The sequence below is a fragment of the Dromiciops gliroides genome, chromosome 1 (assembly GCF_019393635.1).
Source record: "Dromiciops gliroides isolate mDroGli1 chromosome 1, mDroGli1.pri, whole genome shotgun sequence".
NCBI lineage: Eukaryota > Metazoa > Chordata > Mammalia > Microbiotheria > Microbiotheriidae > Dromiciops > Dromiciops gliroides.
Window position 1 is genome coordinate 301,343,483 of NC_057861.1, and position 72,089 is coordinate 301,415,571.

At 38.5% G+C, this 72,089-nt stretch overlaps 1 protein-coding gene across 1 annotated transcript; it reads left to right on the plus strand.

Annotated features, from left to right (window-relative positions):
* Nucleotides 1–11,032: 11,032 nt before the first annotated feature.
* LOC122734390 (carbonic anhydrase 13) lies at nucleotides 11,033–55,808 on the plus strand. The gene is made up of 7 exons (XM_043975185.1): nucleotides 11,033–11,234; nucleotides 14,671–14,868; nucleotides 25,313–25,431; nucleotides 38,631–38,726; nucleotides 40,280–40,342; nucleotides 41,275–41,430; nucleotides 55,135–55,808. Exons 1-7 carry the CDS (start codon nucleotides 11,198–11,200, stop codon nucleotides 55,252–55,254), a joined length of 789 nt encoding a protein of 262 aa, XP_043831120.1. The 5' UTR covers nucleotides 11,033–11,197; the 3' UTR covers nucleotides 55,255–55,808.
* The last annotated feature ends 16,281 nt before the right edge of the window (nucleotides 55,809–72,089 follow it).

The following is a 72,089-nucleotide window of genomic DNA, read 5'->3' on the forward strand; positions in this document are numbered from 1 at the left end:
GCCCTATTAATAAAATGATCATGTAATGATTGGAATGATGCCACCTGCTGGAGACTTACTGTAGGAAAGCTGCGCCATGAGGAGAAGACATCTGAGGGCAAGCCATGCAGCTTTTCTTTGGTGTCAGGAAGTGATGTTTGCTTGTGGGAGGAAGGGGCGAGGCTGGTTCTCTTGCTTTCTTTCATCAGGACTCTGGTGGAGAGTGGAGCAAAAAAAAAATGTGCTCTCCCTTTGATAGATAGATGAATCTAAGCCTTTCTCTCTCTCTTCACCAAATTCTTATTCACCTTAATAAATTCTTTTTTTTTTCTTTTTTGCGGGGCAATGGGGGTTAAGTGACTTGCCCAGGGTCACACAGCTAGTAAGTGTCAAGTGTCTGACGCCAGATTTGAACTCAGGTCCTCCTGAATCCAGGGCTGGTGCTTTATCCACTGCACCACCCAGAATCCTCTCCTTAAATATGATCTTGATGCCTAAACCAGAAAGAGTTAAAACAGATAACTATAGACCAATATTCTTAGTAAATATTGATTTAAAAATATTAAGTAGGAGACAATAGCAACACATTACAAAGATCATATACTATGATTAGGCTGTATTTATCCCAGGAATTCAGGGCTGGTTCAATATTAAGAATACTATCAACATAATCAATCATGTTAATATTTTTTTAAAAATCAAATCATATGATTGTATTGATAGGTTCACAAAAAGCTTTGGACAAAATACAACACCTATTCCTGTTGAAAATGCTTTCCTTAATATAATTAAGTAGTATCTAAATAAAACAAGAGCAGGGATGAGTAGGCCAAATCAATATAATAATAATAACAATATTACATAAAATAATTTACTTATTCAGTGCTGTAGCAAACAAACTACTTTATAGAGCTGAAAAATAATAAAAGAATTTGGAGGAACAAAAGTCAAGAATATCAAGAGAATGAATGAAAAAAAAGTGGAAAGGGAGTTGGCCTAGCAATGCCAGATCTCAAACTGGCTCAAACTATACTAAAAAGCTGTAGTAGTCAAAACAATTTGGTAATGGGAAAGAAGTAGAAAGGTTGATTAGTGGAACAGGGTAAGTATATGATATATAAAATAAAATGAGCATAGTAGTATAGGGTTTGATAAATTCAAAGACCCTAAATGCAAAGACGCCATCTATGGGGATAATAATTGAATATTTAGCAAAAACTGTTGGGAAAAGTAGAAAGTAGTCTGGCAAAAAGATATAGCATAATATATTATATTTTAAACCAAAACAAGCTCCAAATGATCTAGACATAAAGGGTTACATCATAAACAAATTTGAAAAGTATGGAAGAAATTGTCCTTCAGATTTAGGAATGGGGAAGAGTTCATGACCAAACCAAATGAAATAAATATTTGTAAAGAAGTGTTTAGTACAGTATCTAGCATTTTATAGTAGGTGCTATATACATACTTATTTCCACACAAGAGATAGAAAGGTTCAAAGGAGGGACAATGGACAATTTTGATTATGTAAAATTAAAAAGTCTTTGCACCAACAAAATAAATGTACCTCAAATTAGGGGAGACGCAGGAAATTGGGAGGAAATCTTTGTAGCAAATTTCTCTGATGAAGGTTTTATTTCTAAGTTATGTAGGTAACTGACTCCAATTTATTAGAATGAGCCACGCCGATTGATAAATGGTTAAAGAATATGAATGGGTAGTTTTCAGGAAAATAAATCTGAGCTATCAATACCATATAAAAATGCTTTATCTCACTAATAATTAGAGAAATGCAAATAAAAATACCTCTGAAGTATGACTTCATACTGATCAGACTGACAAAGTTGTCAAAGAAGGAAAATGACAAAATGTTGAAGTAGCTATGGGAAAACAGGAACATTAATGTTCTATTGGTGGTGCTATGAACTGATCCAGCCATTCTGAAAAGTAGTTTGGAATTGTGCTCAAACAGCTCTTTAACTGTGCAAATACTTCAATCTAGAAATATCACTTGTTGTTCTATGACTTGTGAGAAAATAATGGGTTTTGGAACACCCAGAAGGCCCCCCCACACACACACACACTTTATGGGGATTATATTCAGATTGATTGGATTGACTTTGCTGATAGCCTCACTTGAAGTTGACTTGATTGAAACCACACCTGTCTGAGAGCCTGGCCCTCAGGAGGTTTGTTCTCTGAACTCTGACCTTGGGTAAGTTCTACTCATAGACTGCCCTCAAGTCCAGTGAACCAATGGATTTGGGTGATGCTAGCCAATTAGCTTGAAGCGTCTCTCTTCTGGACCCAGAGGAAGTTTCCACACTCAGTTATGCTCTCTCAGGTGCTCTTGGTGGCAGAGGACTTGAAGGAAGAAGCAGGCCAGGCTGAGCTCTATTTTCCTCTAGGCTAGAAGGCCAGGCTAAGCTCCATTCTCTCCTCTAGGCTAGATAGGCCTTCTGAACTTTCAGAGACATATGTGCTCTCTTTACTAATATTTAATATACCTTAATAAATGCTTAATGTCCCCAAACAGGTGTTAAAGCTTCTAATTTATAAGTAACAACTATATTAGGAACCCCAGCTACTTTTCACCAAACTTGGGACAGAAATAAGGTGACCACACATGTAGTTTTACTTGCCACAGTTCTGAAGAAATCAAAGGAAGCAAAAGGACTCATGGTCACAAAGAATTAGAAACTGAGGATATATCCATCAATTGGGGAAAGTCTAGTTTAGGTTGTTATAATTTATGTTTCAAAGAGGAACAAAATGTCATCATTATGTCAAGGTTGGTATGGCTGATCAAAACAATATGAGCTCAGAAATCTCTACCATGGGTTGGGCACAAATAGTCCATATGAACATTTGGAGTGGAGATGTCTTTAAATTTGCACATCTCATATTTCTTTTGAGCTACTGCAATTCTACTTTGCTCCTAGGGGATAGAGCCTTCTTTGCTGTGAGAATGCTGTGCTGGATGGTCCTGTGCCAGTGTCTCCCAAGTCTCAAAGTTGATTCCAAAGTTCTTCAGACAGACCTTGAGAGTGTCCTTGTATCACTTCTTCTGATCTCCATCTGAGCACTTGCCTTGTTCATGAGTTCTCCATAAAATAGTACTTTAAACGAATGTATCTTGGCATTTGAACACCGTGGTCAGCCCATTGGAGTTACATTCTCAGCAATAGAGTTTGAATGCTTGGGAGTTTAGCTCAAGAGAGGACCTCAGTGTCCAGTACCTTATCTTGGCAAGTGATCTTCAGAATCTTCTTAAGACAAGTCAAATGGAAGCAGTTCAGTTTCCTGGAATGGCACTAGTATACAATCCAGGTTTTACAGACCTACAACAATGAAGTCAACACAACAGCTCTGTAAACCTTCAGTCTGGTAAGCAGCCCAATACCTCTTCTTTTTTACAATTTCCACACTTTCAATTATGGTATATGAATGTGACGGTACTGGTATTGTGCTGTAAGAAATGATGAAGGGAATAGTTTCAGAGAAACCTGGGAAAACTTGTGTGAGCTGATGCAAAGTGAAATAAGCAGAACTAGGAGAATAATTTACATAATAACAATAAAATTGTAAAGAAAAACAATTTTGAAAGACTTAGAGACTCTGATCAAGTGTCCAACCACAATCCCAGAGGATTCATGATGAAACATGCTGTCTTTTGTTGTTGTTCAGTTGTGTCTGACTCTTTGTGACCCCATTTGGGAGTTTCTTGGCAAAGATACTAGAGTGATTTCCCATTTCCTTTTCCAGCTTATTTTACAAATGAGGAACTGAGGCAAACAGGGTTAAGTGACTTGCCCAGAGTCACAAAGCAGGTAAGTGTCTGAGGTGAGACATATACATATATTGGATGTGATTAATGGGGGAATTTATTTTACTTAACTATAGTTGTTTACAATGGTTGTTTTTTCTTGCCTTTTCAATGGAGTGTGAAGGAAAGATGGAGGAAGAAAATTTGGAACTAAAAATAAAATAATTTGAATTTAAAAGAAGTTCATGCCTAAGAGAGCATTTAATCATCCTAGATTAGTACCACTCAAGAATCCCAGATGAGGTACACTCCAGGGAACTGAAAAAAATTGAGACATGATGGTAAGTGATCTTTAAAAAAAAGAGGAACAAATTGTAAAAGCACAAGTGTTGTTATTTATTTATCTATCTATCTATCTATTTATTTGTTTGTTCGTTTGTTTGTTTGGGGTTTTTTTGTGTGAGAAAATCGGGGTTAAGTGACTTGCCCAGGGTCACACAGCTAGTAAGTGTCAAGTGTCTGAGGCCAAATTTGAACTCAGGTCCTCCTTGAATCCAGGGCCAGTGCTCAAGTGTTGTTATTTAAAAAAAAAAAAAAGAGGAGAGTATGGAATCTAAAAGCTATAAATCAGTGAGATTAACTCCAATTTCTGGAAAAATTCTAGACTATTTTATTAAAAGAATCAATAGTAAACAAATGAAAAAGGAAGTGTTAATCATATAAAGAGGCAACCTGGTATCATTGAGAACTGGTTACGCCAGACTAACCACATTTTCGATTTTGAAAACATGTTACTAAATTAGGGGAATTCTCAATATAGTTTACCTAGATTATGGCAAAATATTTGATAAAGTTTCTTAGGCTATTCTTTTGAAAAATATAGAGCTATGACTAATGCAGAAATATGTTTAATGTTATTATGTGTATATATATATATATATATATAACCTATATCAGATTACCTGCTGTCTAGGGGAGGGGGGAGGGAGGGGAGGAAGGGAGAAAAATCTGAAATTGTAAAGCTTGTATAAACAAAAGTTGAGAAAAATAAAGAGCTATGTGGGCTGATGATAGTACAATTATGTGCATTTAAACTGGCTTGATGGTCAGGCTGAAAGAATAAGTCAAATGATTTGATGTCAACTTGGAAGTAGGTCTTCTGTGAAGAGCTATATGGATTTGTGTTCAGTCCTCTTCTGTTTAACTTTTTAAAATAAATTATTCTTTATAAAGTCATAGATAGCATGCTTATCAAACTCTTGGATGACACAAGACTGAGAAGGATAATTATCACATTGGTTGACAGGATTCAAAGAGATCTTGGCAAGCTAGACCACTAGCCCAAATCCAGTTAATATGACATTAAGTGGGAATACATTTAAACTCTTACACTAGGCTTCCAAAAATCAACTTCACAAATGCAAGATGTGGGAGGCAGCTAGACAACAATTCATTTGAAAAGGCTTTAAAGGTGTAATTACTGCAAATTTAATAGAAATCGGGAGTGTGATATAGCCACCATAGTTAATGCAGCCATAAACTGTATTGAGATGAGTATCGAATCTAGGAATAACAAGAGTCAGTCCTGCCATACTCTAAACCTGGTTAGACCACATTTTTGAGTTTTGGAGTATTTGAATCTGGGTGGCACATTTTTTTTTTTTTTTGGTGGGGCTGCAGAGGAGGGAGGGTGGGGAAAGATATTAATCATTTCAAAAGCATCTTATAGAGGACTACCAGGAGCTCATGCCATAGGAATTAGGTATGTTTAGCCTGAATTAGTAAAGAGTTAGGGAAGGACATGATAGTTCACTTTAAGTATCTGAAAAACTGTCATGCTGAAGAGGAAACAGATATATTCTCCTGAGCCACAGAGGACAGAATGGGGTTGGGGTTCCCTGGGTAGAAGTTAAAGAAAAATTTAGACTTGATGTTAGGAAGACACTTTCTAGCAATTAAGAATTATCCATAAATGGAATGGACTGGATGGGGAAGGTAATAGGTTTCCCCCTCTTTGGAAATCGTAAGCAAAGGCTGCTTGGCTGTTTGTTGGGTATGACAAGGCTCCCCTAAACAAGAGGGTTTTCTAGTTTGGCTATGAGTTGGCCTCAGTAGCTTCTGAGGCTGAGATTCTGTGATTCTGTTAAGTGTTTCAGGGAAGGCAGTGGTACCTGAATTGAACCCTGAAGAAAACTGTTCTAAGAGATAAGAAGTACCATCCCAGTTCTTGAAAGGTAGCCAAGATGGGTTATTCATATTACAGGTTTATGAGCTTGACTTTGATTCTTGGCAAAATTCTAGAACATGTTATTAAAGGGATGGTTTATGAGCACTTTAAAAAGGGAGATGGCAATCACTAAGAGTCAGCATGAGCTCATCAATAACAGATCATAGGATGTAAAACTAGATGGAACCTTCTTCGCATTTTAATTTTATTTCCTGTTTTGGTAGGATGACTAGTCTGATAGATCATGGCAATGCCATAGTTATACCTGGATTTCAGCAAGGCATCTGACAGAGTTTAGCAGAATATTTTTGTGGACAAGATGAAGAGTTATAGGTTGGTGATATAGCCACCATAGTTAATACAACCATAAACTGTATTGAGATGGGTATCAAATCTAGGAATAATGAGAGGCTGGTTCAGAATACAGCTAGCTAGGTATAGAGTAAGTTGAATGACCAGACTCCAAAAGGAATGACTTATAGATCAATGGTAATAATATGGAAGGGTAGCTTCAGTGGAATACCACAGAGCCCTATGTGTTAATCTTTAATCTCATTGTGATAAACCTTTTTTTTTTTTTTTGGGTGAGGCAGTTGGGGTTAAGTGACTTGCCCAGAGTCACACTGCTAGTAAGTGTTAAGTATCTGAGGCCAGATTTGAACTCATGTTCTCCTGAATCCGGGGCTGGTGCTCTATCCACTGCACCACCTAGCTGCCCCGATAAACCTTTTTTAAAAAAATGATTTGGATAGAAGCGGGTAGTATCCTTATTAAATTTAAGCAATATACACATATAGCTTTACACTTAAGTTTTTAAAAATCACCTATGTAAATACAGAAGGGAAACTTGGCTAAACATTGATTCACTTGGAAAAGATTCAGGGGTATAACTTCAATGAGTCAATGCATTTAGCTCTAGGTGCCACATTTTAGGGAAGATAGTGAAAAACTGGAGAACATTCAAAGGAAAATGAGTAGACTGCAGAAGACTGACTTATAAGAAACAATTTCTGTCTTTATTTTATTCTTTTTGGGATAAAACACATTTCTATAACATAGCATAGTAAAAAAAGATGATTACACATGAAACTGCAAATTTATTATATACAAATTGCTATTCCCTTTAAATATACAATAAATTTATCATATCAATTTCATTGTTTTTCTTTTTTTCCCCTTTTCTTTCTTCTTCCCCCCCTCCAAACCCTAGAGATTGCTACCATTAGACACAAATAGATTTTATTTTATTCATTAGTCAACTTTTTTTTATAATGAGGAAGAGGGATGAGCTTTGTTTTGCTTGGCACCGGGGACAGAACTAAGGAGAGTGAAAGGAAGTTGCAAATAGGTAGTTTCCAGCCCAATACAAGGAAACATTTCTAAATTGAGTTATTCACAAGAAGAATGGGCTATCTAGGAAGATGCTGAACTACCCCCTCAGTACTAAGTAGACCAGTTAGAGGCTCCTATTCCTTGTAGGGGATAATCCAGTTAGAATTTTCACTCAGTTAAGAGTTGGCTTAGAATGAATGAGTGAATGAAAAAAAAATTGTTAGGCACCTAATACGTCTAAGGCATTTGCTAAGGGCTGGAAAAGGCATCATTTATTGGTTTAAGGTGTGAGATACATGGAAAAGCCCCATCGTCCTTAGGGGACATGAGTCATATGGAAAAGTCCCATGATCCTTAGAGTGCAGCAGCCAAACAGATTGTAATTCATTTCCATGGGTAAAATCAGATCCCTTTTGGATGTTGAACCATTTGACTATGCCAAGGACTTTGGCTATGAGAACTTTCTTTCCTGGGTCTTCAGTAGCTATGGCTGCTGAGGAGTTGGGGGAAACAGCTACCAAGCTCTTCAAGAGTTGCTTCTAGAGGAGTGTTTCCAGAGCCAGCTCTCAACAGTGAGAGTCAATTGTTAAACTTTCAATGTGAGCATTTATACCCCAGAAATATGAGTTTGATTTAATACTTTGTTGATTGTCTAGAATTAAGAAAGTTTTAATAATGCAGATTAGATTTAAAAGTGTGTGTGCATACATGTTCCTATTCCCCCCTCCCTCCAAGTATAGTTGCTAAACATTTACCAGCACAGCCCCATCATTGCCTAATAGCATTGCAGAAGAATGGAGTCATTCCCAGACTGGAAGAGAATAATAATATCATAATACAAGGATAATAATAATGACAATTATAATCTAATGACAGATAATATCATCATAATAAGATAATGGCGATAACAGTGATGATGATGATGAAAACTGGCATTTATATAATGCTTTAAGGTTTTTGAAGTATTTTACATTTATTATCTCATTTATACCTCACTATACCCTGGGGTTTCTTACAGGCCATTTCCAAGCCATGCTGCACTCCAGTCACTGTGCTTAATTAACCCCTTCAACATCCCACAAAATTTTGGACTCTCGGACCACCTTAGGCTCTGAGAGGTAAGTTTTCACTTTATCTTGCCCAGAATCAAGGGTCCACCTCATTACCTAGCCATTTCCAAACTATCTGTACCCTTCCAGCTCCCCTTTGTGTGAGCTAGAGTGTAAGTTCCCTGAGGCCAAACATGGTACTGTTTTCTTGTATTTGTATATCTAGCACTTGGCATAGTTTCTGACATAACAAGCATCTGATAAATGCTCTACCATTCATTCATTCATTCATTCATTCATTCATTCATTCATTCATTCATTCATTCCTTGGATGATGGTTGATGGGACTAGGGTAGAAATGGGGACAGTGACTCAGGGATTTGGGCTACTCCCTGTACTTTTGGGCTTATCTGCCTAACAATGACAGGAGGTCAGTGATTCGTGGTAGAGAAGATGGTGGACTCTTGGATGCTCACCATTAGTTGTATGGTGGAAAGAACAAAAACCCAAAACATTGGAGTATATTTAAGTTAGGAGACCTTGATTCTAGCCTTGCCTTTGCCAAAAATAACAGTATGACCTTGGACAAATCTCTTCCCTTTAATTCTTAGTTCCCTCATCGGTAAAATGAGAGGATTGAATTATATGATATTTAAATCCCTTTCAATTCTAAAATTCTATGACCATGACCTCAAATTTCTAACTGGAATATGTAGGCTATGTAGTCAATTGGAATATGCAGTCAGGAATTTTTCTCAATTAAATTGCACTTAATAACTATTTACTTGGACAGTTAGGTGGCAGAGTGCTCCACCTAAAGTTAGGAAGACTCATCTTCCTGAGTTCAAATCTGGCCTCAGACACTTATTAGCTGTGTGACTCCTCCAGGCAAGTCACTTAACCCTGTTTTCCTCAGTTCTTTATCTGTAAAATGAGCTGGAGAAGGAATTGCAAACCACTCCAATATCTTTGCCAAGAAAACCCCAAAAGGGATCACAAAGAGTCAGACATGACGGAAAACACTCAACAACAACAACAACAAGAAGTATGTACAAACAAGCTTTATAGAGCATTAGAGAAAATAGAAAGAAGGTACTAACCTGAAGGGGGATATGAAGATTTCTGATAGAAGAGGGAGTTCTATCTGGGACAAGAAGGAGACCCGGAAGCCAGGAGGCAAAGAGGAGGAGAGAGAATTCCAGGCATGGGGGACAGCCATTGAAAATGTTGGGAGACAGAAAATGGAATATCTTGTGGGAGACCCGGTAAGGAGGTCAGTATCACTGGATACCAGGGAATGCCCGAGGGAGTGAAAGGTGTAAGAAGAATGGAAAGGTATGTTTGTGTGTGTGTGTGTGTGTGTGTGTGTGTGTGGTTCAAGTTATGAAGAGCTTTGAATGTTAAAGAGAGGATTTTACATTTGATACTGGAGGTGATAGGGAGCTACTGGATTTTATTGAGTAAGGGTCAGACATGGTCAGACCTGTGTTTTAGGAAGATCACTCTGACAGTTTAAGTGTAGGACGGATGGGAGTGGAGAGAGATGGCAAGGACACCAACCAGCAGGCAAAGCATGAGCTAGTGAGAGCCTACAACAGGGGTGCGGCAGTGCCAGAAGAAAGAAGCGGGGGTGGGTTGGAAGAGATCTTAGAGAAGATAAACTCCAACATCCCTATTTTGCAAGGTGGTGGCATGGCCTGGGCCTGGCATCAGGAAGACCCGACTTAAAATGTGACCTGAAAATAAAATTTAAAAATGTGACCGTAGAGACCTATAGGCTGTGTGACTCTGGGCAAGTCACTTAACCTCTGCTGGCCTCAGCTTCCTCATTTGTAAAATGTGGGGAAATAATAGCACCTACCTCTCACAAAGAGAAACAAGTCAGATGGTAAATGTGAAGCTACTTTTATATAGTAGCTACTCTATAAACGTTAGCTATTATTGTCATTATTAATAATTACCTTAGAAACAATTTCCTCTAACCCCCTTACTTTTACGTGGGCTGCTAGGTGGTACAGTGGATAGAGTCCCGGGGCCTTCAATCAGGAACATCCGCGTTCAAATGTGACTTCAAATGATTACTGGCTGTGTGACCCTGGGCACATTCTTAACCTGTTTTCCTCATCTGTGAAATGGGAACATTAAAAGTATCAACTTCTTACAGGGTTGACGTAAGGACTCAGTGATGCGTTCGTTATCTGTAAAGTTTCTTTGCTACTGTTATTATTATTATTGGGAGCTTAGAAGCCATCCACCTCATTTTACTGATGGGGAAACTGAGTCCAAGAGGGGTTAAAGTGCCTTGCCAGATGTGGTCACCCGTGGCAGAGGTGGAATTCGAATCCAAGTCCTATGACTCCCAATTCACAGTCCAGGGGGATCCGCTCTACCCTAGCCAGGGGGTGGGGGGGTGGAGGGGGCGTTGGGAAGGATTGATGCCTGCCGAAGTCATCGCTTCTTCCGCGTCTTTCCCGGTCCTGCCCCATGTCCTCTCTGCCGGCCCCAGTCCCCACGGGGGGCTGTGGTCCCCGAAGCGTGCCCTCCTTCCCCTCTCGTGCGCCGGGCCTGAGTTCTGAGCGGCCCCGGGGCACCCCGCCAGCACCCCACCCGGGCCCGGGAGCGCCGCCCCCTAGCGGAGCCGGCTGGGAGGGGCGCCCCGCCCCGCCGCCCGCCCGCCGGCCGGTAGCTCAGCTTCAAGTTAATTGCCGAGCGGGCTGTGGCGCGCGGGGCTGCGGAGCTGCTGCTGCTTCCGTCCGCTCGTCGGTCCGCTCCTCCGTCCACTCCAGCTTCTTTCTGTCTTGGAAGTCACACGCGGCTCTTCCTCCTCCTCATCCTGAGAGAACCATGTCCAGGCTCAGCTGGGGCTACTGCGAACACAACGGTGAGAGAAACGAGTGGCGCTAACTTGGAGGAAACCGAGCCCGGGCCGGGGTTTCCAACTCTGCGGAGCGCGCGGCTGGCTCTGCTCTGAGTGCCTGGGGGCACGCGCTGCGGGAGGCTGGGAGGGGGTGCGGGCTGCGGCGATGGGCTGCGGATGGCGGGTAGAGAAGGCGCAGCCCTGGTCCTTCTGTATAGTTGGAGAAAACTTTCTGGTTCCTCATTAGTTGGTTTGCAAAACCCACACCCGGGGAAGGGCTGGCAGGGTCTGTGACGTGTTGCCGTGAAAAGCATTTTTTTTCTTTTGGTGAGAGTTGGTATGTGTCATCATTGTCATGGTTACAAAACCCCATCACTAAATAATTTCCTGAAATGCTTACTAACCTTTACTTTGTAGTAACTGCTTTCTAAAGTCAGAAGTTCTAATCGGATCAAATCAAACTGCAATCCTTTTTTTTTTTTTTAATGAATTGAGGCATGCCATCTGCCAGGCATTTCTCAGCGCAGGGTCAGATATGATGTGTCCAGGCCATTGCAACATGCAGAGATTTAAGGGACTCTTTTTGCTTGGAAAGAGGTGCGGGGGCCCTTGCTGGCAGCTGGGACTGCAGAAGAGTTGGGCACACAGCAGTCTGGTTAACGGTTATGCCCATTTCCTAAGTATGCCATTCTTCCTGTGAACCGATGCTGCTGCTTTGGTCCTCTTTCTTAACACTTACTACCCCCTATCGAAATTAAGGATGACTATTTGTAAATCTCCAGTGAAAGCATAGATTTCACGGATTGAAACAACTCCCTACATGTTTTTTCCTGTAGATCCTAAACTTGCTGGAGTAAAACAATAATTCTAGTTTTTCTACTTTAAATGCCAGTACTAATCATCACCCGGTGAATTCATGTTGTGTGTGTGTGTGTGTCAGGCCATTATATAAATGAACCAAATATTGGTTGTGTTTTAATATCTATGTTTTAATATAAAATGTATATTATATATATATATATATATATTTTTTTTTTGCCAAAAGTAAAGCTGTAAAACAAAATTCAGTTTCCTTTGTTGTGCTGTGTGTGGTATGGTAAATAGTAAACTGCAGAATGAACACTAGGGAAGATGGAAAGATGGATTTATTTTCTAATTAGTGTTATACTCTGGAGTTTGTAATGAATGTGCTAGTTAAGTTAATGGCAGCAGGTGAAATTTAGAAGTATAATTTAATGAATGCTATTATTTTAGAGAATTTCTTCCTAGCTGAGATCTCAATTACACTTTTATATTTGGCTAATTTCACCTCCTACTTTGAAAGAGAAAAATTCCTTTCTCTTCATTTCCCTCTCAGCTGGAATTTTTATTATTGTTATATATTTGTTACTAGATGCCAGCAGTATGCTTATTGCTTAGAAGGGAGTAAAAAAAAAAATCCCCCTGCTCAGTAGGGTATTGATTAGCTAGTGATGAATGAAAATGTATGGCCTCCAGAGAAGCTCATGTTCTTTTCTAAACTCATTTGTCAGGCCTAGAAAAGTTTTGAACAAAGGAAGAACTTGAATCTCTGCTTTAGACTGTAATATATATGACCTCTCTCTTTTAAATCCATTATGGTCTTGGACAGAGTATCTGAAACTGGATCACTAAAAGGGCATTTAATAGGTTTTATCTGTTGGTTTTGGTCTTGGATATAGAGCATTCATATAACAAGAATTTAGAATTGAATTCAGCTAGTGAGAGATAGTTCTTGAGTTGTTCTGGGGAAACCACTACATAACTCTTCTCTGAAATGCTGCATGTCACTTTTAAATGTGTTTTAAATCATATGCTCTAAAAAAAAAAGAAAGCATAACTTCTTTAAGCAAGTTTGCTAGTACAGCAAACTCTATGCAATAGTTAATAGATAACCTTTGGCATTAGATGCAAAGTAGCTTATATACTAGTTTTGACCTTCAAAGGGCTTCAGATTAGAAAGGAAGTCAGTGGGCATGGAAATCTCTGGAAAAAAGATACAGGACAGTATTTCTATGCTATGTATGCATCCATCTACAAACCTAATTTTCTTCCACTTAAGCCAAAGCTTGTCAACCATTGGAACTGCAGTTCTGGAAGTTTCCAACTCATAAAAACAAGTACAAAAAGACTGGACTGTTATATAGAGGCATTTGATTAGAGATCTAAATGAGCAACTAATAAGGTAACTTAATCTGTCCTCTCTGATAAGTCAAAAGCAGGTAATTGAAGGCTTTTGACCAGCAAAGTTTCTACTTAAGCTCACTGGGTAGGATCTAAGTTCAATGGGTAGGATCCACACCTAAAGTAAGCTGAAAAGCCTTTTAGCTTGAAATGATATGGATAGCTGGATTGACCTTGAGGAAGCATAAAAGATCCCTTCTTAGTGTAGGATAAAAGAAATCATGGTGAGAATATAGTTGAAAGTTGAGTCTATCTAGGGTGTTTGATTTTCTTTAAATCTTGCTCTAACTTATCTTTTATACAAATATTAGTACTTATGAATTATGCTTTATTATTTTAATAAAGGGCTAGCTTATTTTAATAGAAAAAGCATCATTTGCTTACTAGTATGTTAAATACCCTTCTGTCATTTATCCTTGGCAGGGAATAATTTAGTCACTTAGCTAAAAAAAAGAATTAAAATTAGCTACCACCATTCACAATTGATGGTTGCCATGCAAATTGAAAGCATAGAGTCTAGGAGAAAATGTATAGCTTCTCAAAGTATTTCCTTGCAAGCCCAACCCTATAAAGTGAGTTTCAGCTATTTAAATGACTGTACCTTCCCTACTGATTTTGTTGAAGATAAGAGATAGGCTTTCAAAACAGTACTGTCCTGGTAATATACCTGCTCTGTTTGGAAAAGGCTAACATTCAGTTTCTTAGAACAGAAAAGAAGGCACATCTCCCAATAATGGCTTTTGGCTTTTGGGTTTTCTTTGAAAGTTTGGCTTCTTTTTTTTTTTTTTGTCAGGGCAATGGGGGCTAAGTGACTTGCCCAGGGTCACACAGCCAGTAAGTGTCAAGTGTCTGAGGCTGGATTTGAACTCAGGAACTCCTGAATCCAGGGCCAGTGCTTTATCCACTGTGCCACATAGCCGCCCTCTAGTTGGGCTTCTTTTAAAGAACATTTAATAAACTTGTATTACCTCCTCATATACAAAGGGAAGATATTTTAAAAGTTGTATTTGAAATTTAATTAGGGAAAACTAAAGGGTTTTATATAGATAATGAAAAAATGTGGTAAGCTACAACTAGACAGAAATCTCCTTGAGGTCAAGGACCATTTTATTCCTTTTGTGTGCCCCTTACCTCCTAGGACATGGTAGTTCTCATAGGAGGCCTGAATAACTGATCTATCTCTATATATAATATGTATGTATAATTAACGAATGAATGAACAAACCAAGTTACTTCCTGTTGTTTTTTTTAATCATAGGCCCAGTTCATTGGAGTGAACTTTTCCCAATTGCTGATGGGGATTATCAGTCTCCGATTGAGATCAAAACCAAAGAAGCGAAATATGACTCTTCTCTCCGGCCTCTCAATATCAAGTATGATCCAACCTCAGCTAAAATCATCAGCAATAGTGGCCATTCCTTCAGTGTGGACTTTGATGATTCAGAAGACAAATCAGGTTGGTTTGAGGGAGGAAGGAAAAATATATTACATTGAGTTTATTTTGTTGTTGTTGTTCAGTCATATCTGACTCTTTGTGACCCTGTCTGGGATTTTCTTAGCAAAGGCACTAGAGTTCTTTGCCATGTCTTTCCCCAGCTCATTTTACAGATGAAGAAACTGAGGCAAACAAGGTTAATTGACTTACCCAGGGTCACAAAACTAGTACGTATTTGAAGCTGGATTTGAATTCAAATCTTCCTGACTCCAGGCCCAGTGCTCTATCCATAGTGTATGCGTGTGTGTAAAACAGTTGTATTTATGTTAAGCTTTAATACTGGTCTTAATTTGTAACTATGACCACTTAGTATTCAATACCATGGAAATGTTGACAATTCAATGTTACTTCATAAAATGATACCTTTTTTTCCCTTTAAAATTCAAGTTATCACATAGAATTTTTAGCTGGGAAGAACTTTGGAGACATCTCTCAGTCTACAGGTAAGGAAGCATAAGCGACTTATCCGAAGTCACATAGTAAGTGGCAGGGGCACTAAAGGCTGGGAGAGGTTAAGTGACTTGATCAGAGTCAATCCCATCTTCTCACTTGCAGACCAGTCAGTTCACTTTTCACTGTGCTACTGTAGCACTGTAATATTAATTGGAACACATGCCTTCCATCTGAATAGAAAGTATTAGGATTTTAATTTTTTTTTTTAGTGAGGCAATTGGGGTTAAGTGACTTGCCCAGGGTCACACAGCTAATAAGTGTTAGTGTCTGAGGCTGGATTTGAACTCAGGTACCCCTGACTCCAGGGCCAGTACTCTTTGCTCCTTAGTGGATAGTTTTAACTTTCCATGGAGAAAAAGAAAAGGTATCATTTGGTGGCAATTCTTTTAGTGATGATGATGTTCTCCTGAGCTGGGTGGTTCTCAGGTAACAGACACAGAGTTCATCTTTGTAGATTTTCCAGTTTGTTAATATCATATAGGAATTTAAGCTTTGCTTCCTTAGCTTAAAGGTCACCTCTACATCCTTTTGCAAAGCCAAATAAATATAGAATACATTGCATAGTGCTGTCTTCCTTTAAATGAACAGTTCTTGTTTCCTCGAAAGCTCTGTGTATATGCGTGTGTATGTGTGTTTATAATTATAAGGATTGTCAAGGAAACAGGTCATTAAAATTAGGCTATAGATAACAGAGAAAACTATATAAAAATTGTACCCAGAGATATTTCTTGGGATTTCTGAAACCCTTTTAAAAATTAGCATTAAAAATCAAATAAAATGCCATCCTAATTAGAAAAAGAAGTTTTAAAAAGATACTATTCATTGGAAAAAAATTTCCTCTTATTTAGAGAAAAGTTGCTATAGTTTAGCAATAATGTCCTAGATTTATGTATACGTTTGCAATTGGCAAAAGTTACCAGCCCTCACAAATTTCCTTCACATATTTTCCAAATTCACAGTGGCAATATATCTTTTGCCAGCACATAAATAAATTGGAGTACTGGACTCTATCTATAGCCTTCATTTCCATTTTTTATTTCACACCCATTTCCTATAGAATCAATCCAATTCCTTTCCAACTTTCATCTTCAACCTTTTAAGCTAATTGGTGTGCAATGAATAACAGCTATGTCATAGATACACTCTAAGGTCTTTGAGTAAAGGCTCTAAATACAGAGTATATATTGTTATGATTATTATTGCTATCAATAATGTTTTTTTCTTTTTTCATTTTTGGTGTTTTCCTTTATTACTGTGAATGATAATAGTATTTAATGCCTTTTTTAAAAAAAGTATTTCAAGTCACTTGAAGCCTGGCCATCCTCTTTTTGTTTTAGGATAATAATTGCTTAGATTGTATGTTACCTAAAAGTTAACACTTTGTTCTGTCCAAAGATACATTATATTTCATTGGAAAGGGCCTGTATTATCTTCCAGAACTGATGTTGGGATGTGAGCTTTATAACACCTGTGTCAAACTCAGATAGAAAAGAATCCCTGCTTGCTACATGTTGATTGTGAAAACCACAGATTATCTTTGTTGTATTATATTTTTATTTATTTTGTCAAATCTATCCCAGTTATATTTAATCTGGTTCCTGGGACTGAGCTGTATAAGGAGAGAAAGCAAAGAGAATCTAGTGGCAGAATTATGCAGCTCTGGGGAATCTAGTTACCTGGGTATCTTTCCCTCTGTGCTTAGGTTTATGTTCCCCTTTGGAGAGTCTCATGCATTTGTCTGGGCTGTAAGCTACATGAGGTCCTAGGGTCAGAATGCATCAAAGTGCTAAACAGTGATTATTTTATGTCCCAAAGTCTACATTCATGACAAGTTCCTGCAGGGCAGAGAATATTTCCATGCCGACTTTGTATCTGTCTCCCTTCCTAGCATAATGCCTGTTATCTAGGAGGCACTTATTAAATGCTTGTTCAGTTGAACATCTTTTTAGCCCTTTACTATTCTTTTAGGTGTCACTGTGTCAGAGGTCAGGATATCCTGATGGTCAGTGTTCAAGGAACCCTGACAAGAAACCAACAACATACTAAGAAAGTTCCCCTTATTCTTGTAACTCTAGAATTTGTGGAACTGGGACCCTGACAAGCGAGGGTGCTCTTTGATAGTGGGGGATAGTGTTGGACACTTATTAGCTATATGACTCTGATCAAGTCACTTAACCTCTCCCAGGCTTTAGTGTCCTCATCTGCAAAATAGAGATAAAAATACCTAATTCGGCGGGTTCCAAATTGATGAGATCACAGACAGACCCATTTGAGCACATGTACTTGTCATTATTATAACTTTCCTTGGAAAATTTACAGGGCCAAGGCTTTAGTGACTCCTGAGGCTATATAGCCTCTACTGGAAAGAGCCTTAAGTCAAGGGGGAATAAAATAATTATGAAGATAATAGCTCACTTTTATAAAAGCATTTTAAGGTTACAAACTTTTCCCTTTATTTATTGTTTTGCCAATTGTCTAGATGTTAAAAAGTGATGAAGAAAATGTTAATAATGCAGGTTATACTTAAAAAGGTGTCCTGTATACATTTTTTGAGGAGACAATTGGATTGTGGAACATTTACTAGCACTCCCCCTTAATGTTTCAAATAGCAGAAACCTGTGAAGGTTACATGCAGGACAAGGAAAGGAGATATGGAATTCCTTTTTTTTTCCATTTTTCTACTTTAAAAAAATCATCAATTTTTTTTTTTTTTGGTGAGGCACTTGGGGTTAAGTGACTTGCCCAGGGTCACACAGCTTGTAAGTGTTAAGTGTCTGAGTCTACATTTGAACTTAGATCCTCCTGACTTCAGGGCTGGTACTCTATCTACTGTGCCACCTAGCTGCCCCTCATCAATTTTTTTGTTTTGTTTTGTTTTTTTGCAGGGCAATTAGGGTTAAGTGACTTGCCCAGGGTCACACAACTTGTAAGTGTTAAGTGCCAGGCCAGATTTGAACTCAGGTCCTCCTGACTTCAGGGCTGGTGCTCTATCCACTGTGCCACCTAGCTGCCTCTCATCAATTTATTTTTGACATCTTTTTTTAAAAAATGTTGAATTCCAAATTCCCTTCCTTCTTCCAGCCCTCCCCCCCAATTGAAAAGGCAAGCAACATCATATCAGTATAAATCTTTTTACAAAAAAACTGTGTAAGGTTGGTAGATGGTGCAAATATTACGATTACTATTTGGTATCTGAGATTTGTTTATTTATTTAAAGCATTTTTTAATTTAAAGTTTTGAGTTCCAAATTCTATCCCTCCTTCCCTCCTCTCTCCCACCCCCTTCCTGAGGTAAGCAATCAAATATCGGTAATACATGTACAAATCTGTAAAACATTACCATATTAGTCATTTTATATAGGAAAAATCACATAAAAGAAAGAAAGTGAAAAATTAACATGCTTCAAAGTCTGTATTCAGTCAATATTAGTTCTTTCTCTGGAGGTGGACAGTATTCTTTAGTCCTTTAGGATTATCTAGCTAAGTCATTCACAGTTCTTCAATGAACAATATTGCTGTTACTGTGTACAACATTCTCCTGGTTCTTCACTATACATTAGTTCATGTAAGTCTTTACAGGTTTCTCTGAAATCATCCTACTTGTTATTTCTTTTAGCAGAATGATATTCCATTACAATCATATACCATAGCTTGTTTAGCCATTCCCTAGTTGATGGGCATCCCTTTGATTTCTAATTCTTAGCCACCATGAAAAGAACTGCTATAAATATTTTTGTATAAATGGTCCTTTTCCCTTTTTTGAGATATCTTTGATATAGACCTAGCAGTGGTATTGCTGGATCAAAGGATATGCACAGTTTTATAGCCTTTGGGCATAGTTCCAAATTGTTACAAATATTATTACCCTAGTATAAAAGTGGGATATGAAAACTGAAGCTTAGAGAAATTAAGTGACTTGTTCAGATCATATAGCTAGTAAGTGTTAGAACTGGGACCTAAATTTAGATCATCTGACTCCATCCTCACCCGTAAGGATGGAAGTACAGGAAACTTAGGAGGGTGAGCAAAAGGTCCTGATGAATGAAATGTTTAAATTCAAGCCTCTGCCTGGGGTTAACAAGCCTTGAGAAGGGGAAGATACAAGAACTGTCATTTTGTTCATCCTGGCATTGCCCAGAAGGTACAACTCTGAAAAGAATAATTGGGAGTGGAAAGTAACGCAAATAATTCCTCTGGGAGAGGGGAAAGGAAACAAGACCAGCCTAAACAGATAGTTAATGCAGCAATAGGCATGCCTTGAGGCAGGCTTGTAACATAGGCAGGGTCACTGACACAGGAGGAAGTGGTAGACCACCACTGACTTGGTTTGATAAGGAACCTTTGCCGGGCCCAGCTGGTTCCCCACCAGCAGTACATTGTAAAGCTGGTCACTCACCCCACAGAAAGGGAAGTGGCAAGGAAGAAGCCTAAAGGGAAAATGCTGTAATTACAACCAGGAAGACAGAGAAGTTAATCTGTGGGATGACAAGGTAGTGGCTACTAGTTGGCAGTAGCACTAATGAAGGAAGCTAGGTGGTGCACTGGGCCTGGAGTCAGGAAGAACTGTCTTCCAATCCAGCCTCAGACACTTACTACTTGTATGACCCTGAGCAAGTCACTTCACCTCTGTTTGCCTTAATTCACTGGAGAAGGAAATGGCTAACCACTCCACTATCTTTGCCAAGAAAACCCCACAGACAGTATTGGTATGATATGGTTCACAGGGTCAAAAAGAGTTGAACATTAGTGAATGATGACTGAACAACTACAGATTTACAGTTGGGGTGTGAGACGGAATCAGAAAAGACCTCATGTAGGAAGTAGCGCCTCAGCTGAGTTCTAAGAACAAACAACAACAACATCAGAAGCTAGAGATTTTAAGACGTGGAGACCAGGTAGGGAGTGTATTGCCCACATATAGGCTTTGCAAAGGCACAAAGATGGGGGGTGGACTGTTGTTGAACTGGAAGAAGTCATTTGACTAGATTGTAGAAAATATCAAGAAGAGCAGAATTTAAAGCTAGAAAGATGGGTTTGAGCCAGGCTGTGAGGAGTTTTCTACCAAATGAAGATTTTTTTATTTGATCCTAGATTTTAGAAAGGGATATTTACTAAGATGATAGATATAGTAACAACAGCTGGTACAAAACAACCCCCCCCCCAAAAGAAGTCTGTGACCCACAAGTACAGATAGAGTCCAGGGGAAAGCTTAGCAAGTAGATGTGAAGGTATAACCCGCAGCTCCTGGTTCCTAAAAGTCTTCTCCCATTTGTCGTATGCTCAAGAAGTTCCCCTTAAAAATAATGGATCCATATCTGTCTGTCCTTGGACCTTAGTGCAGACATTGCTGCAACTGGCAGCTATGGGGGTCTGACAGGCAGGGGAGGGAAGGGGCAGGGGGTGTGAGGGTGCTGTGCTCAGATGCTGGTGAGAAGATGGGAAGTTCAGAATCCTCTGCACCCTTTAGAGCTCATAAAGTCCTCCTCTGGCCCAGGTGTGGTGGGGAGGGAGACTTGTCTATGGCTGAAGTGGAAGACTATGTTTTCTGACAGGAGTTTCCATCTCAAGAGGTTCAATAAGAGTGCCACTAGCTTCTGGATTGAATCCCTTTTCAACTTGCTTGATAATTTATAGATGATCCTTGAAGCATGACACAAATTTCCTTGACCTATGCAAACATGATTCTTGTGCAACTCATTCTAGTTCAAAAGACTTTTTACACTTAATGATAATAGCTAGCACTTATAGGTTTAAGGTTTACAAAATACTTTAGATATGTTAACTTATTTAATTCTCAGAATAACTCTGTAGGTGGGTGCTGTTATCTCCACTTCACAGATGAGTAAACTAAGGCTATGAGGGCTTAAGTGACTTGTCCAGGGTCATCCAGCTAGGATATATATATATATATATATATATACATATACACACACACACACATACACACATATACACACATACATACATATATATACACATATATATACATATATACATACATACATACATACATATATATATATATATATATATATATATATATAAAGCTAGATTCAAATTCAGGCATTCTGGACTCCAAGTCCTGAATGAGGCCACCTACTGCCCTCTAAGTCTAAGGCCTATGATTGAATTGATTAGGCCTCTCATCACTTTCTTGAAGTGGGGTGGGGTTGAGTAAATCAAACAACCCCACCCATATATAGGCTAACAGCCAACACTTCTTCATTAAAAAAGAAGGCATGCCAGACTAACCTCATTTCTTATTTTGATAATATGAGTAGACTGGTTGGTCAAATGAATACTACAGATACAGGTAGAATATATAGGTATTCAGAAAAGGCTTTGACAGAATTTCTCATGTTATCATTGTGAACAGTATAGAGAGATATGAGCCAGATGATAGTACAGGTAGAGATATTCAAAACTGGTTCAATGAACAGATCCAAAGTATAGTCATTAATGGATTGATGACAACTTGGGATCTAGCTTGTTTAAAATGTTTATTACTAACTTGGATAAAGCATAGACAGAGGCTTGCCAAATTTGGATGAAGAGATCAATTTCAAGACAAATATTAACATTGTTGGAAAGATGGCCAAATCTAATGAGATGAAATTTAATGGGGATACATGTAAAAACACTTATAATTGAGTACCAGAAGATATCAACTTTATAAGTACGAGGTAAGAAATGGCCAAATACCAAATTATTTGAAAATGTTTTAGGGGCTGTAGTAAACCACAAGCATAATATGAGTGATCAGTGTTATTTGGCAGTTGAAAAAACTAATGTGATTTTGGGTCCCATCTAGAAAGGTGTAGCCTATGGAACAAGCAAGATAAGACTCAATTAGATCACATTTGGATTACTGGGTTCAGTTTTGAGTGCTACATATTAAGAGGGACACTGACAAACTGGAGAGCATCCCAGAGCATGATCAAGATGATGAGGGGCCAAGAAACTATCCAGTATGAAGACGGGGAGAAATGGAAGACATGATAGCTGTACTCAAGTATTTAAAGAAAGGGCAGCCATGTGGAAGAGGCTCTAGGCAGAGGTCAAGACAAGGATCAATAGGTAAAAGTCTCAGAGAAGCACATTTGGGTACGTCATAAGGAAATAGCTGCTTTGGGAGATATGGGGTAATTTTTACTGGAGGGCTTCAAGCATAGGCTAGATGACCACTAGTTGTAGATGTTAGAGATAGAATTACTGTGGACCCTTCCAGTGCTAAGATTTTAAATTGCATGTTCGATTGAATTGAATTTTGCAGATGTGATATTCTATGTAAGTGTTCCTTAGTTAAGTGTCTAAAAAGTGGATCTGTTATTTAGATCACAAGGAAATTTCAAGGATAAATTTGAAAATGTCTATAAAATGTTTTGTATCCCTTAGAGATAAGAACTATATAAAAGTGGGTCAACATCATTCTGTATTTCTCAAGATAAGTTAAAAGAGAACACTTTAGGTTCACTTTGTGAATTAAAAATGTATACCAGGATTTAACAAAAATTAAATTTCTTGCAGAGATCCTATTGAACAAAGAAAGCTACTGCTAATATAGACTTGTAAATGAAAGAGATGATATAAAAGATCTTGCTATCCAACTTCATTTCTTTTGGAGGAGTAGTGGAGGGTGGGGGCTGGGGGGTGGGGGGTGGGGGGTGGGGGGAGGTCGACTCCATCAAGTTACTGGTAACTATGAGCAACATTCTGATCACAGGCAAACACAAGTGAGGGAAGCTAGATTCTCAGTAGGAAAACTGAAGGCTTTAAGCTTGGCAGTTGGGTTGTGTTAACTACATATTTAGTAAATGATCGAGCTTGAATCTCTAGTTGCAGACTCTACTTTTGCCCTTCTCCAATAATACAGGGGGATGTCAGATTCCCAACAAACTGTAGATTGTGAGAAAGTTTGAAGGGAAGATTCCTATTGACTATATTGTAAAGTAGTAATGGTTCTTTTGGCTCACAGAACACAGTTCTTTTCACCCCGTGATCCAAATAAGAACACTACAGATTTTCAAGCTTTCTTCTAAGCCTGAGCTTGAAAACATTGAAAACACAATGGTGACAGCGGAGCCATCAGTTACAGTAACCCTACCTCAGGCCTATATTTTGAACTTGGTTTACTTTAGGAATGGGTTTTTGTTCTATCACTTTCCCACTCTCCTGGCCCAGCTTGTCCTCTCTTTTTTTTCAAGGTTCATTCCACAATTATTATTTAAACTCTGTAATCTGCTTTTTATCTGCCTGGTGAATGGGTTTATGGTTCAGCTCAGGCCTCATTATGCAACAGGAAGAAGCAAAGAGATAATAGCACTGTTGATCACTTTCCGTGAAGCATTTCACTGCCCCTTAGTAATCCACAGCTTCACTCTGCAAAGCACTCTACTTAGATGGGCTGTGATTTCATTTAGGAAAGTTTATCTTCTAAATCAGTTGCCCTATACCTGGCCTTCAAAAGTACTTTTTAAAAAATTCCAGAAGCATACTCAGATTTTTATCATGGATTTGCATTGTTGAAACACAGCTGTCTCTAAAAGAGTAGGAGAGAATGGAACCTTCTTTTCTAGTATATAAGGTTATAAGAGCTATTTATTTTCAGGTTTCTTTTGTCTGCCACTGCTGAGAAGACTTTGGGAGATTGATGTCTTCTTTATTGTAAAGACATCTGAGAGAATGAGTCCAAAAGGAGCCCTTGCCACTTGGCCCTTTCTCAACACTGAGATTAAATATTCTCAAACCATTTTCTATAAGTATAAGCTCTTTTTTTGGACAGGAGTTTTTAAGGTCAACACTTGTTAGTCACCGATATTAAGCTTGAAACAGTCCTATTGAGCAAGGAAAAGTAACTTAGAAAAAGTAAAGCTGTACAGCAGTGGGTTTCCCACATGAAGCAAAAAGAAGAAAGTGTCTCAGGCAAAAAATAAGATTTCCTCTCTTTGGTTCTTCTCTCTGCTAGTATACAATTAAGCCTGATACCTCTATTAACACTTTCCCATGATCACGTGTGGCAGATTGTCTTTGATTCTTCATGACATCATGTTTATACTCTAAGAGGAGGATAGTTTTACCTGAATTCTTTGCCACTTTTCTCACAATCAGACTGACAAATGGTTCTTGATGGGGGCTCAGTAGTGCTTTTGCTATTTCCATCTTTTCCATCTTCACTACTCCCATTTCCTTTTTTTTTTCAGGGCAATGAGGGTTAAGTGACTTGTCCAGGGTCACACAGCTAGTAAATGTCAAGTATCTGAGGCCAGATTTGAACTCAGGTCCTCCTGAATCTAGGGTCGGTGCTTTATCCACTGCCCCCACCACCTGGCTACCATGCTCCTATTTCCTTTTAAGTCTGCTCAAGATAGGAGTTGTGATGAGACCAATGAAGATTGCCTTCTTCCTTTGAAGCTTTTGTTTATCTCCTTTGTATACATTTTATTAGGTTGGCTTTAGCATCTGTAAAATGTGAAGGTTGGACTAGATGATAGTGTTCTTTCTTCCAGGGTCCTGAAGTTCTCCAGTTATGTGTCTTTTCCCTAACAGGACCCAATACTACCTAATAGCAAATGTATTTTTTTTTTTTTGGTTTTGCGGGGCAGTGGGGGTTAAGTGACTTGCCCAGGGTCACACAGCTAGTAAGTGTCAAGTGTCTGAGGCCAGATTTGAACTCAGGTACTCCTGAATCCAGGGCTGGTGCTCTATCCACTGTGCCATCTAGCTGCCCCTACGTATCATTTTAAAGATGACTAAACTGAAGTTCAGAGAGGGTGACTTAGTTCAGGCTTCAGGATTTCTGATTTCTGATTCTGATTTCTAACCCCTCTGCCCATTCAGGCTTTCTCATTCTCTTAAAAAGTTACTATGTGGACTCCATAGCCTTTTAAATTGTTGATCTTTTAGATTGCACAAAAGCCATTTCTTATTAATGATTTAAATTTTATTGTTTTTAGTTCTGAGAGGAGGTCCCCTCACTGGAACCTACAGGCTACGACAATTTCACCTTCACTGGGGCTCCACCGATGATCATGGCTCTGAGCATGTAGTAGATGGAATGAAATATGCAGCAGAGGTAAGACACCTGAATATATATTCAGGGCTTAATGTAGAGAAGGTACTTAACTATTTGGTATGATTTGAGGAGTACTAAAAAGAGTTTCTTGCCCAACCCAGGTGCCACAGTGCCTTAAATTCCAGTATTCTTACTTTTGGGCTAGGTAACACCCTCTCCAGGAACTTGAAGACATAAACACTGGCAAGAAGACAAAATGATTCCTATTTAAGAGGGCACGATGCTTTACTTAGAAAACCCTAGAGAATGAGTCATGATTTATAGCTTTAGTAAAGTACCAGGATGCAAAAATAAATCAACAAAAATCATTAGCATCTCTATATAGTGCTCACAAAAATTGGAAGGAAATGATAGAGAAAATTTATTCAAAATAACCACAAAATGCACAATCTAAAGCATTTAGGATTTAACCTACCAGACACATGTAGGGCTTAAATAAATAAAACTATAAAATATTCTTTATAAAAATTAAGGAAGACAAGTAATTGGAAAGACATTTATTGTTCATGATTAAGCTGGGTCAACATAATAATGATGATGCTACTTCAATTAATTCATAGGCTTAGTGCTATAACAATCAAATTTTTGAGGGATTACTTTATGGAATGATAAAATAATGACAAAATGTATTAGCAGGAATAAGATGACTAGGATAATGAGAAATCATCATCACCATCATCATCAAAGGAATGAAAAGGGCCTGATATGATCAGGTCTTAAATCATAGTATAAAGCAGTTAGAGAAAAGCTATTTACAGGCTAAAATATACAAAAATAGATTAGACTAGATAAGCAGCTAGTCAACATGCATTCACTAAGCCCTTAATATGTACTGGTCACTGTGCAAAGTGCTAGGGGTACAAAAAAAGTGCATAAGCAAGATCCCCCAGGGCAAAAGAGCACATTTACCCAATATTAAATAAACTTTGTTGGAAAAATTGCATAAAAATATGTTCAAATCAGTATTTTATACCATATACCACAGTGAATGCCAAATGGATTAGTGGCTTAAATGTAAAAAGCCCCCCCACACACACACATTTGAGAACAGTTACTGTTTACAACTTAGATTGGGGGATGGGAATTCATAACCAAATGAGAAATAGACACAATCACAGCAGAAGGAAGATGTTGAGTGGAGAAAAAACACACAAAACTGAAAAAAACTGATGCTGATCAATCTATCTATCTACATATATTCATATAATAAATTGACAGAAATATGTAATGAAGCCTTTAATCAATAGATAAGTGGCCATAGGATATGAACAAATAATTTTCAAAAGAATAAATGCCAAATATCAGAAGCAATTTTAAAAAAATGTCCCCAAACATTAATAATAGAAAAACAAATTAAAATAATTCTATGATTTCCCCTCCTTTCTATCAAATTGACAATGATTAAAGCAGTTAGGTAAAAAATAGTATTCTAGGATAAGCATATTGACATTCTTGAAACTATGAAATGGTCTAAATGTTTTTGTAAGCAGTTTGGAATTATATGTGAAAAGTCATTATGTTATTCATGCCTTTTTACTCAGCATTCCTTCTATTAGACACATACTTTAAGAAAGGTTAAGTCAGAATGATAGGACCTCTATATTACAAAATATTCATAACAGCACTTTTTGTGGTAGCAAATATCTGGTGACTAAATGAGTGCCTAATTGACTAGCTGATGGCCAAACAACTTTGTGGCAAAGGAATATAGTTGTGCTATAAGAAATTGCAAATATGAGAAGTTCAGAGAAACAGGAAAATTTGTATAAATTGATACAGAGTAAAGCAAATTGAAACAGTAGAACTATATGCATACCATATATATATATATATATATATATATATATATATATATATAGTGATAATTGTGATTTTTTGTTTTGGTTTGGTTTTTTGGTTGGGTAATGAGGGTTAAGTGACTTGCCCAAGGTCACACAGCTAATAAATGTCAAGTGTCTGAGGTCGGATTTGAACTCAGGTCCTCCTGACTCCAGGGCTAGTGCTTTATCCACTGAGCCACCTAGCTGCCCCCTGATAATTGTGATTTAAAAAAATATATTGTTTGATGTTGTTATAAATAATAGAGCTCCAATATGTAGTCACTTAGGTTAAATGGGCCTATTGATCATAAACACATAACAATGACAGATGAGCTATACCTTTCCACTGTCCTGACTCATTCTGACTCTGTGTCAAACAAGTAAATGACCATGGTTCCTAATTGGACAGCTCAGCTGATAGCAGTGGCTGAGGCAGAAGACCCAGGGGTCCCTGATTATCAACTCAAACCCTACCCCTGCCAATTTCTACCTGTGTCCAAAATGAACCTTCTCATGTAATTGAAAAAAAAATTATCAGGCAAAACCAAACACAACCACCATGTCTGACCACATATGTAACATTCCTCACTCACTGCCTTCTATCTTTCTACTGAGAAGGGGTAAGGGTGATTCATCATCTGTCCTCTAGCACCAAGACTAGTTATTGCATTTAATTGGTTTGGCAGCCATTAAACATTGAATAAACATACATACATAGGCTATATTTGACCTCATGGCTCATGTTACAGCAAAGATTTGAGTTTGAGGATTTATAGGAAATTGGTACTTTGGAAGCTAGAACAAGCATGAGATTTATTAACATGAGGTGCAGCAAGCAGGCAAAATCAAGGCACACACACATATATACATATATAGACACTCTATATGGCAATAAAGAGGTTAAGCCACATAACAAAGCCAGAGGCACTCATTTAAGAAAAGGAGACATGTAACTGTGTCAAAGATTTCAGTGGGAGTACACAGTAGGAGTAGGATCTGAACAGAGAAGTTTTATACTTTAAATATGGGTTTGGTTGAGAATAGGTTAATCAATGCCAGATATGGAAGGGGCATTCCTAATCAGACCCAGAGGCAGTACGTTATTTAACAAAGCTATCTTGGCATCTTTCAAGCTGCAATTTTCAAGCACTTGTGGATAATTTTTAACATGTGCATGGAGGGCAACTTTTTGGAAGAGAGGATTTATGGAGCATTTTGTTACAGAGAATACATTTTTTTTTGGTAGTCAATAAACAATTGTCAGCCTGGGATATTTGATGCTTACTACCCATGTGACATTGGACAAGTCACTTAATATATTTCGACCTCATTTTCTTCATCTTTAAAAAGAGAAGGTTGGACTGGATGATCTCAGAGGTTCCTTTCAGCAGTAATAATCATAGTAATAACTGGCATTTATACGGCACTTCTAAGATTTATAAAACGATGTTATCATTTGATCTATGATCTTGGATGGAGGAACTCTAGATAAAGAATCTTTCATTTTCTGCACTTTTTGGTCCATTGTATGACTCTAAAGATGTTGTCTGTTATAGAATTATCATTTGGGAAAACTTACTGATACTTGTCTTCACCCTTCATCTACGATGCCCTTAATTATTTAGAGTCTATTAATAAAAACCTTGTTAAGGATGGAAAATAGGCACATGGGTTAGTCATTGATGTTTTCTTAGTCAGTTTTTTTCCAGTAGTAATAACATCCCTGATTTTTTTGCTCTATGAGTTTGGCATCATTCCCTCTTAAAGATATTTTAAGAATTGCTTCCTTCATGAGTTCACAATCTGACCAGCTTCAGCATAAACTCCCTCTCTGTATACTTGATCTATGTCAGTTGGTTTAACCTGTCTTTGTTTTCTTCAGTGCAGCTTCTACTTCTTCAAACAGCACATATAGGATTGTGTTGATGGAGTCTAAACAGAGGCTTTTCTGTCATTGAGAAAATAGTTTTTTTATGACTATCTCAATAGACTGCATCTTTTGTTTTTTTGTCTGCTGTCTTCTAATTTTTACTATTTAATAGTCTCTCTATAATAAACTTTTTGAGGACATGTTTTCCCTCTGTTGTCTCTCACTGTTTGATGAGACACCCCCTCTCATAAACTTCCTGAGTCCATTTCTGTAAGATTTTTCTTTCTTTTGTTTTCTTTTTTTTTTTTTTGATGAGGCAATTGTGGTTAAGTGACTTGCCCAGGGTCATACAGCTCGGAAGTGTCAAGTGTCTGAGGCCACATTTGAACTCAGGGCCTCCTGAATCCAGGGCCAGTGCTCCATCCACTGTGCCACCAGCTGCTCCCACTTCTGTAAGATTTTATGGATAAGTTTATATTCTAACTGATGTTGCTTTTGTCTTTCTTAACTCTCTACTTGTCAAGATCAGGTATTCACTGACTGATGTCTTGATTCTTTTAGTTTACTTTTTGTTACTATTGATTTACATTGGTTAAATTTCCTTGGGAAATGAGGATAGTCCCTGTTGACCAGATCTTCTGATTTATATTTTAATTTGGTGTTGATTTTGATCTTTGACATAGCAGGTTGATGGTCTGACTGTACGTGTGTCCAGTTTGGAAATTAGTCAGTTATTTCCTCTTTGTTAAGAGATGATCATTTTTTGGGTGGAGGAAGGAGTCAGCATGATATTATGAAAAGCACAGTTCCTAGGAGGGAGGGGAGGGGAGTGTACAAACATTTATTCAACAACAATTATGAGCCAGGCACTGTGCTAAGTATTCTACAAATATTATCTCAATTGATTATGAGAGAACATGGATTCAAATCCCAACCCTGGTGCTTACTATAAATCTGTGACCTTGGGCAAAATACTTAACTTCTCTGGGCCTGTGTTTCTTTATCTGTAAAATGAAAGGGTTGGTCTTATGACCTTTGAGATCTTTTCCACCTGTGGTTCTAAGAGCCAATGAGGGGAAATACTATTTGTTGTTTAAATTTTCCAGGGCCTAACAAACCTCTTCTTGAAGAAAATATTTTCAGTGTATATCCATAATATTTATGTGTTTGAGGCTTCTGTGTATTTTACAATGTCTTTGCTCATATTTTTTTTCTTGAGCCACATTTTTTAATATACTGTTCTTCCCTTTGTTCACTATTGCATTGAAGTCAAAAAATATTAATGTATATTTTTAATTTAAAGGGACTTATAAAGTTCCTCATAGAGTTTTGCTACCCTTTTGTAGACATTGATGATTTTTTTTTTACAAATGCTTATCATGAGCTCTGAAATACAAGGTGACCAAATATTCTATCAAGTGAAATTTGTCACTTTTAAAGGCAAGCTAAAACCAACTTTGCTATTTCCTTTATTTCTCTAAGGAGCATTTGTTATTCATCCAGGTGTAACTTTCTTTTGCATTCTTACTTCATTTATTGCAAGGGTTCTTAATCTAGGGTCCTTGAACTTAAAAAAAATTATAACTATTTCATTATCATTGGTTTCTTATATGTTTCATTTTATGCATTTAAAAACATTATTTTGAGAAGGAATCCTTAGGTTTTACCAGGCTTCCAAAAGGATCTATGACGCAATAAAGGTTAAGAACCCTTCATTTATAGTAGGCATGTTAAGACTTATAAGAGTAATTGAGCTGATTCAATTTATCCAGTGGTGTGTACTTTCCTTCACTGGACAAGCATCCTATATTTATAATACCAAAAGTTAAGGTAATATTAATATAAGGCCTAAAAAAAAATCATGAAAACACTAGCAGAGGAATTTAATCATGTCACTTATCAACTTTAATATTATCACTATAAATGAAACCAGAGTGTAAAAAAAATATTACACTTGAAAAGAAGGATGGGAGGGGCAAGCAGGATGGAACAAGCATTTATTAAGCACCGGCTATATGCTCAGAGATTCCTCCTTAGAAGGGAAAATGAAAGACTTGCCAGAGTTGGTTTTATCCTGATCCCAAGACAAAAAGAAGCACCACTTCATGAGATAATCTTAGCGATCTGCTATATTTTAGATTTAGCCCTCAGACCCCATGTGGCTATCTTGTAGCACCTCTTTCATGAGAAGGCACCTTTTTGTGGGATACATGATCATTTTTTTCCCCACTTAGCTGGATCACAGATTCAAAGTTAGAAGGGACCTTAGAGGTCTAGAAACTACCCTCCTTTGTTTAAAGATGATGAAACCAAGACTCAAAGAGGTTTAATGACTCCCCCAAGGCAACATAGATAGCAAGTATCAGAGCCAGAATTCGAACTAAAGTATCTTGGCTCCCATTCAACCCAGTTTTCATTGTCCCATGCTGCTTCCATTTCTGTCTCTATCAAAACATATGTGAAAGAAGTGGGAGGAAGGCCTGAACTGAGGGCCATTTATATTTTCCATTGTCATTTGGGTTGTGGCCAAATAATTCATCCCTTTGTGGCCTGCCTACTAATAATGAGCCTCTCTGAACTAAGCTATACTGGTTCTCAGAAAGCTGACACTGTTAGTTGCTGTTTGGTCTACAAAGGACAGCTGGATCTTGAACTCAAGTGGCAGATCCATCAAGAGCCCAGCCCCCATCACAAGGCATCAGAATAGGACTGCAGAATCAGACGTCAGGTTTTGAAAGGATAGATTCAGATTCAGGTCTTGAAAGGACACCTGGGAATCACTTAGTCTCTTCATTATTTTTCTTATACATCAATAATATTACTGAAAGTGGTGCTGCTTCAGAATAAAAGAGACTGTGAGAGATATAGTTTAAATATAGGGTGCCCTGGGGACAGCTAGGTGGCACAGTGGATAAAGCACTGGCTCTGGATTCAGGAGGACCTGAGTTCAAATCCAACCTCAGACACTTGACACTTACTAGCTGTGAGACCCTGGGCAAGTCACTTAACCCCCATTGCCCCACAAAAAAAATGAAAAAAAAATATAAGGTGTCTCAAAAATCTTAGCAGTTCTTAACTTCTATAACTTTAGAAATATAAAAACTTCCCCAAAATCAAAAAATTAAATGTTTACATTTCTCTTGTACTTATTTATTAGTTTTGTGAATTTTGAATAATTTGAATAATAAAATTATTCAGAACCTGTTGCTCAGAGCTGGACCCAAGTCTGGAACTTGCAGAACTCAGACCAGGAAGGTAGTGATAAGACTTTGCCTTGGATAAGACCACTCTGGAAGTACAGAAAGCATCCAGGTCTTTATTCTGAACTGTCTGTCCCAGAGATCCAGAGATAACACGATACTTAAACCCTCCAAAAAGCAGCAGGACCAGCCCAGATATTCCCTCCAGAAGTATTCAGAGCCTAGCCCTAATATAAAGTTCAAAGTCTGGAAGTATGTATTGTTTACATAGATGTAGGCTATTTCATAACAAAAACTGAACTGGAAAATAGGTGGTAGAAAAAAATGAAGAATTGTTGAGTAACCCAAAAGCCATGTTGAGAGAGAGAGAGAGAGAGAGAGAGAGAGAGAGAGAGAGAGAGAGAGAGAGAGAGAGAGAGAGAGAGAGAGAGAAATTTAAGAGAAATTTGTTCAGATCTTTTAGAACCAGAGAGTAGTAGAAGGAATCCACTGAGAACTTCCTGAAAGAAATCCCCAAATGAAAACGCCAAAGAACATCATAGCCAAAATCCAGAGCTTCCAGATCAAAGAAAAATTACTGAAAACAGCCAGAAAGAAAGCGTTCAAGTACTGAGGAGTCATTGTCTGAGATCATAAAGGGAGTCTCATTAGACAGAACAACTAGGAGTGGTTCTGTTATCTCTCTCTCTCTCTCTCTCTCTCTCTCTCTCTCTCCCTCTCTCTTTTTTTTTTCAGGGCGGTGAGGGTTAAGTGACTTGCCCAGGGTCACACAGCTAGTAAGTGTCAAGTGTCTGAGGTCGGATTTGAACTCAGGTACTCCTGAATCCAGGGCCAGTGCTTTATCCACTGCGCCACCTAGCTGCCCTTCTGTTATTTCTTGATAATCTTAAAAGAACAATGGAAATCAAAAGAAAGGAATAAGCTAAAGGAAAGAGAATGGAGGGTTAAGGAAAAGTCTCTCACAAAATCAGTATTTGCAATTAGAAGTCTAGAAACAAGGAGGGAGAGTTGGAGGAGCAGTGGATTTTTTTTTTCTGTAACAAACATTTATTTTATTTTTTCCAGTTATGTGTAAAGGTAGTTTTCAACATTCATTTTCATAAAATTTAGAGTTCCAAATTTTTCTCCTTCCCTTCTTTTCCTCCCCCCTCCACAAGACAGCAACCAATCTGATAAAGGTTACATATGTACATTCCACAAGTGCTCCTTTTTTTTTTTTTTTTTTTAGTCTGTGTTCGATCAATATCAGTTCTTTCTCTGGGAGTGGATAGTATGCTTCAACATTAGTCCCTTGGGATTGTCTTAGAGCATTTTATTGCTGAGAATAGTTAAGTCATTCACAATTGCTGATAGAACAATACTTCTGTCACTATGTACAATGTCCTCCCAGCTCTGCTCACTTCACTATACATCACTTCATATGAGTCTTTTCCAGGTTTTTCTGAAATCATCCTGCTTGTCATTTCTTATAGCACAATAATATTCCATTACAATCATAGACCATAGCTTCTTCAGTCATTCCCCAATTAATGGACATTCCTTTGATTTCTAATTCTTAGCCACCACAAAGAGTGGGGCAGTGGATTCTTGAACTTCACTGTCATCTGAACTAGTCAAAAGAGAGACAAATACACATGCACACACATAGTTGGTTACAGAAATAGATTTTACTCAACAAAGGAAATAGGAAGAAAAGAGGAGTAGGGAGAAGGGGAAATCAGAGGAAGGGTAGATTAAGGGAGAGATTAGTTCTGAAGAAAACAAACTTTGTTGTTTAGTTGCCCTACTCTTTGTGGCCTTTTTTGGGATTTTTTTTTTTTTGGCAAAGATACTGGAGTGGTTTGCTATTTCCTCTTCCAGCTTATTTTATAGATGAGGAAACTGAGGCAAACAGGGTCAAGTGATTTGCCCAGGATCACATAGCTAATAGATGTCTGACCTAGACTTGAACTCAGGTCTTCCTGACTTCAGGCCCAGCACTCTACCCCCTGTGCTGTTTAGCTGCCAAAAACAAACTTTAAGACGGACCAAAAATATTTATAGCTCTTTTTCAGTTTCTTCTTTGTTTTTGTTTGTTTTTTGTTTCTTTCTTTTCTTTTTTTTTTGCAGGGCAATGAGGGTTAAGTGACTTGCCCAGGGTCACACAGCTAGTAAGTGTTAAGTGTCTGAGGCTGGATTTGAACTCAGGTCCTCCCGAATCCAAGACCAGTGCTTTATCCACTGTGCCACCTAGCTGCCCCCTATAGCTCTTTTTTAAAGAATCAGAAACTGAGAGGGAACTCATCAATTGGAGAACAGTTGAATAAATTATGCTATATAATGTGATGGAATAATATTGTACAATAAAAATAAATATAATAGAGGAGATGGTTTCAGAGAAACCTGGGAAGAATTGAGCAGAACCAGGAGAACAGTTTACACAATGACCACAATATTATAAAGACAAACTACTTTGAAAGACTTAGAGACTCTTATCAGCATCATGACCAACCAGGATTCTAGAGGACCAGTGATGAAACATGTTACCCAGTTCCTTACAGAGAGATGATGAAAGACTCAAAGTACAAAATGAAACATTTTTCTTGGGGAGGTAGAGATATGGCGAATGAGGAAACTTGTTTTGTTTGACTATACACTTTATAATGGGTTTTGTTTTTCCTTTCTCAATTAGGGCAGGAGGGAGTGGGAGGGAAGGAAAGATTTTTGCTGATTGAAAAATGTTAATTAAAAAAGAAAGTTAAGTGAATAGCTTCTTCCATATTTAGAACTCTATTTGAAGTTATCTTATGCTCAATATATCCTAGGTAAGTTAGATGGGTCACTCCCTATGCCAAATGCTTTACTAACTTCTTTGCCTAATGAATTTATACCTATCACTTAAACCCCACCTCTTACATGAAGCCTCCCATGATTCCCACCTTGGAATAAACATAGAACAAGGTTCTATGTCTCTCCCATCTACTAATCATGTAATATTTTGTATTAGAGTTGTATCTTATTATCATCTTATTAGAATAGAAGCTCATGAGCACAGAGACCAGTTCTTAGCTAAACTTATTCTCTCCCAGGATCTTGCATAAGGCTCTGTTTGTTGAGTGGGCATGAATGATTGCGTAAAAGAAAATCGATTGCAAGCTTAGTTTTCCAAGGAAAGCAAACATAATTTCATTCACTATTATTATATTGGTTTCTGAAAGAAAAGGTGAATAGTATTATTATTGAAAATAATTTGAAAAGTATTGAAAACTTTTCAGGTGGGAAAAATAACCCTTGATTTCTTTCTTAAACAACTAAGATTAGACTAGCTTTCTAACTTGTCATATGATTTGACTCACTGTATAGCAATAAAAGTTAAATCATACAGCTTGGTTTGGCTGTGTTATTGCAAGGTATGTGGGAGGGAGGGGCTTTATTTTTTTTAAAATGTTTTTCATTGTTTCCTATGACCTTTCAAAATGCCATAAATTTTTTTTTTCCTGAGGGAAAGAAAGAAACATAATATCCAGAAGTAGCTGTCTTTCATTTACATGCTCCATTTATTTTTATCACCATAAAGAAGTTATTTCCTTGTTAACTCTTTGATGTTATCGATTACTAAGTAAACTTCTATACAGGTGCCAAGACATTTAAAGAATTTTGACATCCCACTTAGCCCCTCCCTTTCTGAGGATATCTGTGTGTCTCATATGATCCAAATGTATTTTGTTTCACTTGTGCAATTTGTTTAGACTTCTTTGTTTATTCAACCACCCAATGCTGACATTTACCATGTGGTCCAGGACTCATCAGAATTTCCAGTGGCTTTCCTAGCAGCCACTTGTCACTTGCAGATGGTACAGAAAAAGGCAGTTCACTTTTATGAGTTTAAATTGTTGATTTCCTTTAAAAATATGTATAAACACAGCAGAACAACCCTGTAACACCATGCTCTGTAGAGCAGAATTGGATCTGTTAAAGGGAGTCTAAGGGATGAAAAAGCACTGTGAGGAGGTGTCCTCTAAGAGGCTCTGAGGAGAGTATTATTTGGAGGTTGTGATCTCTTTCTTCTTCCTTCTCCTGTTCTCCCCATTTCTACGTCTTCTCTTCTTCCCCTCCCCTCCCATCTCCTCTCCTCTCCTTTCCTCTCTTTTCTCTTCCTTTCTTCTTTTATCCTTTCTCCTCCTCTTCTTCCCCCCTCCCTCTCTCCCTCTCTTTCTCTCTCTTTTCCTCTCCTTCTTCCTCTCCCTCTTCCAAAAGTCTTAGTTCAGTTTTAACTTTAATTTTAGGGACAGCCTGTATATCAAACCTTTGTGGTTTTCAACATTCTAGCATCGTCATTCGTCTCTACTATTACTACTGGTCCAAATTTGGGGTTTGGGGGTATACTTTTCTTTGACATCTCAATTTAGCTTTCCTTTTAAAAATTATTAATAACTTTGCTTTTATATCCTCTTCATTTCCAGATATATCTTTCTCTCTTCCCCTACCCAGCGAACTATCTTTTGTAACAAAGATTAAAAAAAAAAAAGTAGCAGCTAATACATCAGCTACTTCTAGTTGTATATTCAGTATTCCATACCAGTATTCCTCCACCTCTGCAAAGAAGGGAGGGAAGTATATTTTCTTCACCCTTTCCTTATTGTCCCTACCTTTTAAAACTGAATTTCAAGGCTTTTTCAGAATTATTTTTTCTTACTTCTTTAACCCTTATATATTGTGTTTATGATAATAATACTTGACATTTATATAGTGCTTTAAAGTTTCCAGGGTATTTTATATACATGATCTCCTTGAATTCTTACAATAACTCTGAGCTAGACCTCATGAGGCTGACCCTTCATTCTTGGAATGATCTCCCTCATGACTTCCTTCAAGTCCCAGCTAAAATTCCACCTTCTGCAGGGGGTCTTTCCTGATCCTCCTTATTTCTAGTGTCTTCCCTCTGTCAATTATTTCCAATAATAATCGGAATAATTTCCAATAATTTGCCAGGCCCATGTAGGCATTGGTGAGTGGTGATGATGTGAGGTGCCAGTGCCATGGAGATGGCTACAACCAGTGGGTGGAGCACCGTGCTGTTTGTGTAGCCCCAGAGGCTAGTGACCACGCCAAGGATTTAAAAAAAAAAATCTAGCCAAAAGATGGGGTCATAAAAACCTCAAATAACAATTAATTCTTTACATCACTTAATGGAGGATGGACTGGGATAGGCAGAGACTTGTGTCAGCAAAACCAACCAGCAGGCTATTGCAGTGGTCCAGGTGTGAGATAAAGAGGGCCTGAACCAGGGTAGTGGCAGTGTTAGGGGAGAGAAGGGGTCATAGACAAGGGGTGCTACCTAAAGAAGATTGACAGGTTTTGGCAACAGATGGGATACTGGCAGGGTGAAAGAGAGTGAAGAGCTCAGGTGGCAAACCCAGGTTAGGCTGGTATTGTTCTCAACAGTAATAGGGAAGTTAGGAAGAAGGAAAGGCTTTGGGGGAAAGATAATGAGTTCAGTTTTGGACATGATGAGTTTTAGATGTCTACGGGACATCCAGTTGGCAGTTGGAGATGTGAGACTGGATGTGTAAGTAGATCTGAGAGTCTTTAGCATCGAGGTGATAATTGAATCCATGGGATCTGATCAGATTATCAGATAGTATAGAGGGAGAAGGGAAGAGGGCCTAGGACAGAACCTGGTGGGATGTCCAATGTTGACAAGTGTGACATGGATGAAGATTCAGCAGAGGATCCTGAGGAGCTATCAGATAGATGACCTACGATGTCCCTTCCAGATCGAACATTCTCTATGGATCTCTCACTGTTATTAGCCACTTAACAAGGGAACTGTTACATTGCACAGCAGAGCAGTACAAACGGTGTCCCCAAAGGGCTTTCTCAGTGACCCCATGTAGGTGACCTCTTATTTCACTGAGGTATTATTAGGCTGACTAGGCCTCAAACAGTGGTTATAGATAAGATCTGCTCAACTTTCAGCACCACTTATGACAGCAGGAGACTTCTAGGGGGAACCTCAGGCTGGCTCTCTGTCAGCAGTTTATAGCATGTGGCCATGGTTGAAGGTGGGATCAGGAATATCAGTGGGGCAGGCTTAACTGGTCAGTCCACACCTTTTCTATGTTCCATCCCTCAGCATTATGTGACTCTTTGGCCCTCAGCTTTTCATCTGAAATGGATAAAAGTCTGCCAATTCCTTCCAGGGCCCTTTTGAAGAATCAATTATGCATATGAGTATACATAGTATGCAAAATAAGAAATTAGTTATAATTTATCATGTTTTTAATTGTGGTTATCATTACTATTTGAAATTGTATCCTCCCCTTTTAGCTCCATGTGGTTCATTGGAATTCAGACAAATACCCCAGCTTTGTTGAGGCAGCTCATGAACCTGATGGATTGGCTGTTTTAGGTATTTTTTTACAGGTAAGTATAAACTGATTTCATTTATAATATTGAGTCTGGTAACACCACCTGAGTTCTATGCACAAAGTAGACACCTAATCATTTTTCAATGATGAACTAGTCTTAAGGTTTACTTTTCTTCTTTTACAAACTAAATTGAAAAAAGAAGTATTATAATTTATTCATTCAGCACCCTTAAAAGCACCTTAGATACCTATTAAATATTTTACAGATTAAAAGAAAAGGACCCAAGGTCTTAAGAAGCTAAGTCATTTGCTAGGCCTCATTATACAAAAGGCCAGAGACCTAGGCAAGGGTAAAAATCCACACTCTGAATTCCCAGAGTAGATCATGGTGAATAGTACCAGTTCCTTTAAACAGTCAGTGTGGCTTTTTACATTTTTCTTTATCCAAGGAATTCAGTCAGAGAAGTATTTTTTAAATTATTTTTTTTGTGGGGCAATGAGGGTTAAGTGACTTGTCCAGGGTCACACAGCTAGTAAGTGCCAAGTGTCTGAGGCCGAATTTGAACTCAGGTCCTCCTGAATCCAGGGCCAGTGCTCTATCCACTGCACCACCTAGCTGCCTCGAGAAGTTTTTTTTTTACTCTAAAATTTGTCATTATGATGTCTATGAAACTGGCATGGTTCTCCTGGGTTCCAATACCAGTGGCTCTGATAAGGACAGTACTTTTGCCTGTCTAAGACTCCATAACACAGCTAGGGAGAAGGGGTACCTGGGGTTGGAAGAAAGAGAGAGGAGGTGAGGCACAAATGAGTACTGAGTATGGAAGCCCTTCTTTTTTTCAGCATCCACATCTAGATAGTTTCCATGGAGTGGGGGGCAAAGGTGCCAGATTATACTTTGACACCTTAGTCTTAAAAAGTAGATTCAAGATATATAGTTGACTACTAATAATGGCATGACCTAACTAACTAATTAAAGAATAAATCCTTTATTTAGGGTAATGCTGTTAGTCTTCTGACCTAGAAGGTTAGTAATGTTTCTGAGGTCATTTCCACTTTATTTAAAACAAAACAAAACAAAAAGCCCCAAATCTCACTCCTCACATATATGTAAATGAAAGCATCTCCCATTGCTTCTTGAAAATATCTGCCTGGGTCTCCAAATTATAGACAGGAAACTGGAGATACTTTGCCCAATATTTTGACTACAGTGGTAGCCAGTATGATCTGGCAAGTTATATCCCGGTAGAACAGTGAAGGTGTCATGACTGAGGATAGAGCATCAGACTTCTCTCAGAGTCTTAAGAGTTAATTCCATTATTCCATGATGACTCTCTCTCTCACACACACAAAATAGAAGTGCGTGTTGGATTAAGAACTAAACTGCCTATTTGGCTCAGTAATAGTGTAATATTATCTTCTTGTTCTGCCTCATCTGGTATGATAGGGTCAATAAGTAAATGAGAATTTCATTATTGTGTGAACAATCACTCCTTGTTCTGGGTTACATTTGTTTTAAAGAAAATTTGACATTGATAGCTGAAATGTACTGTGACACATGTGTCATCCTGGGGAGCTTCAGTCTCATTTCAACTACATTGTTTTCAGATTGGTGAACATAATCTACAACTGCAGAAAATTACAGATAATTTGGACTCCATTAGGGAAAAGGTAAGTTACCTGTTTTGCTAAGTAGGTAACATGCTTTAGAGGAATATTCTTAGATAAACTTATATGATATGCTAATTCATGTTAACTATTAAAGATAGTTAAAAGAAAAGAAATAGATTTTTAGCAGCCTTGGAATGTACTTGGCCAGTAAGTGAGAAATGATCCATTACTGCCATTCTTTTGTAGACTGTGATGAGTTTTAATTAGCTACAGTAAATGAGTCAATAGTGAATCTCAATATTTATAATTACCCTACTGATGGGGGATATTTGCACATTTAACTTTTGTGGGAATGTTTTAAAGAACTTTTCTATAAATGTGTTTGTTTTAATAAAACAAAATGAAATATTAGTGATTTTTAAGTTTAAGTATATTATACTTAACTATATTATAAGTTTTTAAATAATGTAGTTAAGCCATACTATATAGTTTATGTAACAAACTGTATAAACTTTATCTACATATGTATATATGTGCATATGTATGTATATATATAAATACTTTATATAATCTATTACATAAACTATATGGTATGTTGTCTAGACTATATTTTACTGTACTATATTATACAATAACAAGTAAGTTACTTTAACTATATTATATATTTATTTAGTGGCCAACTGCATCTTTTATGTCTTTGACATTCCCAATAAGGGTAACCAGAAAACTTTCTCTCTCTCTCTCTCTCTCTCTCTCTCTCTCTCTCTCTCTCTCTCTCTCTCTCTCTCTCTCCCTCCCCACCTCTCTCTCCCCCCCTCCCTCCCTCCCTCTCTCCCTCTCTCCCCTTCCTTCATTCTCTCTCTGTGTCTTTCTCTTCATTCTGCCTTTCTCTCCTTTTTCTTTCTCTGCTTCTTTCTCTTCATTCTCCCTCTGTATCTCTTTATCTTTCTCTCTCCCTTACTCTCTGTCTCTCTTTTTCTGTCTATTTCCAGGGTAAACAAATCCGCTTCACCAATTTTGACCCAGCAACTCTACTTCCTCCTTCGTGGGACTATTGGACATACCCGGGTTCCCTCACTGTTCCACCCCTTTTGGAGAGTGTCACTTGGATAGTTTTAAAGCAGCCTATAAGTATCAGCTCTCAACAGGTACCTTCCCCTTCCCCTCTCTAAGTTGGTCTTTTTGTTTTAAAAGGAGACTCATGGGGGTGGCTAGGTGGTGCAGTGGATAAAGCACCGGCCCTGGATTCAGGAGTACCTGAGTTCAAATCTGGCCTCAGACACTTGATACTTACTAGCTGTGTGACCCTGGGCAAGTCACTTAACCCCCATTGCCCTGCAAAAAAACCCCAAAAAACGAAAGGAGACTCACCAGAATATTTTCAATGTATCTTAAATTAAGTTCAATTCAAGTGTTTATTAGTGAAGCTGCTTGATGTAGTGGAAAGAGTGAGTCAGAAAACCTAGGTTCAAGTTCTGCCTTTGCTACTTATGATCTGGTTGACCTTAGGCAAGATGTTTAACTTCTTTGAACTTCAGTTTCCTCATCTGTTAAAAAAAAAATCTGATAAAATCATAGGAAAACCAGGAGAGAGCAAGTGTCACAGAAACCCGAAGAGTGCAGAGTATCAAAGAGGAGTAGGTCATCTACAGCGACAGATATGTAGACATGAGAAGCAGCATGAGGATGGAGAAAAAGCCATCAGATTTGGTTTTTTACCGCATTATTTGGGCGTGAATGGACGGGTTTATCTGGAGCTTGTGGGAGTCACAGCCTCTCCTCCGCCATCTTGGCTCCGCCCCCCACCACTTCAAGCCATCAGATTTGGCAATTAAGTAACTGGAGAGAATGGTTTCATTTAAACAATGGGGTTGAAAAGCAGATGGCAGAGGGTTTAGAACTGAATGAGAGTAGGGCAAGTGAAGCTAGCAAGTGGATTGCTCTTTCAAGGAGTTTAACCAAGTAGGGGAAAAGAGATAGCTCACAGGATTGGTTAATCAGGTGAGATTTTTTTTTAAGGATGGAGATGACATGGGCATGTTTGTAAGCAGCAAGGAAAAAGAATCAGTGATTGAGGAGAGAATGAGGATAGTGGGGACAATCTGCTGGAAAATAGGGGAGTATGTGGAATTGATGATGCCTATAGAGGAGCTGACTTGGCAAGAAGAAGGGCTGCCTCTTCATGGGATATAGAAGTAAAAGAGGAGATGGTGCCAGAGAAGAAGGAATACATCTGAGTGATATGACATGAAGAGGAAGGAAAAAGAAGGAGTGCTTGTCAATTTTTGGGGGAAATATTAGGTTATATCCTCAGCTGAAAGAGAAGAGGCAGTGTTGTGGGAGGCTTGAGGATAAGATATATTAAATATAATATAAAAGTTTTAAATTAAAAAATTTGAAAAATTTTTGAAAGCTGGGAAGTTTCTGGGAAAGCCCCAACAACTGGGGAAGCAAGACAAGCTTTCTCTGAAAGGTGGCTTTCCAGGCAGGAAGGCAAAGGCATAGAAATAGGAGAATAGCAACAAGGAGGTCACTTTGGCTGGAGAGGAGAGTATATGTAGGAGATCCACATGCAGTGATCATGGAGAGGTGGGCAAGAGTCCTGCTTCCAGTCTTTCTTCTCTCCAATTTAATATTCCTAAGACACAAGGTAGGACCTGTAATTCTTTTGATCAAAAGTCTTTGGGGGCAGCTAGGTGGTGCAGTGGATAGATCACTGGCCCTGGAGTCAGGAGTACCTGAGTTCAAATCCGGCCTCAGACACTTAACACTTTCTAGCTGTGTGATCCTGGGCAAGTCACTTAACCCCAATTGCCTCACTTAAAAAAAAAAAGTCTTTAATGGTCCTAAGGATAAAATATAAACTCTTCAGTCTAGCATTTCTATTGCCCCACAATTTGATTCCCATCTACCTTTGAAGCTTATTTTCATATTATTTTCTGTCATGCATTTTGCATTCCAGTCATGAATGGCCTACTCGTGAATCAACATCCTATCCCCTGCCTTGGCCCTTTCACATAAGTCTGAAATGCCTTCCTTTCATCCCCCACAGGAAGCTTTTCCTGATATCCCTGTTTGTTTGTGTTCTCTTCCTCTTTAAAGTATCTTGATTCATTTTTTTGGCATGTTGTATCCTCCTTCACCCTGTAAAATAAATTCCTTAAAAGAAGGAATGGTTTTATGTTTGTTTCCCAAGTGTTTATTGCATGTGCCTATCAGGGTCAAGGACAGGTTCCTGGGCCACACTAACAACAGAGGGGCAGGAGGGCTGAGCACAAGTCAAGAGAACCAAGAAGGAGTAGGCACATAGGATGGAAAGCAGGAGAACAGGGTCACGCAGGTCAAAAGAAGAGAGACCATGTGTGAGGAGTGGTGTTCTTTTTCTTGGGCACTAGTAGATGCTTAATAAATGTTTGCTGGGGGGCAGCTAGGTGGCGCAGTGGATAAAGCACCGGCCCTGGATTCAGGACGGTCTGAGTTCAAATCTGGCCTCAGACACTTGACTAGCTGTGTGACCCTGGGCAAGTCACTTAAACCTCATTGCCCCCATTACAAAAAAAAAAAAAAAATTTGCTGAATTGAATTAAACATGGGCTACCTCCGTGCCCTGGATAGACACCACAGAAGGTAGCCTCGTGATGGATGTCATACACAGAGCCCTCGTAAATATATCATGAGGGTGATAAGAATAAGACCCACCCTTGCTGGATTGCTTCTTCCTAGGCGTGCAACTTTAACCAATTCACTTAACCTCAGAGAGAGCCAAAATTTCTTCTTCTGGAGAATGAAAAAATGTCCCTTCCAGCTCTTAAATCTTGTGGGTTTGTGACTAGCTAACCTTACTGAGGCTGCCTTCCAGTCCTTCCACCATAGACAACGCTAGATAGATCTGGGTGGTGGACTTCTCATTGACTGTATGGAAAGCACAGAGAATGACCGTGTGTCTGTGTCCTCTCTGAAACATTAAAAGAGGGCTAGGAGCCCTCTGGGATTTTGCAAAAATCCTGCTACCGAGGAGCTGTCATGTAACAATTCTAAGCCTCTGTTCCTCATTTGTAAAATTGGGATGACTTTGCCTATTCTACCTAATTCAAAGGGTTGTTCTGAGGATCAAAGTGAATTACGTATAGGATCATAGATTTGAAAAGGACTCCAGAAGCTACCTAATCCAACCCCTACCCAGCCCTATCTTCTGTGTGCAAGACATTTGAAAGGAGACAATGCCTTACAAATGCAAGGGATTGTTATGTCACCCAGTTAGAGACGAAATATATTTTTGATTGGAATTAATGCCCCAGAGTGAGTTAAGGTATTCCACACTCCTTATGATTTTAAGGAACATTCAGAAGAATGTATTAGTTGTTAGGAGACATAGGCTCTGAACCTGACTCTGTCACTATCTTTGAGTAATCTTGTATCAATTACTTTACTTCTCTGGCTCTTTGTCTCCTCATCCATGAAATGGGATTGTTAAATAAATGAGTTCTAAAAGTCTACCCAGCTCCAAAATTTCCATCTCCCACAAAAAGCCTCTCCTGATTTCTTCAGTTGTTACTGCTCTCCCCATTTCAAATTAACATGTATTTATTAAAAAATTTAATTCTATTTACTTACTTGGGTATGTATCACTCCCTCCTCTCTCCTGTCCCAATAAGAATGTAAGCTGCTTAAAGTTAGGGCTTTAAAATTTTTTTTTGGTATCCCTAGCACTCAGTGGCAGTGCCTGGCACATAGTAGGCAGTAGTAAGCAGGCATTATATGCTAGGCATTATGCTAAGAGATGGGATATAAAGACACAAATGAAGTATCCCCTGCACTCATGAAGCTTATATTAATAAGTATTTATTTGTTGAATTGAATTGAATGGCAGATATCATGATGTAATAGAAAGAGCTCAGATTTTAGAGATGTCGGACCTGCATTCAAATCCTGGCTCTGCTGCTAAAGACCTGTGTTAAAAATCATTTAACCTCTAGGCTTCATTTTTCTTATCTGTAGAAAGGACATAATAATAAAGCCCTTCTGAGACTTTGATATCACTACAAAATGATTAACCTTTTGGAAATTTTTTGGTGTAGTGGAATGAGTACCAGACTAGAACTCAGGAGATTTGGATTCCAGTCCTGGCCCACTAATTTATTTATTACCTATATGACATTTTGGCAAATGACTTTACCTTTCTGGTAAAGTCCTTGTTTTTTACCTGTAAGGAAGGAAGAAAACAAGCACTTATTAAGTGCCTACTGATGCTAGGCACTGTGCTAAATGCTTTACAAATACTATCTTATTTGATCCTCACACAAATCCTGGAAGGTAGGTGATATTATCTCTATTTTACAGTTGGGAAAACTGAGGCAGGCAGCAGTGGAAAACCTTGATCAACATCACTCACCTAGTAAATGTGTAAAGCTGGATTTGAATTCAGGCTTTCCTGACTCGGTGGAATAATGCTCTCGCCTCTTTACCATATAACTGCTTCTAAAAATCTGTAAGATGACTTATAAGGCCCTATTTAGTTTTATGTTCTATGATAGAATGAGGGTAATAATTTGTGCACCTTCTATCTTTAAAGGTTATTATGGAGAAAAGGCTTCACAAACCTTAAAGCATTATGTGAATGAGTCTTCTTTTTTAATCTTAGTGCCTTCCCTCTGATATTATTTCCCATTTAGACCGACTGTAAGATTTTATCTTGGTTATTCATAGTAATTTGTATATTGTTTTTCCCTTTAGACTTTGTTTCTCCAGTGCTTCAGAAAGCACAATGCCTGGCACATGATATACACTTAATAAATGCTAATTGACTAATAATGATAAGAAAGTTAGGCTGCTGAAGGGGATCATCTTTAATTAGCCTACTTATCTTTTCTAGTGAAGCAGTAATAATAGTAATAGTAGTAATAGCAGTAGCATGCCATCCTTGGAAATTCTGCCTAGCTTTTTGAAGTCCAACCACCTCTAACCAAAGAACAGAAATTAGGGAACATTTTCCTCTTGGGCTTCAAATATATCCCATTTTTCATTGGATATTCCTCAGAATTATATTATCCCTATCCTTGGAATGGGAGGCAGTGTAGTCCAGTGGTAAGCATACTTGACTCTGGAATAAGAAGACCTGGATTTAAATCCCATCTCTGACACTTATTGCCTATGTGACCTTGGATGAGTCACACTTAACCTCCTTTGACCCCAGTTTCCTCCTCTACAAATAGGAGAGCTGGCTTAGATGGCTTCCAAAGTCCCCAGTAGCTCTAAATATATGATCCTGGTTGAGGCAAAAGACCTAGGAATGTTTATATAACCTTTCAGTAGAAACCTGAACTGGGCCATGCTTGATTGAGATGGCAACCACGCAATGAGTGTTTTCCAGCATATCAGATTGATTGCAGTATTACAAAAATTCCTTTAGTTGTTATAAGAAGTTTCATTTTTCTCCTATCTCCCATGTCCTCCTGCTGGTTAATTTTCACCAGAATATGACTTAATTAATTAAAGACAGAAGGACCTGATTCTCCCATACTTCAACAGGGGCATGATTCTTTTAAGCCTCTTGGAAGATGTCCAGCCACTCATCTAGAAGAGAATGTGTCATAGACTCATAGACCAAGAGCTGGGAGACTTGGAGGTCATCCAGCCCAACTGCCTCATTTTTCAGATGAGGAAACCAAAGCCTAGAGAAATCAGATGTTCTGCCCAAGGTCACCTAGGCAATAAGTGGCCAAGTGGCAAAATTAGCATCACTTTCATCATGTAAAACCATTCCTACTAATGATACCTAAGTAGGTTTTTAAGCAATTACAGATCTTTAGGTTTTTTTTTGTTTGGTTTTTTTTTTTGTTTTTTTTTGAGGGGCAATTGGGGTTAAGTGACTTGCCCAGGGTCACACAGCTAGTAAGTGTTAAGTGTCTGAGGCCGGATTTGAACTCAGGTACTCCTGAATCCAGGGCCGGTGCTCCATCCACTGTGCCACCTAGCTGCCCCACAGATCTTTAGTTTTAAAATCATGAGCTAATCATGGTTTGTACAAAACTTATTTTTGAGGGGTGATTAATTAATGGATAGGACACATATCCTGCAGAATGGCTGTCCTTTATGATGGCCTACCCAAAGAACAGCTGCAAAGCAGAGTGCCAGTGTGATTAATTCTTTCATTTTGAAATACTTTAATATGAATATTTTTAATAGTCATTTAAAGTGTTGTCTAAAATTTTTCAGAAATGTTCATTCTTCTTTATTTTATTTATTTATTTATTTTTTTGGTGCAGGGCAATGAGGATTAAGTGACTTGCCCAGGGTCACACAAGCTAGTAAGTGTCAAGTGTCTGAAGTCAGATTTGAACTCAGGTCCTCCTGAATCCAGGGCCAGTGCTTTATCCACTGTACCACCTAGCTGCCCTTCCTTCATTTCTTTTCTTTTCTTTTCTTTTTTTTTTAATATTTGGTGAGGCAATTGGGGTTAAGTGACTTCCCCAGGGTCACACAGCTAGTAATTGTTAAGTGTCTGCAGGGCAATGAGGATTAAGTGACTTGCCCAGGGTCACACAAGCTAGTAAGTATCAAGTGTCTGAAGCCAGATTTGAACTCAGGTCCTCCTGAATTCAGGGCCAGTGCTCTATCCACTGCATCACCTAACTGCCCCCAGGCCACTTGCTTTTTAACAATGCAGATCATGATTGCATATGGTTTAGCAGTGTTGATAGCATTTTACTATGCATTAGTTTAAATCTTTTTTGTGAGGGAGAGCTTTTTGTATGAGGCAAAATACTATTTTCCATATGGTTGCTATTACCTTATGATGTATACAAAACAACATGGTTTTTATTCATAAGTCAGTATATGTAGTACATTTGTGCTAGCAATAAGAAGTTGGTAACATTTTCATTAATGTTTTTGAAATGGAATATTTTAAAACTATTCTTTAATGGTACCTTAAACTCACTATCATGTCTTGAAGGAAAAAAAGTGCAAATAAAAGGGTTTTTAATACAGAAATTATTTTAGGATCCCCATTCCAAAGTTTATGATTTTCCTTCTCAATTTCTGTAGACTGTTTTTTTAAACTGAGCATCTTTGTGTTTGAACCCCTTTCTCATTCTGCCATGTAATGTTATAAGCAGAGAAAAAAGAGAACTTTAGGGAGCTGGCGCCAAACATTTTCTCCCTGGGCTTTGCCTCTTCTACCTTGCCAGCTGAGGCTGTGACCTTAAGTACAGGTCAGGTGTTTCAATCTCCCGTCTCCTGACTCAACCCCATTTTTCTTCCCTAGACTCAAACACTTAAGTGCTAAAGTCTTGGTCTAATTAACATGCCAGGGAGAAGATTTACTGTTTTCTAACAGTTTCAAGAACATATTTTTCATTTTCTTCATTAATGCAGCTTGGTTGCCAAAGATTGAAGTTGTGAATTTTGATCACCTGTCTCGATTGGCTTTCTGTATGAAATTCACTGGATGAAATCGCTCAGCTTTCTCCAACTTTATTGTATTTTTTTTACTTTGTTTTTCCAATAGTGATATTAGGGGGGGCAGCTAGGTGGCTCAATGGATAAGGCACTAGCCTTGGATTCAGGAGGACCTGAGTTCAAACCCAGCCTCAGACACTTACTAGCTGTGTGACCCTGGGCAAGTCACTTAAACCCCATTGCCCTGCAAAAAACAAACAAACAAAAATAGTGATATTAGAGCCATAGGTTAGTCTGAATAATGATATATAGTCTTTGCATCTAACCTTCTTTACTATGTGGCAAAGCATGTAATGAAGGGGAAAAATTGTCCATTGTAAATTCATTCAAGTAATGTAAAACTCAGCAAAAAAACAAAAACAAAAAAAACCCTTGTGAATAAAATCTATAAAATGTAGGAAAGTCATGAAATGTTCTTAGATAATCACTTGGAAGGATGCTGAAAAGCCAGCTTTAAAAAAAAATAACATCCTGAAAAGTATTTATAAAGGATTAGGAAACACTCTAATAATTTCACCAGTTTGTTACTGCTTCAGGAATTTAGAACTTAGTCAAAAAGAAAAACTAGGTGAATTTTCTTAGTCACATTGGTTGTCCCTAAATCATCACTTCACTAGGAAATCTCTCTTGACTTTTATCTTCCAAGACTTGGTTTAAGTTGAGCTATACTGTTGTAAATGTCAGTATCTAGCTCTCCTTACTGTCAATAAAATGTAAGCTCCTTGAGGGGAGGGATTGCTTAATTTTTGTCTTTGTGTTTCCTGGTGTCTAGCACAGTGCCTTGCACATAGTAGGTGTTTAATGAAAGTTGGTTGAATATATCACAGTGTATCACACTCAGAAGTGTGTACCAAATTATTTACTATGGGCCCTATAGACTTTGAGAAAATATTGCCCACTTATTTGCAAAATCTCCCTCCACTTCCCTGCTCCATTTTGGCCATTACTACATAGTTTCTGCTTTGGTCTCCATTTGGTAAATTACCCATTTAATGTGCCTAGTTCTATATTTCAGTGATAAGATGACTAGCAGAAAGCAGTGAATTGAGGTACTTAATCTTGTTAATTTAATCCCCACCCCTAAATTAATAATCTCTTCTCTGTTATAAGATACTTTTTCCTTAGATTTATAATTGTGCCACACAATATTGGTGAGGGCTATCATTGATGTATTTTTTCTTTCTTTTTCTTTTTTCTGGATATATATATATATTTGGTGAGGCAATTGGGGCAATTGGGGTTAAGTGACTTGCCCAGGGTCACACAGCTAGTAAGTGTCAAGGGTCTGAAGCCAGATTTGAACTCAGGTCCTCCTGAATCCAGGGCCGGTGCTCTATCCACTGCACCACCTAGCTGCCCCTGGATATATTTTTGAGAAAAGATTTTTGGGTAACTCAGTGAAAAAAGAATTTATTAAATCCTCATGGTGTTAGGCACAATGCTTGTCCATGGGGATACAATCAAACTAATGAAACAGTCTTTACTCACAATTAGTTTACATTCTCAGTTATTCAGATAATTTATAAAATTGTCTGCTATACTAACCAGGTTTACTCTAAATCTTAAAATGCTGGACATACTATTAAACATATAAAATAGCAAAAAAAAATTTTAATTACCCCCTCAGAATATTTTAGTATCTGAATACTGTTGTTGTTCATCCTTTGTTTTTGAAGACCAATGACATCACCAAAAGTTGAATAGCATTATGCTTTTTCCATCCTGTGTTTTACTCAGTTTTTTTACAAAGCACAAGTATGGTAATGTCAAAATTTGTCATAGTTCAGGCTACATTCTGATTAAGGAGACACTCTTATATTAATATTTGAAAAAATATAAAAGGCAGGGTTCCACATGGCAGAAAAAAAAACAACAACCAACAACAATCTATGCTCTGTTTTAGCCAAAACCTGTCAGTGACAGTTTATTAATATGGAAGAATTTCAGCTTGGAGAGAGGTTCAGTTTCCTCCACTAATCAGAATGTACTCTTTCTTCCAGGCTACTTCCAACTTACATTTTATGATGCTCATGTAATAAAGGTCAAAGTAAATATAACAATAGTATTGTTAATGCCAGCTGCTGGCATCCTTGGAGAAAATGCCTTTTAGAAACTAATCATCCTCTCTTTTAACTATTCCCCTTTCAACCTGGCTAAAGGTGAACAAAGAAGTACCTCTGTAAATTGAATTAATCAGTTTGTTCACCATAAACAATATTGTCCCTTAATTTTAGGGAACTATGGTCCCTTCTTGAAACTGATGTTAGAAATAAAGCTAACAGCTTGAATAGTGTTGCACAGCTCAAGTGTTAGCAGCTCACAGCTCAAAGAATCTAAGCAGGCAGCAGAGGGTGGATGAAGGCTTTATTCATCTTCATAAAGATGGGCACTCTTCTGAATGTGCCAGAGAGTGCACTGAAGTGAGACCCTGCACCTTGATTTAGACCCACCAAGGATCCCCCTTAACCAATCACATAACAGTATTACAGTAACAACCAATCACAACATATATTGCCAACCTCCCATATATGGTAACTGTAACGATCAATCAGATTGCCCCATTAATCCACCAATCAGATTGTAGCAGTTGACCAGTCAGATTGTGACACTAGGCCTTAATCTTATTCTGGGCAAGAATGTCCATTTCTCACTAGAACAGTGCTATGTTAACATATATAAACATACATAACTTTTCAAGAAACAAAACTTAATTCGGGATTTGAACATTGGGGTCATGTGGGGATCACCTCGGGTGCCTCAAGGTGAACTCCCTAGTTTAGCTCGGCTCCCACAAAGTGCAGGCCCAGTTCCAGGCCCTGCTCTGGCTTAAGGCCCAGGGGCCTCAACTTCTTTGAGCTTTGTGTGCTGGGTGAGCCCCTGCTGGGAAGCTCAGGCAACAATGTTGTGAGGCTTGAAACTAGACTCACTCTGTCTTTAGGGCTCTGAGAAGAGTCCCTATCTAATAGGGTCTTTTCTCTCACTGATAAAGTAATAATGGCAGGTAATATTTATAAAGTGCTTTAAGGTTTGCAAAGCACTTAACCTCATTTTTCTTATTTGATCCTTATAATAGTCCTGTCAAGGTAGGTGCTTTTATTTGCCCCTTTTTACAAATGAGTGTACTGAGGCTGAGGAAAATTAGGGACCTTGTCCAAGGTCATATAGCTAGCTTCTGATGCAGAATTAGGGTGGAGTCTTCTTATTCAAGGAAGACTAATCATTGAATCATTGTTTCAAATGAAACCATGGACACTGTCATAATATTATTTATTAATATCTGTAACAGCTGAGACCTTAATACTAAGCACTTCCATAATATATATGTAATATACATGTATGTATGTGTATATATATGTAAATTAACTACTTAAAAATCATATCTTTTTACTACACTCTAAGTTTTTGGCCTGATGATGTAGCTTTGTGTCTTCTACAGTTATTAAATATAATTTGATAAAATCACAGAGTCAGAAGAGATTTTAGAGAGCAGTTAGTACAAAGCCCTAATTTTACAGATGAGAAAACAGATCCAGAGAAACTAACATCATTGGGGATAGAGACTGGCCCACATAATAGCTTTGTGACCCTGGTCAGGTTGAACTTCATCTCCTAAGATGTCAAGAAATTGTGATCTCCAAAGATGGAGGAATGAATGAAATACATTTAGAATGAATGAATGAAAAATCATTTTATATGTATAAAGTTATGGGTAGTTGAAATAAATGCAGAACCAGTAACTAACTCGATTAATGATTTCATTTTAGATTTCAGGACATGAAACTATCTATAGCTACCAGGTGTATTGAGACACAGTTTGTTTCAGAATTGAATTCTTCCTATTGATTCTTCACATCTTTCTGGTTTAAAAAAATATGGTACCCCTTGCATTTTTACATCATAGTTATTTTCTGATATTCCTAACCCCCAATGAACCTCTCCTTGAAACAAAGAAAAATAATTAAGTAAAACCAGCAGTGACCACATCAGACAGAATATTCTACCCATTGAGTCCTCCACCTCTCCAATGAGAGGAATAGAATGTTTCCTTATTCTTTATGATTTAAGGCCAGTCATTGCAATTACTATCATCAGGTCTTTTTGCAAAAAGTTTCAAAATATAGCCATTATATAAGCTTTTGTTTAAGTTGAATAAAAGTCCAGGTGGATTTTGATTCTCATGTAAATCTATGACAAGAGTTATATTATTTTAGAATACTTTATACAGAAGCAGTTTATTAGATTTTTCCCTGTGGTGTCCCCATGCCTGTCTTTCCAAGTCATTATTTACCTTAATATACTTATCCTTGGGATAGTAGCCAACTCTTATATAGAATCATAAAATTTTAGATCTAGAAGGCACCTTGAAGGTCATTGACTCTAACCCCTTCATTTTATAGCATCTGGGTCCCAATACAAACCAAAAACTTCCTATGATCAGCAGCCAGGATCAGTTGAATACAGTATATAGTAGCAGCAGCTCACCTCTGTTCTTGGCTTTAAGCTTTAATTCAATTCAATAATTCAGTAAATATTTATGAAGGCCTACTATATGTCTGGTACTGTGCTAAGTTTGGGGGATACAAAAAGAAGCAAAAGGAGCCTACAGTCTACAAAATGCTTTGACCCTAAACAACCCAGGACAGAACTTAAGGTTTTCAAAATGCATTACTTGCATTATCTCATTCAGTCTTCACAACTCTAGAAGTATCTCGATTTATTATTTTCACCATTTTACAGATGATGAAACTAAGGCTTAGAGAGTTGTACCTAGGCTTTCAATAAGTGTCTTAGGTAGGTGTTGCTGACTTAAAACCATATCTCACTGAGCTGCCTATCTAGGAAGTACAAATGTGATTATTTCCACTTGTTTGTCCTGCATTCTTGAAGGGGACCATGACATTGAGGAGGTGATGTCATGACTTGCAGCAAATTGGATTTAAATGAGGCACGGCTAAGTTAGCAGCCTCACTTTCTCCTCTAGAGCCATCTGGGTCCAGTGGCAAGATATACATCAGAATAACTAGAAATGACCCTGATGCAGTAGGAGGCTTTGGCCTTTTAAGTCAAGGCCTTTCTTGGGTCTCTGTTGCCTGAGTCAACACCTATTCAGTAATTGACACTAGGAAAGAAGGGAGTCAAAGAAAGGCCTCTTTTACCTATGAATGTTGAATCAGATGTCAGTGGACATCTAGTTCAATTCATATGTGAAAAGGAATCCTGCTGGGGCCCCACTTTAAGGAGTTAAAAGTCAAGTAAAAGATGGGCAAGATTGAGCAGGCAGAGAAAAGGAATCTTCCTAGAACACTCGAGACAGACAAGTGAAAGTCCAGTCTCTGTTTGAAAACCTTTAGGGAGGGCTCTTTCCCCCCACCCCCCTTTGGGAGGAAGGACTTACTATTTATCTCTTGACACTGAGTTTAAATGATCCTTTTTCTGTCTTACCTACATTGTTTCTTGTTCTGTCCTATGGGGCCAAATGGAACATGTCGAATACTTCTCCTAAAAGACAATCCTTCAGATACTGGGAGACAACTATTGTTTCCCACCTGTGTCATCTATTCATTAAGTAAAACATTCCTGGAGAGGAGAAGAGAGGAGCTGGCCATTTGGATAGCCAGTGGGGCAGCCATGACTCACAGAATGTTGGTTGGTTGTTCTTTGTTCTTGAAGAGGACCATGATGGTGATGTCATGACTTGCAATGTATTGGATTTAAGTGAGGCAGGGCTGAGTTAGATCTCTGAGAGATTGATTTCTCTAAGGTCTACAACTGCAAAACTAGGACTTCAACCTATGTCTCTATGCTGCAGTTAGGATCAGAGGAGCTGGGTTTAAATTTTGGCCCTATCACTTCATACCTGGGTGATTTGGGGCACACAGAAATGAACTTCTCTAGCCTTCAGATTCCTTATTTATAGAATGAAGAGGTTAGAGTCTGTGATTTCCCTGACTTCCATTTTAATATTCTTTCTACCATATTAAAACAATATATGGAAAATTACCTCAATGAGAGAGAATGAATGTCCATGTATTCAAATTTAAGAACCTACTTTGCGTCAGGCTAGGTGCTAGGTGCTGGTGATTCCAGGGCAAAAACGAAACTGGACTTACCCTCAAAGAGCTCACCTTCTATTTATATAGAGCAAGAACTGTGTTGAGTGTGTAACAATGCTGAGCAAACTAAGGGCATTCAAGAAATATTAATAGTTCTGAAGAGAGAAGAAGAGATGTTATAGTAAAATGACTGTAGAGTTCTAGATCAGTTGACCAGAGAGCTGTCGTAGGTCTTAACAAGGGTTAAGGTGCTAGGTATGTCAGCCCTCTGTGTGGAGGCATTTACTTTAGTTGGCATGACAACTGAGTGTTAAAATGTCTCCCTCTTTTCTTCAACAGCTAGCCAAATTCCGAAGTCTCCTGTACACTGCAGAGGGTGAGGCAGCTGCCTTCTTGTTGAGCAACTACCGTCCGCCACAGCCTCTGAAGGGCCGGAAAGTGAGAGCTTCATTCCGCTAAGAATAGCTGGGACAGATGGGACTGTGGAAGGGCCTTCCCTTTACATTCACCTGCAGTTCTTTGCTTGAACCTTAGTTTGTGGACAAGACTATTTCATGACCGGCCCGAAGCCCAGAATTTATTCATGATGAAAGACCACTTCTCTTGATCTTTAAGGCAAAATGTAATTTGGCCACCCCAGACTGGCGCGAGTTAGCACTCATACGTTAAATGTTGTTTGTCTTGTCTCAGACTGTGAAATACCTTCATATCCGTTGGTGAGAAAGTATCCTAGACAATGTACCTTGCCAGGGAAGCCACAATTCTCACTTCTCTTAAGGAATTTCTAGTTAAAAACTTAGTGTCATGTCTTTAAAATGTTAGGATTTTATTAGCCCTAACCTCAATGAGTCTGTTTAGCAAGTTGAGAGTATTTTAATTTGTAACCTGTAGGTGCTGTTTCTTTTAAAAATAAAACCTTTGTCTTAATTGCTGATATAAATATTTGGAATCTTTTTTGTTTTGTTTTGTTTTATTTTTTGTTTTTGGTGAGGCAATTGGGGTTAAGTGACTTGCCCAGGGTCACACAGCTAGTTAAGTGTCAAGTGTCTGAGGTCATATTTGAACTCAGGTCTTCCTGAATCCAGGGCCAGTGCTCTATCCACTGCACCACCCAGCTGCCCCCAGAATCTTTTTTTAAGGATAATTTTTTTAGTTATTGAGGGATGTGGACCAAACTATATTAAATGAATCCATGTGAGAGAGCCTGGATTAGTGGGTATAGAACTTCCAATCAATCAAGAGAGCCTGGGTTTAAGTCCTGCCTCTAACCCTGGGAAGGTCACTTAACCTCTCAGGGTACCAGACTATTTTCTATACACATGGAGTTGTAGAAGAGTTGCCATATAGTGGAGGGAATTCTCTAGAGGGAGGAAATCCAGATCAAATGAAATAAATCAAAAAGCCTAGAGGCCAAAAATAACTAATAAAATGTGTGACCAAGTAATCTGCTAATTGTATTATAAAGAATAAATCAGTAGTTGACACTATATTTTACTCTTGCCATAAAGGAGAAATCTTTATTAGCTCATTTAGAAACAAACATTAGAAATTTAAACGGTGGTGGAGTTCTCCATTATCTTATAAAGTGACTTTCATAGGTCTCATAGTATTTCACAGGCAGAGCTGCTCCTAGAGTATGGTATACAAAAGTAATGACCCATTGGCTCTAGGCTTTCCCTCCTCCAACACACACAGACTTTGTTGACTACTTGGCAGTGACTCAAGGAGCTGATCCTATTGCACAGAAAGTGTGGGAGTAGGGAAAGAACTGCACTAATTTGCTAGCTGGTGCTAAAATTACCTGACATTCAGGTATACAGTCTACCTGCAAATTTTGGGGGTGCAGCCACCCCACTCCACTTTCTCACTTGCTCTGGTGAGCAATTGTTAATGGTCTTTTCCTGCCTTCTCTAGATGTTCACTTTATTTTAACTTGATGTAACTTGGTTAAAAGTTAAAAGGCTCTCTGGGGTCATTGCCAACTCACTTTCACTTTTAAATGAATTAAATGACACTAAATAGAATAGTTAACTGTCCCCAGATGGCTACAATTCATTTTCTTTCTTGTCTTTTGGATGAAGTGTTGATTCTCTAGGATTGTGTTTCCTCGGTTTTGAAAATTTGTTTGATATACTACTCTTTCTTTACAAATTGATTTTAATATATGAATTTGTTTTGGAATGTTTTCTGATACAGTAACTTGATGTCAAAATATGTAATTGTAACATTGTGTTTCATATTTTGGTTCAATTTAATGTGAAATTATTTGATAAATTTATATTTCTTCTTCAGACTAATATAACAAGAGTTAATTTAATGTAAAAAATAACACCTCAGGTCAAATGTCCTTGTAGTATAATTTTTAAAAAGAGAATTCTGATTAAATTCTGATTAATTGAACTTGGGCACATGCTTCTGAATTATAATTATTCTAAAGAATACCTGTGTTGAAGAAAGAAACCAATTTGAAAAAATTAACAGTGAAGTTTTATAGTTGATGAAATAACCTTGTTTTCCTCAGAAAATCTCAGAATACACATCTGGAGAATGTATAAGAATATAACCCTAATTGTAGTGTTTGTGGGTTGCTGTTTCAGTATATTTTTCCACTGCAGTAGTGGCATCTGTACTGTATTACAAATTGTTTGTTTGGTGACTCTAAAAAAACCCCCAAACCCACCCAAAACTGATCTCTTGGGAGTTTGGCTGCTATAATATCTTGATGTTGAATTTTTGGGGGGAGGGGGGTGGTTAGGGCAATGAGAGTTAAGTGACTTGCCCGAAGTCACACAGCTAGTAAGTGGCAAGTGTCTGAGTCTAGGTTCGAAAGGAATTGAAATGAAAGTGCTAAAACCTTGGCAAAGTGACCAATAAATAACATATTCAATAAAATAAATTCAGTAGGGTATAAAGGATAGATACAACATATAAAAATGTGACTAAAACAAGGAGTCATTTCTGCTTATTTGGTTAATTAAAACTTAATTTTTGTGCTGTTTCTAGGATATAAAGATATTATAGGGGGCAGCTAGGTGATGCAGTGGATTGGTCTGGATCAGACAGGTTGCTCCTAGGAACTCTCCCCTCCCCTCCCTTCCTCTCCCTTCCTCTTCCCTTCTCTCCTCTCCCCTCTTCTCCACTCCCCTCCCCGTCTTGCCCTGCCATTCCCCTCTCCTCCAAATCCCTATTTCAATTCCTTCAATTTACAAATAGGAAGGTGAAGTGACTTTTTCCCATGGTCACACAGGTAGTATGTAGCAGTATTGAGATTCGATGGCCTCAGAGTCCCTTTTAGCTCTAAATCTATGATCCCATGAATGCATGACTATATATCACCCTCATTTCTCTTCCCATTTTTTCCTCTACCTCTCTAATTTTATCTTCAAAGTCCTTTTTGAGCACCTCTATGGCCTGAGAGCAATTCGTATTTTTCTTGGAAGCTTTAGATATAGGGGCCCTGATGTTGACATCTTCCTCTGAGGGTGCCCCTTGGTCTTCCTTGTTACTGAAGAAACTTTCTATGGTCCTCACCTTTCTCTGTCTGCTCATCTTGCCTTTCTTTTACTTGACTTTTAGCTCCTTAAAGTGGGGCACTGTTTCCAGGCTGCAGTATCCCAAGCTTAAGAAGTCCCAGGTGGTATGATTTAAGGAGAATCAGGTTCTTCACTCACCTGGCCTGTTTCCTGGTCCTAGATGACCCCAGACCAACTTGCTAATCAACTAGCTTTGTGTGTTGTGGTTGTTAGCTCCGATGAGCCTGTGCCCCTCCCCCACCTGGGCCACTGCTACTCGAGCCTACCTCCTGGTTCTCAGCAGGGGTATAAAATCCAAGTTCTGCCTTAGCACCAGCATAGACCCCTGGAGTCTCCCCCTTGCCCAGGGCTCAGCCCACTCACCAGACTGTGAGTTTAGTTCTAGACAACACTGGCACTTCAGCTGATTCAGAGGCTCTGGGGGTCTGCTTCTCTGGTGAGACCTTCCTGGGACTGGATCTGTGTCAGGATGACTGTGGAGTTGGGCTTGACTCCTGTATTAGCACAGGAGCTCCCTCCTTCTGACCTTCCAAGCCGTTCTTGGTTAGAAGATTATTTTAGCACATTCTTCTTTGAGTTTTGCTGCTCTGGGCATTTTCCTATGGTGTTATTTGGATGTTTTTTTGAGCAATCGTGTCATGAGTTCGGGAGCTCACTCGAATGCATGACTCTAAAACCAGCATTTTTCTCATTGAACCTTTTGCTTCCTTTGGTGTTATATTGGAAAAGTCCTTCACCAAGGCAGTATTTCTTTTCTTTATTTTTAAATTAAGCCTAGAAAGACTTACATGAACTGATGTATAGTGAAGTAAACAGAACCAGGAGAATGTTGTACAAATGACTTAGCTATTCTCAGCAATACAATGATCCATGACAATCGTTAAGGACTAATGATGAAACATAGTATCCACCTCCAGAGAAATCATCTTACTTATTTCTTATAGCACAATAATACAATAATATTCCATTACAATCATATACTGCAGCTTGTTAATATTGGGGTTTTGCCCCAGTAGCTAGGATTTTTGTGTTTATCAATTACTGGTTATTGTGCTCATTTGCTTCTGCATATTATTACCTAGTCTTTTCCTTTATCCAGCCTCTCTATTTCATTTGTTGTTCCATCATTTTCAGTCACGTCCAACTCTTTCTGACCCCATTTGGGATTTTCTTTCTTTCTTTTTTTCTTTCTTTCCAGGGTAATAAGGGTTAAGTGACTTGTCCAGGGTCACACAGCTAGTGAGTGTCAAATGTCTGAGGCTAGATTTGAACTCAGGTCCTCCTAAATCCAAGGCTGGCACTTTATGCAGTGTGCCACCTAGTTGCCCCTATTTGGGGTTTTCTTGGCAAAAATACTGGAGTGGTTTTCCATTTCTTTCTCTATCTTATTTTATAGATGAGGAAACTGAAGCAAACCAAGTTAAATGACTTGCCCAGGGTCACACAATTAGTAAGTGTCTGAGGTCAGATTTGAACTCAGGAAGGAGTTTTCCTGACTTTAGACCTGGCATTCTATCTACTTCACTCCCTACCTTCTCCATCTATTTCATATGCAGTACCAAAATTATTTAGACAATTTCAGCTCTTCAGTATAGTTTGAGATCTGGCACTGCTAGACTCCCTTCCTTTCTACTTGTTTTCATTAATTCCTTGATATTCTTGACATTTCATTCCTCCAGATAAATTTGTTATTAATTTTTCTAGCTTGATAAGATAATCCTTTGGAAGTTTGATTAGTATAATGCTGAATAAGTAAATTAAGTAGTATTTTCAATTTTATCATATTGGCTCATCCTACCCATGAGCAATTAATATTTATCCAATTATTAATAGCTATGCTTATGTAAAGAGTGTTTTGTAATTGTGTTCATATGGTTCCTGTGTGTGCCTTGGCAGGTGGACTCCCAAATATTTTATACTGTCTTTGCTTATGTTTAATGGGATTTCTATCCCTTTTTTTTTTTCCAGGCAATATTACCTGAACATCACCATTTCTTGAGCACTGTTCAGCATTGCTGGAGGAGATGGCAGAAATATGAGAGACATAGTTCTCTAGCTCAAAGACCATATAACACAGTTACTTGGGGAAATGAGACTATTTCACATAAAACAGCTGTGAAATAATGTGAAGCACAGACTCCAATACTGCAGGAGCTCAGGGAAGAGAGAGAGAGAGAGCAAGATAGGCTGGCATATTTAGGGAATGCTTATTAGGGCTTGAAGGAGAACCACAGCTTAAAGAGGTAGAGCCAAGGTAGGTAACAGGAGGGAAAACGGGAGGAGCAAAGAGGGAAGGCAGGCAATACTTATATTGAGCTCGGTGAAGACAAGGCTCAGTAGGGGGAAATTAGGTTGAATAGGCTGGGTGAAAACAAACTGGATTTCCTGGAAAAGCCAGAAATATGGATTTATTTTGCCAGGCAATAAAGTCACAAGTTTCTGAGCAGTAAAGTGATGGGAGGAACATGGCACTTAAGAAGATTAGTCTGGTAACCACAGGGGTGGAAGAGGGCAGAGCTGGAGAGTCAGTTCTTTGCTAATGGGAAAACATTTTTTTCTTAAAGCGTTAATACTTGTTAATGGCTTAATATATTACCTCTCACAAGTGACACTTGAGATTTTTATTCAAGCTTAACTTGTATGTTTACCCTGAGGACTGAGAGCTACTTAGTGCATGCTGGGTTAGTGGCTGCTACAATTTCTTTTACCTCTTGGCTGCTGCCTTGCCTTTGGATTTTCTAAATCCGAATCCTCTCCCTATACCTCTTGTCTTCTTGCAGCCTCAGCAAGCCCACCCCCAGCTCTATTTCTCACCTGACCTGAGATAGTCCAGTATATATGTGCTGAGTAAGTAGGACTAGTATTATCGAGACAATAGAAAAGGCCAATTCTCTATTTCTTGTTTCCCTTATTGCCACTCCTGCAGCCCAAGTATTCTGGCCTTTTTTTTTCCTCCAGCATCCCCAGTCTGTGACCCATATCCTTACCCTTCCCTTAACGGCCCAGATTAGGCTTTAGGGCAAGGAAGACCTTGTGTCTTTTCTGGCCAAGTCGATCCCACCTCTCTACTCCCATAAAGTGAGTCACTTCAAGGAGGAAAGAAGTTTATCAGTCAGCCTTCCTTATCTATGATTTGCTTTCTATAAAAGTTTTGTGGGGCAGCTAGGTGGTGCAGTGGATAGAGCACCGGCCCTGGAATCAGGAGGACCTGAGTTCAAATCCGGCCTCAGACACTTGACACTTACTAGCTGTGTGACCCTGGGCAAGTCATTTAACCCCCCTTGCCCTGCAAAAAAACAAAACAAAACAAACAAAACAAAAAAACGAAAGTTTTATTCATTGGAAGGAATGATGCCTAACTACTAAGATATCTACTAGTACCAGAGTCACAGAAGCTCTGGGTTATGGCTTTAGCCAGCAATAGATATTCTAACCTACAACCAGAGCTTCAGATTCCTGTTAGAAGGTGTGGTCCAGGAAAGCAGATTGGCTAAATGTAACATTTTTTTAAAATGGTTGCTAAGACTGGCTCTCTGTCTAATCTCTTTCTCCAAGGTTCCCATTTGCTCAGCATCCAGGCACACGGTTTTGATGACAACTGGCCTCTAATGAGAGGAGGGTGAGGCTCCTTTTCTGACACTCTTTACCTGTTTAAACTCCAGCCCCATCACCCTGGGAACAAATTATTTAAAGTTTAGGTTTTGATGCATGTCTATATTTCCCCAAAAAGAGTAGTACAAAGGTAATCAATATATAATTTAAAATCAAATATAGGATAGGTTTTCTACAGACAAAAGAAATGCTAGAAGACACAAAAGAATCGCATCATGCATTGACAGAACAACTTAAAACAGGATTCAGTAACTTAACTTAAAACTACTACTGTACTCTCAGAAGGCTGATGCTTAAACCTCCCAGTACATGAAGCAGTTTGGGGGACTTGATAATACATTTTACATTTCACCTCAACTCTTGTCTGTTTTCACAACTCCTGATCTATGTCTTCTGGTAAAACAGACCAGGGACTTGATCTCTTCCTCTTGTAGGTAGTCATCTTCCCTGGTGATATGAAATTCTCTTTGCTGTGGTCAGCTTTATTCCATGGACCCAGGACCTCTGGTTCTCTAATTCACAAGGTTGCCTTCAAGCCTGGACATGTCCACCTCAAATGTGGTGCTTGGTCACCTACTGAGGAAAGGGAATACAAAGTGGAAAAAGCAGCTAGGGGCCCAGGCATGGATCAGTTGGTGACATTCTCTTATTCTTGTTTCCACTGAGAGCAGTTTCCACAATAAAGTTAGGGGGCTGGAAGGTAGGAAGGCTACCTCATCGTCACTCACCAATCCCTCAGGAGTCTCAGCTACGTGATGCCACCTTGGTGGTTGAAAGAAATAAGTCAGTGGAAAGCTGTCTCTCATTTTAACAGATACAAAACTTACCCTGTTGCTGGGGTGGGAGTAGGGGAGGAATAAGGACACTCAGGGTTTTCATCACATCAAAGCACAAGACCTTTAAGCATCGAGACATTATATTCTCAGTTGGTGTTGTTCAGTTGTTTTTCAGTTTTGTTCAAATTTTTGTGACCCCATGTGGAGTTTTCTTGGCAAAGATACTGGTTTGTCATTTCCTTCTCCAGCTCATTTTACATATGAGGAAATTGAGGCAAAAAAGGTTAAGTAATTTGCCCAGTGTCACCCAGCTGGTTAGTGTCTGAGACTAGATTTGATATCAGGAAGATGAGTCTTCCTGACTCCAGCCCCAGTGCTCTATCCTTTAACGGCCTAAGTGCTGAGTTACCGGCCATATCCCTGGAGTCCCTGGAAGTTTGTAGGGGGCTCTAGGAATGCACTTCCTGGGATGGTTCCTATAGACCTATTCAATCTTTCCTACACAATTAGGATTTGGAAGCCTAACAGATCTTTTTCAGTCTCCTCAGATTACGGTTTATAAGCATCTTATTGTCTCTACTCTGCCTACTTTTAAGCCTGGCCCCTAAATGTACACCAAGTAAGCTGTCCTGGCTCAGAATAAGCATGGCTTTGGTAGTTGGTGGAGTGCTGGCTGATCAAGTGTGGGAGAAGCCTTCCTGGAGACTGCTGGTCCTAAAGCAATAGGAAGGAAGACAAAAATCAGCATGCCTGATAAGGGAGATCCAAAGCTCACCCACAAGGAGGAAGAAGTTCTGAACTGAGGAATGCAAAAATAGAGGGAGGGGGCAGTTGCAAAGGGAATTTAGGGAGTTGGGACTGAGTGAGGTGCCTGATAAAAGGGATCTTGTCAGTAGAAAATGGGAATCTAAGCCAAGAAATCAAAGCACCAGTCAATTCTCTCATAGCAGGGTTCAGAGACTAGACCCTGGTAATTTAAGTGACTTCCTGCACATGCACAGGAACTTTCATAGGTTCTGCCATCCCCGTGTGTAATAGCTCCCTCTTTCTCTGCTCCAGCCCACTGGTTCTGCCCAAATCCTTTGCATTTACTGGCAGTTGGAGAGGGATATAAGCCATAGAAAGTCCCATGATGCAAGACTGACTAGGCCTCCTTTCTAGGGATGGCAGTCCATGAGATGCTTGTCTCCTACTCTACAAAAGTACAAAAAGTTCTGGTTTCCTTTTAGGTCAGCCAGACAAAAGCTTTCATTGCCCTGTGGAGGAATCCAACCCTTCTGGGAAGTTAACCTTATCCCCATGAGGTAGATCACTTATCTCAGGACCCAGCGATGTGAGTATTTCAGTGGAGTCTGGTGACTTTTTGGACAACTAAAATTGCTTTGCTCTTTTGCTGAAGTGATGGGCAAATGATGACTTTTCCTCCAGTTATATGAGACTGTAGAAGACATTAGGGAGAAGGATGGAAACAAGGTACAATTGATCTGGCATATTCATCAATAGCTTTTACTTCATGTTACATTCACACTGACATCATCATGTTCATTCTGAGAAGAACATAGCAGCAGCTGGAGTGATGGACTTCAACTCAGAAAAATCTAGGTTCAAATTCTGCATCTAATGCTTACTTAGTTGTATGACCATGAGCTGGTTACTCAACCTTTCTGATCTTTGGTTTTATCTTTGGTAAAGTAAGGATAATTACTATATCTCACAAGATTATTATGAGCGCTTGCTAAACTTTAAAGTGCTTTATGAATATCTGTTATAATTATAGAAATAATTATTATTCTAATTACTATCAATACTATAGTTATCATATAAATAGTTAGACTAAGGGTAGCCAACTCGCTGAAATAATTTGTAGTACATATGCAATTTTGTCTTGATATTGAATTTTCTTTTCATTCTTTCCCTGCTTATTCCCCTTTGCCATATGTTTTGCTTGTCATTCTCAGGTGCTAGAACTGTTTCCTATAGCTTTATGTTTCCAGTTTGACTCCATCTTAGAAACTGTTATTCCAGCTGTTCTTCCTGTATGCACATTCACATTTTATGCATTCATATTTACTCATCTAGTTCTTCCTAATTAAAACTCTTATTAATTGGATGAATCTATCGCGCATATTGACAATTATAGTACTCATAGTTTTGATTAGAATGACAAGCAATCACTATTTCGCTTGGAACTGCAATCAATGAGTCCTTCTGTGTGCTATCACACAGTTTCTAAAATCTATGATTGTGTCACAGTGGTTGCATAAGGTTGTTGTGCAACCAGGAAGCACAGTGGATAGAGTGCTGGGCCTGGAACCAGGAAGTCTTCAGTTCTAATCCTGCCTCAGATATTTACTAGCCACATGATCCTGGGCAAATCACTTACCTTTTGTCTGCTGCAGTTGTCTCATCTATAAAATGGTGATAATAGGACCTATTTCCCAGTATTGTTGTGATAATCAAATGAAATAGGTATTATCTCATTTGAGATAATATTTATAACGTGCTTGGCACAGAGCCTAGCATATAGTAGGTGCTTAATAAATGTGTGCCAGGATATGAAAAACTTGGTATATCAGTAGTTCACAGTAAGCTCTTTTCCTGCTGCTGTTCAATATACCCACAGCCAAGTAGGCCAACCTTTATTCCCTCCCAGCTGTGCTTCTGACTTTTCTTAAACTTCAGTACCATGCCCTGGTCCAGGTTCATTTATCCCCTATTTCCCTTTCCACCATGCTGCTTTTCAGTTCCTTTTTGTGTTGTCTTCTTCAATTAGACTATAAGCTCTTTGAGGGAAGGGATTTTCTTTTTACTTGTATTTGTATCCCAAGTGTTAGCATGCTGTGTGCTTCATAGGAAGTGTTTAATGCTTGTTGCAGACTATTATGAGTTCATTACCATTCTCATTCATCTGCCTCTGTTTTGGTGACAGGAGGACCATGGGCCTTATAAATGTTGAGGAGCCAAACCTGAATGTGTCTTGTCTTCACCTCTTAGGCTGGCCTGACAACCAAAATTAGCTGATGGCCCCTTTTACAGAAATTATTCTGAGGCAAGTAGTATTAGATGATCTTGAAGTTCTTTTGCCTTGATATATTCTGGTTGTGAAAAATTCACCTACATAAAAAGAGCAGTTTTCACTAGAAAGGTAGTTCAATGAGAATTCCTGCCAATAGAAACATGAAGAAATCATATCAGACTATAATTAAAGGGCTCCCACCAGGGTGGTGGTCCAACAGAAAGGATCCCTGACAGCTAACTGCCTGAAGACTTCCCCTCCTCCCCCTTTCCTGGATGTCTTCCCCCCCCCCACCTTCTCCCCTAGATTTCAGATAACACACTTGTATATAAATTTTAAAAAATTACTTAATATTTTTTCCAATTACATGTAAAGATGATTTTCAATATGAATTTTTAATAAGATTCTGAGTTCCAAATTTATCTCCTTTTCTCCCCTCACCCCTTCCAAAGACAGCAAACAATCTAAATATGGGTTATACATGTACAATCATGTTAAACACATTTCCACATTAGCCATGTTGTGAAAGAAGAATCAGAACAAAAGGAAAAAAAACATGAGAAAGAAAAAAAAACCCAAAAAACCAACAAAAAGGGAAACTAGTAGGCTTTGATCTGCATTCAGACTGTAGTTCTTTCTTTGGATGTGGAGAACATTTTCCATTATGAGTCTTTTGGAATTGTCTTTGACCATTGCATTTCTAAGAAGGGCTAAATCCATCATAGTTGATCATTGCACAATGTTTCTGTTGCTGTGTACAATGTTCTCCTGATTCTGCTCACTTTACTCAGCATTAATTCATATAAGTCTTTCCTGGTTTTCTGAAATTGTGGATAAGTTTTAAATCTGCACCACCAAGAGAAAAGAGAATTCATCTTCAAATACACACACTTCGACTCCTTTTCCTTCTCTGACGGGACACTTCCCAAGAATTCATTCTAGAATGTATTATTTTCACATGTAGTCTGCTCAAGGAAATAGGCTAATTGAATAACTCTGAGCTTCCCTCCCATTTCAATAGTGCTGTACCTGATCACAACAATAATAATCCCTTTCATTTAAAAAATTCTTTAGCGTTTACAAAGTGTTTTCAAATAATACTATAAAGAAGGCAGGGCAGAGATCACTAGCCTCTTTTGACAGATGGGGAACATACAGCTCAGAGAGGTTAACTTGTTAACTTGTCTGACGTGGGAGGGGGAGGGGAAGGGGGAGAATGAAGGTCATTTATTTCCTAATCCATTGTGCTTCCATAATTTTTGTGGTTGTTGTTGAATTGGGTGTGACCCCACTTAGGGTTTTCTTGGCAAAGATACTGGAGTGGTTTGCCATTCCCTTCTCTAGCTCATTTTACAGATGAGGAACTGAGGCTAACAGGGTTAAGTGACTTGTCCAGGGTTGCATAGCTAGTATGTGTCTGAAGCCAGATTTGAACTCAGGAAGATGAGTCTTCCTGACTCCATGCATAGCACTCTATCCATTGTGTCACCTAGCTGGCCATATTTTCTACCATATCCAAAGTATAAAGGTTTGGGAAGTTATAGGGATGCAGCATTTTATTTGACATGGCTTAAAAATATCAATCAAACAAGTACTTACTAAACCAGGCACTGTGTAAGGTTCTGAGGATATAATATATTTTGAATGTATGGAGATGGTGAGTGATTTGTTTATTTGTTTTGATCCAGATGTGTGACTTCATCAGTACAAGAAATTCTTCTTTTCTTTTTTTCTTTCTTTTCTTTTTTTTTGCAGGGCAATGAGGATTAAGTGACATGCCCAATGGGGCAGCTAGATGGCACAGCGGATACAGCACTGGCCCTGGATGCAAGAGGACCTGAGTTCAAATCCAACCTCTGACACTTGATACTTACTAGCTGTGTGACCTTGGGCATGTCAGTTTTGGTGGGGGGGAGGCAATTGGGGTTAAATGACTTGCCCAGGGTCACACAGCTAGTACATCCACTGTGACACCTAGCTGCCCCTTGGGGATATAAGTATAAAATAATTAAATGATCCCTACTTGCAGGGAGCTTACATTCTAATGGGGGGAACAAATACATATAAAATGTATATGGAGCACAGATGTATAGTGAATAAATACAAATATATATATAGTAGTTAAATACAAGGTAGTTTGGGAGGAAGGGCACTAATAATAGTTGATGGTGCTTGAGCTGCATTTTAAAGGAAGAGAGGGTTGCAATGAGTTGAAGGCAAGGAAGCAGTGCCCTCCAATCAGGGTGGGGGACAATCTTCTGCTTCATAGAATCTTATAGTTCAAAGAGACCTCACATGCCTTCTGGTCCAATCTGTTCCTGCTCAGGAATCTCCATTACAACATACTTGACAAGTGGTCATTCAGCTTTTGTTTGAAAATCCCTAGGTATAGGGGTAGAGCATCTAGATGGTGAAGTGGATAGACCACCAGGCCTATTGTCAGGAAGAGTCACCTTCCTAAGCTCACATCTGGTTTCAGAAACTTATCAAATGACACAGGGCAGGTCATTTAGCCCTGTTTGCCTCAGTTTCCTCATCTGTAAAATGAACTAGAGAAGGAAATGTCAACCTACTCCAGTATCTTTGCCAAGAAAATCCCAATTAGGGTCACAAAGAGTTGGATATGACTGAAAATGACTAACAAAAACAACAAAAATGATGAGGAACTCACTACTAGAATCAGCCCATTTCACTCTTAGTAGGTCTAGTTTTTGGAAGTTTTTCCTAGGTCATTTTTGTTTTTGTTTGGGGTCTGGACCTGGCATTTAATTGGTGTGAGCAATCCTGAATCAACATTGTATCTTTTTTCTTTCTTTTTTTTTTTTTTAGTGAGGCAACTGGGGTTAAGTGACTTGCCCAGGGTCACACAGCTAGTAAGTGTTAGGTGTCTGAAGCTGGATTTGAACTCAGGTACTCCTGACTCCAGGGCCAGTGCTCTATCCACTGTGCCACCTAGCTGCCCCTGTGTCTTTAACTTATAGCTTTATAAAGTTGTCTGGAAGACTGAGAGATTAAGTGATTTACCCAGAGACATATAGCTAGTAAGTATTAGATATAAGATTTGAACTTGGGTCTTTCTGACTCTGCTACTGGTCCTCTATTCACAGTGTCACATAACCTTTATGGAAGAAGTGAATTTTTGAAGGTTTGATGATTTTTATAAAATATTTGCAAAAAAAGAATTGGAAATTAAGGGGATGTTTGAACTTGGGTCTTTCTGACTCTGCTACTGGTCCTCTATTCACAGTGTCACATAACCTTTATGGAAGAAGTGAATTTTTGAAGGTTTGATGATTTTTATAAAATATTTGCAAAAAAAGAATTGGAAATTAAGGGGATGCCATAGACTGGGGAGTGGCTAAACAAGTTGTGGTAATGAATGTAATGCAATACTACTGTGCTATAAGTAATGATAAGCAGGTGGATTTCAGAAAAATCTGGAAAGACTTACATGAACTGATACTGAGTGAAGTGAGTAGAACCAGGAGAACATTGTATACAGTATACAGTAATGTGCTGATCAACTATGAATGACTTAGCTTTTCTCAGCAATGCATGATCCAAGACAATTCCAAAGGACTCATGATGGAAAACACTATCTACATCCAGAGAAAGAATTGATGTAGTCTGAATGCAGATTGATGCATACTATTTTCACTTTATTTTTTTGCATATGTTTCCATTTGGTTCTGTTTCTTCTTTCATAACATGACTAATATAAAAATACATTTTACATGATTGCACATATATAACCTATATTAACTTGCCTACCATTTTAGAGAGGGGAGAGAGGTGGGGAGAAAAAAAATGGAATTTAAAAAAATTTAAAATGAATGTTAAAAATTGTCTTTACATGTATTTGGAAAAAATAAAATACTATTAAAAAATAAACTATTTGTAAACCTGCTATGTAATTACAATTTCTCTAGTAGTCTTGAGGCTCGAAAAGTCAGGCCTGATTCTTAACAGTTGTGGCTCTCCTAGACCTCATTCAGCTGTTAGTTGATGTCCTTTTTCTTTTGGCCCAAGAACTGAGATATCAGGTCTCTCAGTCTGTCACTGGTACTTCCTGATACTGAGCAAAGAAACAATCCTTCCCAAACCCATATCTGTTTGCCTTCTTCATTTGTAGTAAAACAGATACACTTTCCATGTTTTTCCTCTAGAAATCTGAGACTGGGCAAACAAGGAGTTGGTAATGCTCCCTCGTCTGAACAATACAAGGCCCTGTTGTGCTCTGGAGCTGCCAGTAAGCATACTTTTTTGCTGACTTCAGTCATCACTAGATGTTGGAATGTGAGCCCTGATTTTTATTTTCTTTTTAAAAAGTGTGTTGAGACAAACGGAGCTAGAACTGCGTTTCCAAGAAGCAACAAAGGAGAGGGAAGGTGGGGAAAAGATTATCCCCATTCAAGTAGATGGTTCTACAATGAATGTATAGCTTATTTATTGGAAAGGGCATCAGAATTCTTCCTTTGTTGACACCTTTTGTAGGTAGAAGTTCTCTTACTTATCTGTTATAACTACCTTTCAACAATGGGCTAATGCCTAACATTGGCCTTCATGGATAATATTCAATGTATGCGTCTCCTCCCCAGAAAGGAGACAACATATCAACTGTATGATTTAGGATAGATTACTTAATCTCTCTGGGCCTGAGTTTCTTCATCTATAAAATAACAACTTTAGACTAGATGATCTCTGAGGTTCATTCTTACTCTAACCTGACTTAATAGAATGCAAGCACATCTTCCTTCTGTCTTCTGAATCTAATTTGATAAGACTCTTTGACTGATGCCTTAAATAGGAAGTTTTTCCTAAGTTCTTGTCTTGACTTCATAATTCAATTGCAAATTCATCAATGGCAATAACTGTTTCTCTTTATTCCACCATAGTGACAAGCATAGTTCTGGCATATAAAATAATATGATATGTCCATGATCCCATGCTTACAGATATAGCTTCTCCATGTCTTCTCATCCTATGTGATTCTTGTCCATTTTCTTCCATTAATCCTCTATAAGCTCACAGGAAGCTGAAAGTGATCTCAAATATGGCAGAGCTAGGAGTGTGTAGCCATCCCCTTAAGAAGCAGTTAGCCTAGGGCTTTATTATCCAGCATTAGGGCTTCCACTGACACTGGTATGAAGTTTGCTAGGCATAGTTAGGACTCTTCATGTCAATATGTAAGGCTGGGTAACTTGAGGAAATCCGCTTCTGCAACCTCTGGATTTCATTCCCTATAGTCTACCTGGGTGAATTTGTGGGTCTTCTTCTGGTCTGGAGTCTCTCTGCCAGTGTCTTAAAGCCAATGGTCTAGGCTGAGAATCCTCAGGGGAAAAAATTTTTTTGGAAGGATGAGAAGATTAGTTTGTGCCTGTCTAGGGAGACTTTGAAGGTTTTCTGAGGAGGAAGTGACATGATCTGGTGTCTGCTTTATGTAGATTAGTCTGATAACAGGTAGGCAGGATAAATTAAATTCATTCCTTTAACTTCCTTGGCATGTAGTTAGTGCTTAATCAATGTCTTTTGACCTAAATTGTGATACGGGGACAACAAGACTCTTCAATAGGGACTATTGAAACAATAGCAGCAAGAAATACCTTAAAATATTTTATAAAGTAGTAGTCATCAAAATGACTTGATATTGGGGGCAGCTAGGTGATGCAGTGGATAGAACGCTGGCCCTGGAGTCAGGAGGACCTGAGTTCAAATCCGGCCTCAGACACTTAACACTTACTAGCTGTGTGACCCTGGGCAAGTCACTTAACCCCAATTGCCTCACTAAAAAAAAATAATAATAACAAAATGACTTGATATTGGTTAAAAGCATTTTTTTTAAAAAGCATTTCAATGTAACAGAATAGATAAGCAAGCAATAGAAGTAACAAAAATAGTAGCCCACCAGGTATTTGATAAGTTACTGGGGGAAGGACTACCTTTTTGATAATAACTGTTGCAAATTTGGGATGCACTTTGGCAGAGAGTACACTAGGATCTTATATCAAGTTCCATTAATAAGCTTAAATATAGATGTGGAACCAGAATAGAAAAAAGTCAAATAAAAAATTAGAAGAAGAGAAGATATATCTTCTATAACATTGACTGGAGGTAGGGTGGGGGTGGGGGGACAATGCTTAGCTAAGCAAGAGATAGAGGAAATCATAAAAGAAAAAAATAGGTAATACTGAATGTATGCAAAAACTTTTTGCACGAACAAAATCATTGAAGGTGGAATAAGAAGAGAAATTAGTATTATTTGTAACATATATCATTGCTAAAAGTCTGATATCCAAGACATAAAGGGAATCCATGCAAACAGCAAAAGCTGTTTTCAGTAGACATGGACAAAGGATG

Bases quoted from the DNA above. Each gene is read 5' to 3' on its own strand.
- LOC122734390 (XM_043975185.1), top strand. From the start codon at position 11,198: ATGTCCAGGCTCAGCTGGGGCTACTGCGAACACAACG. The intron at 14,869-25,312 runs GTTGGTTTGAGG...TATTGTTTTTAG, and splicing joins TGATTCAGAAGACAAATCAG to TTCTGAGAGGAGGTCCCCTC. The intron at 38,727-40,279 runs GTAAGTATAAAC...CATTGTTTTCAG, and splicing joins TTTTAGGTATTTTTTTACAG to ATTGGTGAACATAATCTACA.